This window comes from Rutidosis leptorrhynchoides, chromosome 9 (genome assembly GCF_046630445.1).
Source record: "Rutidosis leptorrhynchoides isolate AG116_Rl617_1_P2 chromosome 9, CSIRO_AGI_Rlap_v1, whole genome shotgun sequence".
NCBI classification, from domain to species: Eukaryota; Viridiplantae; Streptophyta; class Magnoliopsida; order Asterales; family Asteraceae; genus Rutidosis; species Rutidosis leptorrhynchoides.
The window spans coordinates 286,017,720-286,089,808 of NC_092341.1; the positions used below are offsets into that span (position 1 = coordinate 286,017,720).

General features: G+C 33.8%; 3 protein-coding genes across 3 annotated transcripts; 2 read left to right on the forward strand and 1 right to left on the reverse strand.

The window, feature by feature from the left end:
• The first annotated feature begins 10,916 nt into the window (after window positions 1-10,916).
• Window positions 10,917-18,097, forward strand: LOC139869394 (probable prolyl 4-hydroxylase 9). The gene is made up of 8 exons (XM_071857712.1): window positions 10,917-11,269; window positions 11,381-11,494; window positions 12,157-12,314; window positions 12,563-12,665; window positions 12,810-12,905; window positions 13,005-13,070; window positions 17,629-17,748; window positions 17,851-18,097. The coding sequence occupies exons 1-8, from the start codon at window positions 11,153-11,155 to the stop codon at window positions 17,935-17,937; spliced, it is 861 nt and encodes a 286-aa protein (XP_071713813.1). The 5' UTR covers window positions 10,917-11,152; the 3' UTR covers window positions 17,938-18,097.
• Window positions 18,098-21,171: 3,074 nt separating this feature from the next.
• Window positions 21,172-24,989, forward strand: LOC139868831 (BTB/POZ domain-containing protein SR1IP1). Its single transcript, XM_071857174.1, has 5 exons — window positions 21,172-21,191; window positions 21,283-21,352; window positions 21,442-22,053; window positions 22,589-23,092; window positions 23,961-24,989. Exons 1-5 carry the CDS (start codon window positions 21,172-21,174, stop codon window positions 24,501-24,503), a joined length of 1,749 nt encoding a protein of 582 aa, XP_071713275.1. The 3' UTR covers window positions 24,504-24,989.
• An 8,623-nt stretch (window positions 24,990-33,612) lies between these two features.
• LOC139866779 (uncharacterized) lies at window positions 33,613-35,056 on the reverse strand. The gene is made up of 3 exons (XM_071855069.1): window positions 34,875-35,056; window positions 34,330-34,492; window positions 33,613-34,215 (listed from the first exon to the last, which is right to left on the reverse strand). The coding sequence occupies exons 2-3, from the start codon at window positions 34,408-34,410 to the stop codon at window positions 33,739-33,741; spliced, it is 558 nt and encodes a 185-aa protein (XP_071711170.1). The 5' UTR covers window positions 34,411-34,492; window positions 34,875-35,056; the 3' UTR covers window positions 33,613-33,738.
• Window positions 35,057-72,089: the final 37,033 nt, after the last annotated feature.

Below are 72,089 nucleotides of genomic sequence, written 5' to 3' on the forward strand. Positions count from 1 at the left end.
GCTACCCAGTTTAATTTCTCGATTCCGGCATATATAATCTGCTGAAATTAATTTAGCGTTTGCTAATTCGAGTAAAAATTTACTATCCAACGGCGTCAATGGACAACTTAATTTAGCACAAAAATATCTACTCATATAGTTTCTATCCGCACCCGAATCAAATAAAACGTAAGCAGATTTATTGTCAGTAAGAAACGTACCTGTAATAAGCTCCGGGTCTTCCTGTGCCTCTGTCGCATTAATATTGAAAACTCTTCCGCGGCCTTGTCCATTCGTGTTCTCCTGGTTCGAGCAATTTCTAATAATGTAGCCCGGTTTTCCACATTTATAACAAACTACATTGGCATAACTTGTTCCGACACTACTTGATCCGCCATTACTCGTTCCGACACCATTTGTTCCTTTCGTTCTGTTAACCCCTGGTCCATAGACCTCACACTTCACCGCGCTATGACCATTTCTTTTACACTTGTTGCAAAATTTGGTGCAGAACCCCGAGTGATACTTTTCACACCTTTGGCATAGCTGCTTCTGATTGTTGTTGTTGTTGCGGTTGTTATTGTTATTGGGATGATTGTTGTAGTTGTTGTTGTTGTTGTTGTTTTACCGTTTGTTGTAGTTGCGATTGATGTTGCGATTGTTGGGATAGTTGTTGTTGTTTTGGTGACTCTTATCACCGTTTTCCTCCCACTTTCTTTTGACTAGCTTCACGTTGGCCTCTTCGATTGCCTGTTCTTTAATTCTTCCCTCAATCTGGTTCACTAGTTTGTGCGCCATTCTACATGCCTTTTGTATGGAGGCAGGCTCGTGTGAACTTATATCTTCTTGGATTCTCTCCGGTAACCCTTTCACAAACGCGTCGATCTTCTCTTCCTCATCTTCGAACGCTCTCGGACACAATAGGCACAATTCTGTGAATCGTCTTTCGTACGAAGTAATATCAAATCCCTGTGTTCGTAACCCTCTAAGTTCTGACTTGAGCTTATTGACCTCGGTTCTGGGACGGTACTTCTCGTTCATCAAGTGCTTGAATGCTGACCACGGTAGCGCGTAAGCAGCATCTTGTCCCACTTGCTCTAGATAGGTATTCCACCATGTTAACGCAATACCTGTGAACGTATGCGTAGCGTACTTCACTTTGTCTCCTTCAACACACTTACTTATGGCAAAGACATATTCAACTTTCTCGGTCCACCATTTCAATCCGATTGGTCCTTCGGTCCCATCAAATTCTGAAGGTTTGCAGGCAGTGAATTCCTTGTAGGAGCATCCTACATGATTTCTTGCGCCGTTAGCTGTATTGCTAGATTCAGAGTTATTGTTGGTATGTAGCGCAGCCTGTATTACGGCTATGTTTAAAGCAAGAAAGGCACGAAATTCCTCTTTGCTCATATTCAAGGTGTGTCGAGTAGTCGGTGCCATTTCCTTCAAAATAGTCAAATGAAACAAGTTAATCATACAGAATATTAAGAGTAGTCAATAGTATCTCGTAGCATAATATGAACTCATTTATAAAAGCTTTTTCTTCATATTAGCATTTTATAAGTTTAAATTCGGGTACTACCTACCCGTTAAGTTCATACTTAGTAGCTAATATACAATTCAACTACTACAATTCCATATGAAAAACTTGATTATAATAATATATCACATACAAATATTTTTCAAACTTACAACTTCGCTATATTACATAACATGAAATATAGTACACTATGATACAGGACAGTTTTGAAGATAAATCTAGTTAATACGCAAGTTGTTCAGCAAAGGAAATAAACACACGTAATTCATAAGTCCAGAAACAAGTCATGCATTCTGGTTTTACTAAGACGACTTCCCATCCCTGGTCTTGTGGAAAATAACCGTTATGACCATTGGCTAGGCAGCATGTTGTAATGTCGTCAAAAGGACAAGGGTTTCGTAATGTCCAACAGCCCCGTAATAATCTAAAAACCTTGTTTCTCACCCCAACTACTGAATCCGTCACTTGTGGGAAAGTTTTATTTAAAAGCTGCAATCCGATGTTCTTTTTTTCACTTTGGTAAGAAGCGAACATCACTAACCCGTAAGCATAACATGCTTCTTTATGTTGCATGTTAGAAGCTCTTTCTAATTCACGAAATCCTATGTTGGGATATGTTGAGTCAAAATAGGTTCTTAACCCGTAGCGTAAAATTGCATTTGGGTTCCCCGCATTTAACGTTTTAAAGAAAACACGGCGTAACTTACGGTCTCCCCAATGTGATATACCCCACCTATCAAAGGAAAGCCTTTTATAAACTAAGGCATTTCTGGAAAGTCTTTCAAATGTTTGACAAGTTAATTTCGCCATAACTAAATGTGCTGATGAATTCTGACTGACTCTAGACAAGATTTCCTCAATCATATCCTCTGGTAGGTCTTCTAAAATATTCGGTTGTCTACCCTTAACGTCCATTTTGTTTTTATACTGTAAAATAGACAAGGATTAGATTCGTAAAAACAAACAATACAAGCAATTTTTACATAGAACATAAAAGTACAAGCATACTACAATACAATTATTACACAACATGCTCACACCCCTCTAATCTGAATCACTGGTTTCTTCTTCTTCGGACTTGGTTCTTTTTCCTAATCTTCTAGGGATATATGATGTTCCTCTAATACGAGTCGTCGTTTTCCACATTGGTTTAGAAAAATCTGGTGGTTTAGAGGTTCCCGGGTTATTGTCACGATATTGAAAATACGGGTGTTGACGGTACATATAAAGTTCATCGGGGTCGGAATCAGATTTCTCTATTTTGATGCCTTTTCCTTTATTATTTTCTCTTGACTCATTAAATTGGGTCGGGGTAATTTCTATAACATTATCGAAATCCTCATCAGGATCCGATTCATCGAAAAATTGGTAATTTTCCTAATATTTTGCTTCCTTAGCGGAAACACCATTGACCATTATTAACTTTGGTCCATTGGTTGAGGATTTTCTTTTATTTGACCTGTTTTCTGTGGTTCCTACTATTCCCCCCTCCGGAACTTCTTCTTCTTCTTCCGGTTCCTCTTCTTCTGGTTCCTCTTCTTCCGGTTCCTCTTCTTCCGGTTCTTCGGGAACTTGTGAATCTTGCCAATATATATTCGACTCTTCGTTATTATTAGGTGAGTCAATGGAATTTGTGCTAGAGGTAGACATCTATCACACAATATCAAACATGTTAAGAGATTAATATATCACATAATATTTACATGTTAATAATATATAGTTTCCAACAAAAAAAATGTTAAGCAATCGTTTTTGAAGAAAAACACGGTCGAAGTCCAGACTCACTAATGCATCCTAACAAACTCGGTAAGATACACTAATGCAATTTTCTGGTTCTCTAAGACCAATGCTCTGATACCAACTGAAATGTCCCGTTCATATTGATTATAAACGTTCCATATTAATTGATTTCGTTGCGAGGTTTTGACCTCTATATGAGACATTTTTCAAAGACTGCATTCATTTTTAAAACAACCATAACCTTTATTTTATCAATAAAGGTTTCAAAAGCATTACGTAGATTATCAAATAATGATAATCTAAAATATACTGTTTACATACGACCATTACATAATGGTTTACAATAGAAATATATTACATCGACATATGTTTCTTGAATGCAGTTTTTACACAATATCATACAAACATGGACTCCAAATCTTGTCCTTATTTTAGTATACAACAGCGGAAGCTCTTAGTATTCACCTGAGAATAAACATGCTTTAAACGTCAACAAAAATGTTGGTGAGTTATAGGTTTAACCTATATATATCAAATCGTAATAATAGACCACAAGATTTCATATTTCAATATACATCCCATACATAGAGATAAAAATCATTCATATGGTGAACACCTGGTAACTGACATTAACAAGATGCATATATAAGAATATCCCCATCATTCCGGGACACCCTTCGGATATGATATAAATTTCGAAGTACTAAAGCATCCGGTACTTTGGATGGGGTTTGTTAGGCCCAATAGATCTATCTTTAGGATTTGCGTTAATTAGGGTGTCTGTTCCCTAATTCTTAGATTACCAGACTTAATAAAAAGGGGCATATTCGATTTCAATAATTCAACCATAGAATGTAGTTTCACGTACTTGTGTCTATTTTGTAAATCATTTATAAAACCTGCATGTATTCTCATCCCAAAAATATTAGATTTTAAAAGTGGGACTATAACTCACTTTCACAGATTTTTACTTCGTCGGGAAGTAAGACTTGGCCACTGGTCGATTCACGAACCTATAACAAATATGTACATATATATCAAAGTATGTTCAAAATATATTTACAACATTTTTAATACGTTTTACTGTTTTAAGTTTATTAAGTCAGCTGTCCTTGTTAGTAACCTACAACTAGTTGTCCATAATTAGATGTACAGAAATAAATCGATATATATTATCTTGAATCAATCCACGACCCAGTGTATACACGTCTCAGGCTAAATCACAACTCAAAGTATATATATTTTTGGAATCAACCTCAACCCTGTATAGCTAACTCCAACATTACTGCATATAGAGTGTCTATGGTTGTTCCAAATAATATATATACATGGGTCGATATGATATGTCAAAACATTTGCATATGTGTCTATGGTATCCCAAGATTACATATATATTAGAATACATGTATAATACAATATAAGTTAGCTAGGATATGATTTGTATAGATTTTTTAAACATTTCCCGTAGCTAAAAAGATCAAAAATATCCAATCTTGTTTTACCCATAACTTCTTCGTTTTAAATCCGTTTTGAGTGAATCCAATTGCTATGGTTTCATATTGAACTTAAGTTTATGAATCTATAAAGAAAAAGTTTAAGTTTATAGTCGAAATTACAGGTTACAAGTCATTTTTGTAAAGGTAGTCATTTCAGTCGAAAGAACGACGTCTAGATGACCATTTTGGAAAACATACTTCCAATTTGAGTTTAACCATGATTTTTGGATATAGTTTCATGTTCATAAGAAAAATCATTTTCCCAGAAGAACAACTTTTAAATCAAAATTTATCATAGTTTTTAATTAACTAACCCAAAACAGCCCGCGGTGTCACTACGACGGCGCATATTCGATTTTATGGTGTTCATCGTGTTTCCAGGTTTTAAATCATTAAGTTAGCATATCATATAGATATAGAACATGTGTTTAGTTGATTTTAAAAGTCAAGTTAGAAGGATTAACTTTTGTTTGCGAACAAATTTAGAATTAACTAAACTATGTTCAAGTGATTACAAGTTTAAACCTTCGAATAAGATAGCTTTATATGTATGAATCGAATGATGTTATGAACATCATTAATACCTCAAGTTTTCTGAATAAAACTACTGGAAATAAGAAAAATGGATCTAGCTTCAAAGGATCCTTGGATGGCTTGAAAGTTCTTGAAACAGAATCATGACACGAAAACAGTTCAAGTAAGATTTTCACTCGAAATAAGATTGTTATAGTTGTAGAAATTGAATCAAAGTTTGAATATGAATATTACCTTGAATTAGAAAGATAACCTACTATAAATAACAAAGGTTCCTTGATCTTAGATGATTACTTGGAATGGATTAGAAAGCTTGGAAGTAGACTTGCAAACTTGGAAGTATTCTTGATTTTTATGAAACTATACTTATGGAATTTATGAAGAACACTTAGAACTTGAAGATGAAACTTGAGAGAGATTAATTAGATGAAGAAAATTGAAGAATAAAAGTGTTTGTAGGTGTTTTTGGTCGTTGGTATATGGATTAGATATAAAGGATATGTAATTTTATTTTCATGTAAATAAGTCATGAATGATTACTCATATTTTTGTAATTTTATGAGATATTTCATGCTAGTTGCCAAATGATGGTTCCCACATGTATTAGGTGACTCACATGGGCTGCTAAGAGATGATCATTAGAGTGTATATACCAATAGTACATACATCTAAAAGCTGTGTATTGTACGAGTACGAATACAGGTGCATACGAGTAGAATTGTTGATGAAACTGAACGAGGATGTAATTGTAAGCATTTTTGTTAAGTAGAAGTATTTTGATAAGTGTCTTGAAGTCTTTCAAAAGTGTATGAATACATATTAAAACACTATATGTATATACATTTTAACTGAGTCGTTAAGTCATCGTTAGTCATTACATGTAAATGTTGTTTTGAAACCTTTAGGTTAACGATCTTGTTAAATGTTGTTAACCCATTGTTAATTATATCAAATGAGATGTTAAATTGTTACATTATCATGATATTATGATATATAATATATCTTAGTATGATATATATACAGTTAAATGTCGTTACAACGATAATCGTTACATATATGTCTCGTTTCGAAATCATTAAGTTAGTAGTCTTATGTTTACATATGTAGTTCATTGTTAATATACTTAATGATATATTTACTTATCATTTAACATAATTAACCAAGTGTATCAATATCTTAATATGATTCATATGTACCTTGTAAGACATTGTTATAACGATAATCGTTATATATATCGTTTTCGAGTTTCTTAATTTAATAGTCTCATTTTTTTATGTATATAACTCATTGTTAAAATACATAATGAGATACTTACTTATAATAAAATCATGTTAACTATATATATAACCATATATATGTCATCGTATGGTTTTTACAAGTTTTAACATTCGTGAATCACCGGTCAACTTGGGTGGTCAATTGTCTATATGAAACCTATTTCAATTAATCAAGTCTTAACAAGTTTGATTACTTAACACGTTGGAAACATTTAGTCATGTAAATATCAATCTCAATTAATATATATAAATATGGAAAAGTTCAGGTCACTACATTGACCATCCCAAGGTGTCGGTTTAGACGAAGAATTATATAAAATTGGTCAAAAACCGACATTCGGGCGCCAAGATACGACCCGATGAAGTTTTAATGAAACTTATGTTAATGAAATTGAACTTAGATTATATAAATAATGATTTTCATTATTATTAATTACTTAGGTTATAAAAGTAATTATTATTAATTAATACTTATGATATATATTTATTATATCATTTAATATTTATATTATGATTTAATTATTCCTATAATTAAACTTATGATTTAATAATACAATTATTATTAATATAACACTTATGTTAATAATAAAAACTTATGATATGAAATTATTATTTTAAGACTTATTATAAGGATTAATTATTATTTATTTATTATAAGACTTAATTATTGAATACTTATGACTTAAATTAATTATTAAATACTTATGATTTAATAATTATATTACAATACTTATAATATAAGTAATAATTCATAATTAATTAAAATACTTATGTTATGATTAATATTCCTTTATTAATAAAAATACTTATGATATGACTAATATTTAATTATTAATTAAATATTTATGTTATATCTATTATATCATTTCAACTTATGTTGACTTATTAAATCAATTTAATTTAATTAAAATTATATTATCAAAAATAAATACTTATATTATGAGAAAACATTATAATATATGAAATTAAAATTTGATTTTATCTAAATATTAAGGTTGGCTAGGGGTTGACTTTTGAGTTGACTTTCGATTGACTTAAGTTGACTTTCTAAATAAGGAAACTTTCTAAAAATAGAAACTTTCCAAAAATAGAAACTTTCTAAAAATAGAAACTTTTTAAAAAAATGAAAACTTACTAAAAATAGAAAGTGTGTATAACACTTTAACCAAAGCAATTATGCTGTCGCGTACTACTTCATCACATCAAGCACTAAGACTATCATGTATGACCCGACGTAAGTTAGATATATTCTGATCTGCTTATTTTATAATAGGTTGGAGTCGTGATCACTTTTGATCACTCTTTTATCATTCGTGTACGTATTACTGTTCAAGTGCACTTACGGTGAGTTATAGTCCCGTTATTCGTACTATTTTAAAGTATTTTTGGGATGAGATTACATGCAACTTTTGTTTTACATTTTAGGCACAAGTGAAAATTAATTTAAATTATTAATTGTGAGTTGAACAAAATATTTCCTAATCTGGTAATTGTAATCACTGATTTCTACTGGTGAATGTGAATCCTATAGATAGATCTATCGGGCCTGACAACCCCATTTCGTGCTAGTCGCGCTAGCAGTTTATAATCAGAATGTATTAGTACTTCGTATTTGTGGAAGATGCACATGTTCAGTGTATATTGTTATATGTTAAGGGTAATAAATTGTTAAGTGGTTACCAGGTGGCTCACAGGTTAATGAATAATATTTTTATGTTTTCAAACATTTGAAATCTTATGGTCTAAATCTTATACGTTACTTAAACCTATAATTCACTCAACATTTTTGTTGACAGTTTACTCGCATGTTTTCTCAGGTACTTGATTGCTTTCGTCTTCTGCTGTGCTTAGAGGGTCTGCATATGTTTTGGCAGATTTTGTTAAACATTTAAACTTACATTCTATTTTATTTACATTAAATTGTGTGTGTTTGTTGACATGATTTTGGTCAACTTTTTATATTTACTTATGTTGGTTTTTCTAAACTTACATTTATTACAGGTTTCCTTTATAGGAAATCATTTTTAAATAAAGAATGCAATGATATTTATTAAATTCATTTAGAGTTATGATCAAGCTGTGGGACCAAGTGACGGAGCCGTTAAGTGTACTTGGCGGGTCGTCACAAAATATTTTATGAATTCAAAACTTAATAAGAATGAATAATATGTATCATTTTGCTGCTGACCATCCCAGTGCTAACTGAATTTGACACCCTCGGCGTCTCAGGCCGAGTTTGTGGTGCTTTAGAAGTTTTTAGTTAACTCATTGTTTCTTTGCGAAATGTCTTAGCTACCTGCAGTTGTAACACCATACAAGAAAAAACAACGAATGTAATGGATACCAAGAGAAAATATTAATTAAACCCTTTAACTTTGGTCTCACGGATGACGCCATTTGATCAAGCATAGATTTGATCCTTAGGGTTTGGTCTACATTTGGTCAATAAATGAGGGGGATTTAAGGTTCATTCGAATTTAACTCTTCGGTCCGGTGCACCGTTAATAACCCCAATGTGGGATGATGATATCAAAAGGGGTGGTTAAACGTCGGCCCACCATCATCGAACTAGCTGGTATTGATGGCTCGAGAGAGGTGTTAGGATTTATGTTCACAGAATGTTATTGTAACCGATAAAGTAAGCTTAAAAAGCTGTTAAGATATCGGTAGTATGGGTTAGAGTCTTGAAATAATAACAACGATATAAACGTGAGTGATTTGTAAGTGCAAGTGTGTGTAGAATATAATGTGTACAACATGTGTTGTAATGTGGGTTTGAAGCCATATATATAGGTGAGTGTCTTTTTCCTTTAATGTCACATAATAGGACAAAAGGGAACATGCTCTTGCCATGTCATACTATTTGGTCTGCAAAAGCTGGAAAAGTTTGAGTGGTCCCCGCGCAGCCCATAAGTAGTAGTCCTTGATTCAGTACCTGGAAAAGTGTGGTGATCGTCAATGCTGGGATCGTGTCAACAACATGTGGTGTCTTTTGTTGATTTGTGCTCTTCTTGAAAACTGTATGTGATAGTCCTTGATTCAGTAGGGTAGACAATTCTGGTTTAGCGCAGGTAACGTAAGTGTTAGGCGCGCACATGTCGATGGTGCTTGATGGATCATGGACTCTACTTGTAGCGCGTTGCAATGTTATAAGTTAGCACTTAGCGACTTGTTGATTATGTAGTGTTAGACATGTATATGGAGCGTGTGAGTATACACATCATTAATTTGCATCCCCGTGTTTATACTTGTATTTATCAATTCTCCTTTTTAATTCAATACAATTAACATTTCAATAAAACATATAATGACAACTTTTAAAGTTGTCATAAACACACTTAAATTAATTAATTGTATATAACGATTAGTTATTTTTTATATGATAACGGTTATTGAATTACACAATTGTTTTAGCGTACCAAATGGTTTGTAGCCCAACATTATTTGATGGTCCTTTCAACCAAAGAGGTGAAGAGTTCAAGCTTCGTCGTGGGCATATTCATGAATAAATTCGTGTTAACGGTGATTAAAAAACTGTTGTTTTGGCTTATTTAATGATTTTATTAGGAAAAAAATAATAATAAATGTGATTAAAAAACTTCAGTAATGAGAAAATAATAATAATAAAATAATAATAATAATAATAATAATAATAATAATAATAATAATAATAATAATAATAATAATAATAATAATAATAATAATATCTACAATGTGCTATTGCACTATTATTCGATATTTATATATAGTTAATTAGATTTTTTATTCATTTTAATAGCATTAATTATTGAAGCAAAAATTGAAATAGATGAACGGTGATTGAGAATGACTTAAAGCTCTAAAAAGAGTGTGTTTGAATGAGTTTCGTCATAAACAAAAAGAGTGTTTGTTGTTCTAAAAAAATCTAATTATTGGATGTAAACACTTAAACCTCTAAAAACCTCTGCATGTATAACCCATTTTTCATCTCTTTTAATCTTCTTATTTCTTTTTCACTAAAAAAAAAAGAATGATAAGTTTAATTGCTTTCATTTAGTTTTTATTTAAAAAAGATTTAGTTACATCAAGCATCCCTAAAGTTTACCATTAATTCACCATTGGTCCTTAAGTTACTTTTTTCGTGATAACCCTTAATCTTTTGATTTAGTTTAATATTCGTCTCTAGACCTAACTAGCGTTAAGTCATATTCGTTATGAAATCAAATTAAAACATTAAGGGTTAACATGAAAAGGAGTAATTTAAGGTCCATAGAATGACGTAATTAAGTTTAATTTAATAGTTGCTCCTAAATAAATAAATAAAATATAATAACCGGGCGTTTTGAACAAAATTCACATTCACATTTCTAAAACAAATCACAATACGCATGGACGTTGGATTCCGGGTCGGATTCTAATTAGCTCCGGTCCCTAAAATCTCCATTTTTAGCCATCACGCCAAGATATCCAAGGTCAATTCATACCTTCTTCAATTCAATTCAACGTTTAATCTCCAAATATAGCAACAAATTCCCGCCTACATTTGATCACTTTGTAGTTTATTTATACTAATAATAATAGCAATCAATAAACACGATCTGATCATGAAATCGAGAGGCAAAATCGGCGGTTGGTCAACTCTAGGTTTACCTGCTGTTTTCCTCTTATGCATCTTCTTCTTCTTTTTAGGGTTTTTCGGTTCTTCACTATTTTCTCAGCAGGTCTACTGATCTCCTATTTATTTTATTTTATTTTTAAATTTTCAATTCTAGTTTCCTTTTTTTTTTTTTTTTTTTTTACCTGTACTAGTAAAAAATTGAAGTTACGTGCAGGTTGAAACCGAATTAAATTTGCATCCGAAACCTAGGGTTCTTACTGAGACACCATACGATCCGTTACCGCGAGGTGATTCCGGTGATGATTTGTTTACTAACATTCCTTTTCAGGTGCTTTTTTTAATGCTTATTGTTGTTAATTTATAATTAGTGATTTTTATGTTGAAAAGTACTTATGCAGAATTTGATGTAAGTTGAAAATTTATAGAGACAAATTATGAAAAATCTTATCAGTTTGTTGAATTCAATGCTTCAAAATGTTACTCCCTCAACACTTCACTAGGGAGATAAATGTATACAATGAAGTTAGGTTTGTAGCCTCGTTGAAAAAGACGCGAGACGGTGTCGAGACGGTCGGGACCTTAAAACGTCGAGACGGGGTCGAGACGGACGTTGACTTTTATATATATATATATATAATTATATATATACACAAATTTTAAAGCAAAAAACCTTCGTTGACCAGTTTGTACCTATAATCGTTATTATCGTTTAATATAATACAAAAAAGTAACACATTTCGATCGATTTGACCGATTTTAACCGAATTTGACTTTTGACCGATGTTGACCCGACTTTATCCGCATTTGACCCAACTTTTGACCATTGACCGACGTCGTTTACAACACTGGTTTGTATACTTATTAGATTTATATAATTAAGATTAAAAAATGGGCGTTCTTATTTGATCCTATAGTTAAAAGTATAAAATATAGAAATTGGATATTGGTTTTTGTGATTTATATTTATAAGTTGTGATATACTTATATTAGGTATTAAGTTGGAGTCCTAGAGCGTTGTACCTTCCTGGTTTTGCAACAGCACAACAATGTGAAGGGATAATTAAGATGGCTAAGGTGAAACTTGCGCCTTCGACTTTGGCTTTACGCAAAGGAGAAACCAATGAGAATACCAAAGGAATTAGAACAAGGTATACTATAAATATAAGGGTTAAAAAGGTTTTCATTTGCTAACGTGGCAACCATATATGCTGTGTTGTTCGTTTTACGAGTTGTAAGAGGCCGGATACATTAAATAACAAGACAAGTTTTTAAGGCTGGTTTAAATGAATTTTCATACATTTAACCAAATGTATTACTGTATTAGTTCTGGCATGTCGTACTTAGATGTTATATGCGAATCGTTTAACTTTGATTTTGTGTTTTTGTAATGAATCAGTTCTGGCATGTTTATAAGTTCATCTGAAGATAAAACAGGGATATTGGATCAAATTGAGAAGAAGATAGAAAGAGCTACAATGATACCTAGAAGCCATGGAGAGGTATTCAGATTATATAGTGCTGTAAAGAGACTTTTTAGGTTCATGGTTATATGCTGGTTTCGAATTTAACACCTTTCAAGTTTGGCATAATTGTATCACTCACAAAACTTAAGTTGTTCGATTGAAATATGTTGTTATATTCAGGCATTCAACGTTTTAAGGTATGAGATTGGGCAGAGGTATAATTCACATTATGATGCTTTCAACCCTACTGAGTATGGTCCACAGAAGAGCCAACGGGTACATCACTTACTAAACCTTATAATAGTTTAACGGCTGTTAATATTAGATTAGATTGTAATTAGTAGTATTTGTTTTTCACCCTTGGTTTGTTTACAGATTGCTTCTTTTTTGCTTTATTTATCTGATGTTGAAGAAGGTGGAGAAACCATGTTCCCATTTGAAGTAAGTTCCAGATTTTGTGTATGTATCCTGATTTTTGGAACGCTTGTTTATTTTTTTTATTTTTTTTGAAAAGCTAACTATATTAGAAAAAAACACACCCACAAGGAGCGGGAATGGATACAACATACACCAAACTCCAGATACATCACGAACTCCAAATCCAGAAAACATCACATCAACAAAAACACAAAAAAGGAGACAACTTGACAAGAAAACAAGCATGCTCCGGCTTTTGATTTTGGGCCTTTAGCTCAACTCCACTGTTGTCTTTGGGTCTCCTTTCCACATATCAGAATTTGAGGAAACTTTAGAACTCCTATTTGATATCCAAAGATGTGACAGAACACGCAAACTTGAGAAGATATCTCCATTTAAAAGTGACATCCTGTTGTTGTTCGACCCGTATACCAATCGGTTTCTCCATTTCCAAATAAGCCACAAAAGTGTGTAACGTGTTGCTAAATTCACCTTGTTCATTATACTCGATCCTTGATTAATATTAGCAAGGCTGATCAAATTGTGAACTCCATTTGGGATTTGAGACGAGTCGTTCCACCAATCTAAAAAGGATCTCCAAAGCGGTAAAATGATACGACATTGAGTAAACAGGTGATCAATTGTCTCGTCCGAATTATTACAGAAGGGGCAAGCGACTGATTGTAATTCAACACCCCTACTTAATAGATTTGACCGGGTCGGTAGCCTATCCGTGTTAAGCCTCCATATAAACACATTGACTTTCTTAGGTAGTCAATTTACACACTTGCTTAATGTTAGATTCTGGCAAGAACCCAACATATGACCGTCTATCGGAAGAGATAATTTATGAACAGAGAAGACCCCGTTTGCCGCAAGAGACCATTTCCATCCATCTTGATCTGAAGTCAGTAAGTTGCAGTTGGCTAATTCAGATTCTAAAGCATCTAACTCGTCAATCGATTTGCCTCTGATTTCTGATGTCCAGCCCCAATTACCCTTTAGTCCGAGCTCGTTGTTAGTAACCCGATCCACCTTTGAGGGGATCCAAGGCTATATCATATAGCCTTGGATAGCGCTGTCGAAGACATAAATCAGAATTATAGTTATACATACATTTGTCATGCCAAAATAAAGTTGAGTCTCCCTTCCCTACCCTTCGAACAATAGATGATTTAAATGGTACTCCATGTTTATCAGCAACAGAGCCACAAGATACTATATTCTTCCAAAGTGAAAAAGATGGATGATTCGACTCTAAGTTTAGACCGCCGTCTTCTCCATATATCGAATGAGAATTACCCTTGTCCGTAGAGCTTCCTTTTCCATTTTGAACCTCCACCACCATTTGCAAAGAAGACTAATGTTTTTCGCCTTCAAGCTCCCAATACCCAATCCACCGAGTGATTTCGCCAATAAACATTTCTTCCAACTAACCCATTGAATGGATCTTTTGTCATCAGCTTCCCACATGAATTTTCTTCTAATGTTTTCGAGAGATTGGATGACACAGTTGGGCGCTTTAAAGATAGAAAGATAATATAATGAAAGACTTCCCATTACCGATTTGACCAAAGTCAGTTTACCGCCAGTAGATAAGAGTTTTGCTTTCCGTAGGCTGAGACGAGCTAAGAATCTGTCCTTCACCTCATTCCACGAATTGATTAAAGGCATCCTTTTCCCCACTGGAATCTCAAGATAATTGAAGGGAAAAGAGCCAGTAGAACATGTAAGGATACCTGCAAGATCAGATAGTTCATGGACAGATGCGTTCAAGCCAAATAACTTGCTTTTAGCCAGGCGATAGTGGGTCCCCTTGCCTAAGACCCTTCTCCAATGAGAACTCTAAAGATGGACTGCCATTTATGAGAACTGATGTTCTGCAAGAAGTTAAGCAGCCACGAATCCACGATCGCCATCTTTGCCCAAAGTTCATTTGTTTCATAACGCAATCCAAGAATCCCCAGTTCACACAATCGACCGCTTTTTCGAAAGTCTACTTTGAATAAAAAAAGTGTTCTTGCCATTCCTTTTACATGCGCTATATATTTCATTTGCAACCAAAACTCCGTCCAGAATTTGGCGGCCTTTTATAAAGGCAGACTGACTCGACCCGATTACCTTCGAGATCATCTTTTTCAGCCGTCTTGCTAAGATTTTAGTGATAATTTTGTAAAGGCACCCAATCAAACTTATTGGTCGAAAATCATTAAAAGCGATGGGATCCGTGACTTTTGGGATTAGCTAAATAAAAGAGCTGTTACAGCCCTTTGATAATTTGCCGGAGGCTGCAAAATCACGAACACAACATTCTATATCTGACTTCAAAACATCCCAAAAGCGTTTAATAAATTTAAAAATTAAACCCGTCAGGGCCGGGTGCCTTAGATCCTGCACAGCTCCAAACTGCATCTTTGATCTTCTCCGAACGGAATGTGGATTCTAAGAAAAAAATTGCCGGAATCATCCAGTTTCTGAAAGTTTGGACTAAAGAAACTTGGGCGGCACATATCAGTTTCTTTGAATCTCCTTGCAAAGGAGTGGCCAGCGCGGATTTTATCTCGGACGGATCCACAATCCATGCTCCATCAATGGTAATGCCTGAAATTCCATTGATTCTCTCCTCCTTTTTTATCAATGCGTGCAAGTACCTCGAGTTCTCGTCACCATCAATTGCTCATCTAGATCTACACTTTTGTTTTAGGTTTGACCTTGTAATATGTTCGAGGGAGTGCAGTTTGTGTAAATCTGCTTCATGGGCCTGCATATCAGAAGGGGAAGGAGTACATAATAATTCTGCACAAAGATCCCACTGTTCAATTTTTTCTTTTAAACATTTAATATCGTTATCAAGGTTTTTGAAATGTCTTGCAGCCCAGCCTTTGATCTCAGCCTTTAAATGTTTTAGTTTCTCCTTGAATACCACCACATCAGGTTTCCCTGAAATTGACTTTGCAGCCCACGCTTTGTCAACCAGGGATCTAAAATCTGGATGGTCCAACCATGAATTAAAGAACCTAAACGGTTTTGGCCCAAAGTCCAATCTTGGACTTGCGGAGGATTTCAATAGTAGCGGGCAGTGGTCAGATATGTATCTGGGTAATGCCACTACCGAAGTGTTGGGCCATAAATCAACAACCGAATGAGATACAAGGAATCGATCCAATTTGCTCATCTTTCTACCATCCTTAGTCATCCAAGTAAAACACCGACCTCCCATTGGAATTTATTTCGATTAGAGAGGCATTACTAATGAACCCATTGAAATCGATGGCCTCATTAGAGTTAAAAATCGAGCCTTTTATTTCGTCACGCGATCTGACGGTATTGTAATCTCCAAAGCAAAACCACATACCATCAAAGCTAACAATTAAACCCTGAATTTCATCCCAAAGAGCTCTCTTGTTAACAGACTCTTGTGGGTCATAGACGTTCAAAAGATATATACTTTATGTGGGCAGCCAATCCAACATCCATGCACTAATAAAAAATATTGCTCCACCACATGACCTTCCAAAGTAAAAACCTCTGGATTCCAGACGAAGGTTTAAACACGAAATCAAAATTGTTGTTCCCCGGACGACCTTTGGTTTTTGATCCAAGTGAAGAGGTCTTCGAAACTGAAACTTTTATCTTCGGACATCCTTTCTTCCTAGCAGATTGTTTCAGTTTATGGAAGCTAAACCTTCCACCGATTCTTGGTTCTTCCCCATCCGTGTGTTTATGCACTGGCGTTTTAATCCTGGAGCCCTTATATCCACCTCCATCATTTGAATTCGTCATCCAATTTGAGCATCTGTTGTAAGCCGTAGATGCATCTGCTTTTGTTGCCCACTCCATGATTACCGATAAACCTCCAAGATATTGCACATTACACTCACCTAACCCTTCTATAAGGCATATTGAGTGAAGATTTCTGAGTGGGTTTATGTCTTTGACTTCTCCCACCAAACATCTATCCAAGGATTCCTGGTTAACATTACTGGAGTTGATAACCAGATCAGGAGCTTGCGATGATTTACCCCCCCCCCCCCCCCCCCCCCCCCCCCCCCCCCCCCGAGAACTTCTGCAAAACTTCGACCATCATCTTCTGAGAGAGTAGTTTTCCATCGTTGCTTTGCCTTTTGTTGCTGGTGATTATCTTCTTGATTCTTTGGCACCGCTCTTTTGAACCTAGCTTTATTCATCTGAATCTTAGAACCCTCAATCATAACATTATCTAGCCTGCCTTTTAGAAAATCTTCGTCTTCTTTGAATCTCACGAATCCAAATTTCATCCCATGCTTTGTTCTTTTTGGTGGACCAATTTTGCCGAAAGCTTTCCAAAAGATCTCATAGCTCCATACCTCCGGGAAGTTAGAAAAGTACTACGTAATCCCCAGAGTTTTCATCACCTTACATATATCATAATCCTTCATCTTCGTCTGTGATTGCCTTCCTTCTGTCTCCTTGCCTTTTTTGATGTTGAGATTTGAATATGCTTTCCTTCTGCGCACTGTAGTCCAGCCGTCTTTTTCCATCAGTTCAATTAGTTTGCACAGCACCGAATGGAACACTTGTTTATGATGTTTTTATTTTGCAGAATGGTGAAAATACGGCTTCAAGTTATGATTTCCAAAAGTGTATTGGTTTGAAAGTAAAACCACGCAAGGGTGATGGGCTTTTGTTTTATTCTTTATACCCTAATGGTACAATCGATCCGGTGAGTTCATTTCTGGCTTTTAACGCACAAGATTTTATTTGGTTTGTTTTTGCCTTCATGTTCAAGTGCATTTGTTTAAGGTTATATGGTTTGTTTATGCAGACATCACTTCACGGGAGCTGTCCTGTAATTAAAGGCCAGAAATGGGTGGCAACAAAATGGCTTAGGAATGAAGAAGAATATGATTAGCTTTTTTGTGTGTTTTCCTCATAATATTACAGGAATTTGGATCACAAATTGTTGTTCATCACACCATATTTATTTCTAATGGTAGCGGGTTAACGACGAGGTCATATTTCTTGTATATTATCTCATTTTACTACTGCTAAATAGTTTCATTTTTCTGTCACTCCTGATTTTTCTTTTGCCTTCTATAAATAATCACAGGACATAAATAAAACTGGAGATAACCTGAACTATAACTCATGGCCTCACTCATCTTCTTCTAGACTTTACATTTATAGTTTGCATACAGTAGTGGCGTATATGTAACAACAAGTATACAACAACAAAACCCAAATCCCACTTTTGGGGTATGAGGTGGTAAGATGTAGACAATTCTTCCCTAATTCCTAGAATAAAGAGAAGTCATTTCTCTACATATAGTGAAATCCTAAGAGTAGAGAAAGTCTCCCCTCACAATGTTCTATGGATAGAGAGATTGCTTCCGAATGGATTTTCGACCAATAAGTAGGTTAAAAAAATAAAATAAAAAAAGTGCAAGACGCCATGAAAATGCTAAAATCAAATTTCCATGTGTTTAAAACCTGCCTAAAGTTAAATTTAGGCTCTAAGCGTCAGTAAAATCGCCAATAAATTGACGTTTGCTGTTCACTCGATTAATAGGTCATATATGTATCTTTATATATAAGAAGCTGACTGGTTGATCCGCAAACACTTGCTGTAGAATATACTGTTATTAGAAATATAAGCTTGATATATGATTATATTATAAACCATCTAACTATGATAGGACAGATAGGTGAACATGTTTTTGGGTACACTTGGGATTCCGACACGCTTTGCGAGCCGACTAATTTCAGAGCGACTACTGCTTTGCGGCAGCTCTGAGTCATTGCAGGTGAACCTCCGTGGCGGGTGTGGCCACCAAGGCGAATTAACCCCCTTTTTATGAGTTTAAAGACTGATTTAGCTTATTTTGATTCATTTAACTTTTTTTTTTTTGTTCTAAACGTCAACATTCACTGTATGAAGTTATAAAATATATAATATGCTACCGGAATCTACACATCACTAATTATATTTTATAATGAACAACATAAAACATATGAATGAGCTAATTTAGTTTTGTACTGATCACTATCCGAAATCCTTTTACACATAAATGAGTCAAAATAAAAGCATGTTATTGAATGATATATTAGTAATTAGCCCATCTAATATTAAAAGTTTATCTTATATCTGCTTACCATAGAAGTTTAATCTTCTTAGAATTATCAATGACTTTTACCTATCTACAATGATGACATGAAGAAGAACTGAACTGCAAAGTTCAAAGATTAACCAAAGACTATGGGTTCAAGCCTCGATTTAAATGTGTGGTCTACAAATTCATTTATTCAGTCCACTAGTATTCGATCGTATAAGAAATTACTAATATGAAACTAATTAGGCTTCATTTGGCTCATAGAATCCAATGAGATTCCGGAGTAATTGATATTTAATTTAGACACGTATCTAATCTCAATTCCAAATCCGTCAAAATCTCATTGGATTCCGTGAGCTAAACGGATCCTAACACTTTATTTTTTTAAATCCAGTATTATTAATGGTATTGGAGCAGCCTCACTGCAACCCTCAATGATTGATTTGATCTAGCTATGTACATATGAAAAATTAGAATTCTTTTCTTGTGTTAAAAATCACTAACTAATAAACAAACAAATAAATAAATAAGTGAATCAAATCACAAGTGATGACTTGATGTAGAACTTGTAACCAGAATTTAATGTCCAATGATCAGTCAACTTTTAGAACCATGTGATGTGAACCCCGCCTAACAGTTAACTTTGCATTTACATTAATTATATCGACATCATATTAATGTTAATGTACTCATATATATCTCTTAAGAATAAGAATATAATCGTACAATCATTCAATTATACAAACGCAGTTAAAGTGGTATGATAACTCCATATTGACATCCATGAATTCACAATCAAAATAAAATTTAAAAAAAAGAACACAGAACACTTGATCACACTTATGTCAATTCATCAGAAAATTAGTGACTATTTTGTTAAAAAAACTTGATAAAATGATATTAGTCCTTTTTATGTACAATCAAAAATCTAATCGTACCAAATATTTATCGTTTTATAGGTAATGTTATAAATTTCCAGTTGTGTATTCATGATTTTGACACAACAAAGAGACAATATACACAACAAGATTGATGGTTGTGGGGTTTGATCACCACTGTCCTTTTGCTATTATGCTTGATTCTTGATTTAAAGTCCCTCTTTTTGTTTGAATCTATTAATGGATTTATACCTTATAATTGTATTATGAACCCAAATTGATCAAAAATACTTGAAACATAGAGACAATCTGAATCCATTAATGGCCCCATAAACCTTATACTATACATAGTTTAAGCAGTTGATTATTTTAAATGTGTTTATCCAGATTTTGAAAAGATGCATATTTATGTGGCTGATAAAATTAAAAATTATCTCAAGTTTGAAAAAGTTCTAATCTTTTAGCCAAATACTACAAATGTCATATGCATGCACCACCACACACTCACAAATTGCAACTATTATTTAGTAGTAATTATCCTTGTATTTTCCTAATAATTATTAAATTATTAATACCAACCTTTACAAAAATTCAAGTATACATCTTCATCTTTTTTAGCTAAATGTTAAATTCCAGTCAGGATCTAAAACCCATGAAAATTTGATTCTACCATTTTCATGGCGTCTACTTATTTTTATTTTATTTTTATTTTAAAAACTTTTTCCTACTTAAAGGCCGGAGGTCCTCTCGGAAGCAATCTCTTTATCCGTCGAATAGAAAGAGGGATGACTTTCTCTACTTTTGAGAGTGTTTCACTCTGGGTGGAGAAATGACTTGTCTTTATTCTCGGATAGGGGAAGTATTGTCTACATCTCACCTCCCCATACACCACTCATGTGGTATTGGGTTTTGTTGTTGTTGTTGTTGTTGTTGTTAATTTCCATCATCATGTGTAATTCCTTAAAGATGTTGATTGTTTGACATGTTACATTTAATGCTGAAGAAAACTTTGCTTCAGCTAAATTAGTACTTTTGTAAAGTTCTTTTTCTTGTTTTCTATATATATTATACTGCAATACATAATACATAACACTGGTTATATGTTAATAATTAATCAATCATTTTCATGTTGAATGTTCTTCAAGAGGGACTAATATTATGAAGAAAACAAGCGATTGGTATGTTTTCGTTCTTCTTAATCTCGTCCCCTTTTCGAATTTTGTTTTTTTTTTTTTCAGTCACTAATTTGATTAATTCAACTGTTAATAGGATACTCTCCCATGAGGTCCCGAGCGATATTACCATTAATGCAGGTGGTGCATCTTTTTCATTACACAAGGTATTATTTGTTTCATAATAATCTATAACATTTGTTATGTTATTGTTATTATTATTTGCATGAAGCTTTTAAACAATCATTTTATGCAGTTTCCACTGGCTGCAAAGTGTGGTTACATAAGGAAAATAGTGTCGAATTCTAAAGAAATTGATCATGTCGTAATCGAAATCCCTGATGTCCCGGGAGGTTTTGAAGGATTTGAACTCGCAGCAAAATTTTGTTACGGAGTTAATTTCGAATTATCGACAGAAAACATAGCAACCGTGCGTTGTGTATCAGAGTATCTTGAAATGACTGAGGAGTATGCAATCGGAAATTTAGTAACAAGGTCCGAATCATATTTAAATGAAGTCGGACTCACAACTTTAGCTGGTGCAGTTTCGATTTTGCAGTCGTCTGCAAACTTGTTACCAATGGCTGAAGAAATAAAATTGATTAATAGATGTATAGATACTATTGCATTTATTGTTACGAAAGAAAGTCCTTTTTTGTCGTTTGGTGGTGCAGACGGTGCTATGATGACGTCAGCATCGTCATTGTCAGAGGCGAAAGCTGTTGTTGATTGGTGGGCTGAAGATTTAATTGTTCTTCGAATCGATATGTTTCAAAGGGTTCTTCTTGCAATGATTTCAAGAGGATTTAAACAATATGCACTTGGCCCGACTCTAATGCTTTATGCGCAAAAATGTCTTCGAGGTTTGGTAAGATCTCCTTTTAGAAAAATTATCTGCATTTCAAGATTCTTGTTTTTACTACACCTGGAAAACGGGTAGGGTTGGGTCGAGACCTGAATGGGTTTGGGTCGAAACGGGTCATGGGTTGAACGGGTCAAATTTTTTATATGGGTCAAGTGGGGCGGGTCTAAATGGGTTGGGTCAATTGTCTGGCTTAGTTTTTACACATACTTACAACAATGTGCATTACATGTTATCAATCGAATTCTTGTGTGTTCACTTGAATTTATACAATTATTTTATCATATAGAGGTGGCATATTTGACCCGTTTACATAAGAATGGGATGATCTGGATTATATTTGATCTATAACGTTGTCAAACAAGTGAAATCGATAATAGTTTAAAAGAAAATGGGTCAAGCGATTGCCCAAAATGTAATGCACTAAGAAAATGGGTCAAGTGATTGCCCAAAATGGGTCCAGCGATTGCCCAAAATGGGTCAAGTTTCTTACTTTAGCGAATTTTTCAAATTTTCACCTGTCCAATTTAACATCAAACAGGAAATATTCGGAAAGAGCATGAAAAACATCGAACCAAAACGCGAACACGAGAAGAGGATAGTTTTAGAAACGATAGTGAGCCTTCTGCCATGGGAAAAAAATGCAATGTCGGTTAGCTTTCTTTCAATGTTGCTTCGAGCTTCCATATACCTCGAAACAACAATGGCTTGTAGGCTAGATCTCGAGAAACGAATGGGATTACAACTTGGGCAAGCGGTTTTAGACGATATATTGATTCCATGTTCTCATTTCGAGGGTGAGACTTTGTTTGATGTGGATACCGTTCAACGCGTGATGATGAATTATCTTGAATTTGAATTACAAGGTGCGCGTGATGAAAGTGACATGGCGAAAGTTGGGAAGTTAATGGAGAGTTATCTTGCTGAAATTGCGTCTGATCGTAACTTGGTGGTGTCGAAATTTATAAATATTGTGGAATGTATTCCAGAACAAGCGAAGGTATCGGAAGATGGTACGTATCGAGCCATTGATATTTACTTGAAGGTATTTTTACTTCCCATTATCAACAATAGCACAGATAACAATAGTTCCAACTTTAAAGGTGGGAAAATGGGCGGGTCGTGCGACGGACTAGAATGAATCATTTTTTGGTTCTTTGTCAAAACAGGTCAGGATGCTGACTTGAAAAATATGATTAGTGTGTCATAAAGTTAATGGGCCGTAAAAAGGTAGTCTTTTTTGTATACGAAAGTTTTGCATATATATAAGGATAAGTTTTATAATACGAAAGTTTCGCTTTTCAGTTTCACATTTTAGTTTCAGTTTAGCATTTCAGTTCTTGGTTTTTAGTTATCAGATTTTAGTAGATTTTAGTTTTCAGTTTCATTTTTTAGTTTTGCGTTTCAGTTTCGTGTTTCACTTTCAATTTTCAGTTTTACTCATTGTAAGATTTCTATCTCATTTTAAAAAATTTAGGGAAAAAATGTCTTGACCTAAAGCCCGTTTGTATTGTTAAAAAAGCTGACCGATTTGTGTTCAACCCATTTGGTCCCAACCCAATCCGACCCTATTGGATCGACCCATTTGGATCCGTTAAAAGAAGTTAACCCATTTGTGTTCAACCCGTTTGGTCCCAAACCCGACCTGATTGCTAGGTATAGGTCCTGTGCAAGTTCACACCTTGCACATGCCCATATCTGGCCCTGATAATTTAGGAGGATTTGTGCTTCAATAGTTCGATTATACATTTCGGTGACTTTCGCCTGTTTAACTTATGTCCTTTAAGACCACTTTTTCAAGTTGACCTAGAGATAACACATAAAGCGTTTCTAGAGCTCAAATCGGCGTCCATATCCAACAATGATTTCATTTCAGTTGTCGTATTCTTTAATATATATCGATGATTGCGCAGGCTCATCCAACATTAACTGATATAGAAAGAAAAAAAGTTTGCAGCTTGATGGACTGTCAAAAACTATCACGCGAAGCTTGTGCGCACGCAGCTCAAAACGATCGTCTTCCTGTTCAAACCGTTGTTCAAGTTCTTTACTATGAACAACAAAGATTAAGAGACACCATGGACAGTAGCGGTTCGTTAGCTGTACAACCATACACCACCACCACCACCACCGCCTATAACAATAACCAACCGTTAACTAATGAGCTTTCAAGATTGAAAAAAGAAAACAAAGACCTCAAATTTGAGCTTCTTAATATGAAAATGAGACTAAAAGAAATCGAAAAATCATCATCTGTGAATAAATCTACATCGATCAGCCCTGTTTCGTTACGTTATTCTGCTGATAAGCCACCTTTGCCTAAAAAATCACTTATAAATTCTGTGTCGAAAAAGCTTAGTAAACTTACGCCGTTTCTACGTGGTGATGGGATATTAGCTTCAAGTACTAAAGGCAAGAATAAGCCAAGTAAAGACAGAAGACATTCAATTTCTTGATCTACATGTTTTTTCATCTTTATTGTTATGATCAATAATTCTTATTTGTATGTTCAATTATAGGGTTTATAAGTTTGTGTCATATTTATGTGAAATCAGTATGTATATCATATCATCTTTGTTGTATATTCTATATATAGAATATGGATATGGAATTGAACTACATTGAACCAAGAGGTGTAGAATGTATTCAGTAAACTCTCTCGGATCAGATCAGGTTATTATTTAGTGTGAAGTTCGAATTAAACAAGGAAACGATAGAAGTCGAGTTGGATTTGGATTGCTGCTAATGATCATCTTGCGACTGCGAGATTTGTATTGGAAAGGGCTTCGCGATCGCGGAAAAGGGCCTAGGCGGCCAGAATTGGAATGCAACAAGCTAGAACTTCGTGGTGTGTTTGGATTCGTCTTAGTTTAGCACTATAATATATCTCACTGTAACATGTAAGGCTGTAACATGTGCACGAAATTATAAGAAAAAAATCTCTGGTATGCTTTTATTTATCGTTCATATGCTTTAACAATATCGTTTATTGTTTGTGGTAGAGTGATTGGTTTAAATAACTTGTCTCGTTGGGTCCAATAATCGTAACAATTATTTTGCGACCATTTCTAACCTTTTTTTTTTCTGAACCCGGATTAGGGGCAAATCTCTCCTCCCTTGTACTAAACCATGGGGAGCCCAAAATGTAGTATAACATCAGGTTTGAATATGAGATATTTTATGCGAATATTAAATTGTCAACCACTAGGTCATCTTCTGATGTTTATGCATGGTATTTTAGTCTTGTGTTATGTCCCAGTTAACATGAGTTGTAACATAAAAAAGAAGACTATTTTCTCTAGATTAGTATGGTCAACTCAGTTGGAAAATAATACTCCAATATTGAGTTGAGTTGTAAGTTATAAAGTTAACAGTGACCAATTTGGCATCTTTAAAATCATGAATAATGTTTTTTTGTTCTCTTTTCTTTCTGAATTGTGATTGTGTAGTGTGTTGTATTAAAGAAACTACAGTAACAGTTTACTTTACAAAAACAACTGGGAACTGAAGTTGGAATGATGATGTTAATAGGGAGTTTGTGGGGATATAAGTTTTAAATGATTGAAAGCTTTCCATATGTTAGAATAGTAATAAAAAAGTTAAATAAATAATCAAAAGTTGTATGAAAAAGCTAAAAACATGAGAGACAAACTAGCAGTGGCGCATGCCTAACTAACACCTTGATCATCATTTCAGTAATTTTGAAAAGAAATATAAAATTCAAGATTTTTAATTTGTTTGCATAGAGACGTTAAAACTTGTTGTAAATTGTAAACAAGATAAGATAAGATGGAGTAATAATAAATTTTGTGATCTTTTTTTTTTTTTTTTGGAAAAACAAGTAATTTATATATTAAAAACTAGCGAGAAAATAGATAATATACTAACACAAATACACAATTGAAGAGAAACAACTCAACAAAACTTACAACACAACAACCTATACGACATGAGATTTTCATGATTTTTTTAACTTGGTTTTAGTTATGTTTATCTTTATAGCCAAATAAAATAAAAATTAAATAGAATATGAAAGACATGTTAAGTATTGATGCACATCTTTAATTATAATTAATTAGTTCTAATTCTTCATATGTTAATAATCATCTAAAAATGATTATTGGTCACTAAATACCAAAATAGCTAATACAATATCAAGATTTGTTCTCATTAACCTTAATTGTAGATTATTGTCATATTATGTGTTCTCATAATAATGATTACTATTCACATGAAAACATTTGTGACATATTATATACAAAGTTTTTAAATATATACAAAAGTATTTTGAACAGTGTGTGTCACTCATATGGAGGTGATATAGTGGCAGACAAAATATGAGGGCAACTCTCCGTAATGTTGGACAAAGGGATTAACATAATAGATAATTACATAGCAACTTGATGAAATTTCAAAGAATATTAGGTATTAGCTGGGTATGCTTATCTTTTAAATTATGTTTATAATTAAATTAATTATGATTTATATAATGAATGTTTAGATTTGTATATAATAATAATAATAATAATAATAATAATAATAATAATACAATATATCTAATCAAATTAGCGTATTAGGTTTATAATTTTTTGTAGCTAATCGTTTTGTGTGTCCACATTGAATATTTAATTTAAGAAGAACTAAATGTAAACATATGATTTTAAGGAAATTTCTTTCTAGTTGGCCAAAAGTCGATTGTGGACTTAGGCTATTTTGATTATTTAGAATTTTATTAAAATTTTATGTAATCTATAATTATCGAAATTTTATAAAATCTATAAATTTTGAATCAATAATTTAATATATTTTACAAAGCTTTCATCGTTTAACAAATTTTTATTCAAAGTAGGTGATTAAGGTTCAAAGAACAACCTTTCTTTGAACAACCTTTCTTTCATCATTCCAGCGGAAAATCACTGTCTCAAAAAGTGGATTCTGAATCTACAACGATGGGACAATAATCGACCATCATCGGGTCGTCTCTGTTGGTTAAGTATTTATGGTGTTCCCATTACGGTTTGGAAAGAAAACACGTTCAAAAGGATTGCTGAGTGGTGGGGACCTATCCTAGATACGAAAAATTGTAGCATAACTGAAGGTAATCAGAATCTAGTGACGGGAAAGGTTTTGGTTAAAGTGATGGGTCCAAATTCGATTCGTGGTATTGTTAGCTTAAAAGTAAATGGCACCTTCCACTATGTAAGAGTTACAGAAGAGGTCCAGGATGTAGTTGAAATCGATCTAGGTTTACAAGAATGTAGCAGTGATTGGCAATCCGATTATCAGTCTGAAGAAAATGAAGTCTCAGATGATGATTCCATACCGGAAACTGAATTTCCGGCCAAAAACAAGTGTTCGTCGTCGGCAGAAGACCAAGGGTCCAAATGTGTTGGGACTGCTGATAATTTTGCTAAGTCCAATGTTAATCATTCATCTTCCAATTCCAAAAACGAAAAAGCGGTTTCCAAGGATTGCTCGGTGCATAGGAAACCTGTCAGTGGGACCCCTTTTCCAAATCGTATCTCTCCTATTAACCCTAACTTCCAGCAAAGCCCTCAAATCACTTTACAATCTGGTACAGATCCCTCCCTAGATCCAAATCTACCCAAGCCCAATATGAACCTAAACAAACCAGGCCCAACACCAGGCCCAACACCAGGCCCTTCACCTCTACCCAGCCCAATCCCACCTAAGCCTAATTCTACCTTACCAAATACCCAAGCCCGTGAAAAATCAATTCCTGGCCCTATCAATTCTCCTCCCAACCCACACCCTTCTAATCTCAGCCCGCTTTCCAACGGAATACACCTCGTGCGAAGTCCTGCCAGCTCACCTGCCAACTCATACAACCAAATTCAACAACACTTCGTCCAACCTAATCTCCCCTCTGATCAACACTTATCTCCCTCGCCTTTCACCTCACCAATCAAAACATTCCCGATAAACATCGACCAACATCAAAATAAACTTTTATCCAACAATCATGATAACCTGGTCTCCAACCTTCCGAATTCGTCTCAATCAAAATCCCATCGCATTGATGAAGAAAATCACGATATTGGTGAACCTTTCAGTCCAATTAGATCCTCTAACCTATTCCAAAGCTTCAATCCAATCTCTAAAACCCAAATACCTTCGAAACCCCGAAAGATCACATCGAAAGTAACGAATAGGAAAGCATCGAAGTCACAGACCCCAAGAGTACAATCGTTGAAATCCCTACATAATTGGAAAGCCTCTTCTCGAATTCTTAAATTTAAAAAAATGGCTCGAAGGGAAGGTAAGTCATCTTCTGTTCGAAATAGTGGCATTCAATCTTCATCGCATAACCCAGGTAAATCAAATAGAATACCTTCGGTCCCAACTAAAGTCAAAAACAACAAATCTTCTTTGAGTAATTCGTCTTCGGCTAGTGTTGGCATGGAAGAATTTAAAGCGAAAATGGGGTTACGTTGGGATGAAAAATCCCAATGAGTCTGTACTCCTTTTATTCTCGTTACCATTGTTATGTTATGAAGATTCTCTCAGTAAATGTAAGAGGTTTCGGTAGCTGTAACAAAAAAGAAAAGAAGATCGGTTGGTTTAGAAAACTTAGGATGGGTGGGAAACCTGATATTGTGTTAATTCAAGAGTCAAAATGTGGAGAAGTAAAAGATAATTGGATCGACTGTATTTGGGGGGCGTCAAATGTTAACTATGTTCAAAAGCCGAAAGTAGGAAAGTCAGGTGGTCTACTTATCCTTTGGGATCCAAATGTTTTCCAGGTAAATGAAGCTATTGAGAAAAGATATTTTTTGGCAATCAAAGGCAAATGGTTTGGCAAGGAAAAAGAGTCGGTGATAATCAATGTCTATGGTCCTCACAAGGAACCTCAAAAGAAAATCTTTTGGGAAGAATTATTCGGCGTTCTTAATTTTCAAGGCGTTGATTGGGTGGTAGGGGGAGATTTCAATGAAGTTCGTTTTGAATTCGAAAGGCACAACAGTATCTTCAAACCGAGAAGGGCTGAACTTTTTAATAATTTTATCGATAACGCTAAGTTGGTCGAAATCCCTTTAAGTGGCAAGAGATTTACCAGGATTAGTGACGACGGCCGAAAGATGAGCAAACTCGACCGTTTTCTTGTTTCGGATGATTTTCTTATCTCATGGGGGGATGTTTCGTCTATTGCTCTAGATAGGTACACATCGGACCATTGTCCTATTTTACTCCGTGATAATAATACGGATTTTGGTCCTAAACCGTTCAAAATTTTCAATGTTTGGCTCGAATATCCGGAGGTGGAAAGTATTATCATTTCCTCATGGAATGATTCTGTTTCGAGTACTAGAGGGGATTGTGTTTTCCGTGATAAGCTCAAAAAAGTCAAAGGTGCTCTTCGTGAATGGAGCAAAGCTAGATATGGTTTGATCGACAATGATATTCAAAACTGGAAAAATTTAGCTTGCGAACTAGAAAGAAAAACTGATGTGGGTCTGCTTGAAGAACATGAACGGGATTCTTGGATCGAAGCTAGATGCAAATGGTTACAAAAAGAATCCGAGAAAGCCGACATGCTACAACAAAAAGCTCGCGCTAAATGGATAGTCGAGGGAGATGAGAATTCAGTGTTCTTTCACTCCTCCATTAAAAGAAATCTCAATCGTAGCAATATTAGAGGATTCAACATTGACGGAGTGTGGTGTGAGAAGCCAGAGGCAATTAAACAGGAGGTGTTTTCGTATTATAGCGAATTGTTTAAGCAGGATAACTCCATCAGACCCGATTATGCTTCGCTGTCTTCTTCTATTTCTTTTAAGTCAATTAATTCGGAGGATGTCGAGCTGTTGGAAAGTCGTTTTAGTGAAGAGGAAATTTGGAAGGCCATCAGTAGCTGTGAATCGAATAAATCGCCAGGTCCGGATGGTTTCAATATGGGTTTTTACAAAAAGTTCTTTTGGCTAATTAAAGGTGAACTCAAAAAGGCCATTGATTTTTTTTGGGAAGAGGAATGTATCTCAAAAGGTTGTAACGCTTCGTTCATCTCCTTATTACCGAAAAAAAATGACCCGATTAACCTTGGTGACTATCGCCCTATAAGTCTTATTGGAAGTTACTATAAGATAATTTCGAAGATGTTAGCAAATAGACTTCAAAAAGTGATTGAAAAAATAATTGGGAAAGAACAAAGTGCGTTCATTAAAGGACGTTTTATCCTCGATAGTGTTCTTGTAGCCAATGAAGTTATCAATGAAAGGAAAGAGCTCAAGAAACAGAGTTTGATATTCAAAGTCGATTTTCAAAAGGCATTTGATAGCATTCGTTGGGATTTCCTTCTTCATATAATGGAAAAAATGGGGTTTGGCCGAAAATGGGTGGCCTGGATGAAAACCTGCTTTGAATCGATTTCTATATCCGTTTTGGTAAATGGCTCTCCCACAAAGGAGTTCTCAATCGAAAAGGGTGTGCGTCAAGGTGACCCCTTGTCACCATATTTGTTCATAATAGCGGCCGAGGGGCTGAATTTATTGACGAAATGTGCAATCGAGAATAATCTTTATAAAGGGTTAGAGGTAGGAAAAGAGAAAGTAGTAATCTCGCTTCTGCAATATGCCGATGATACTTTGTTTTTTTGTGAATGGAGTAAACGAAACGCAAGTAACTTATTCAAGCTTCTAAGATGTTTTGAAGTTTTTTCGGGCCTAAAAGTTAATTTTTCAAAAAGCTGTATCTATGGTATTGGGGTTCGAAAAGAGAATGTTGAGCATATGGCTAATTTTTTGGGTTGTCGAATCGGTGAACTTCCGTTTTCTTATCTTGGTCTCCCCATTGGACGGTCGATGAAAAAACTAATTGATTGGGAACCTTTCATAGAAAATTTTCGATCTAGATTATCGGAGTGGAAAGCAAGATCTATGTTGTTTGGTGGTCGTCTAACCTTAATCAAATCGGTGCTTCGTAGTCTCCCGCTCTACGCCTTCTCCTTATTCCGTGCTCCATCGTGCGTCATCAACTTGCTCGAAGGTATGCGTCGTAAATTTTTTTGGGGCGGGTCGGGTGAAAATTCTAAAATTTCATGGGTGAAATGGGAAAAAATTGTGGCGTCTTACTCGGGTGGGGGTTTAAATATTGGGACATTAAAATCAAAAAATTTGTCATTATTAGGGAAATGGTGGTGGAGATTCCGGGTGGAAAAAGATGCCTTTTGGGTTCGTATTATAAAAAGTTTATATGGCCGGGATGGGGGTTTGGGCCTTTCCCTACCTGTTACCAAATGTGCTCGCTCGGTTTGGGGTGGTATTGTTAATGCAGGCAGGCTTATTGATGATATTTCCGTGCCTTTCACTGACTCCTTTTTACGAGCTAGTGGTTACGGTGATGATGTGGTTTTTTGGAAGGATCCTTGGTTCGAAGGTATTGCTCTCAAAGATCGTTTCCCTAGGTTGTTCCATTTTGAAACTGATCAGGAAGTTCTAGTCAAGGATCGCATAGTCAAACATGGTGATTCATGGGTGTTCGTATGGTCTTGGCATCGGCCTGTTAGAGGCCGAACACTTTCTGACCTTCAAGCGTTGGAAAGCCTGTTATGTAACTTCAAGTTTCATGTTGGCGATATTGACACTTGGAAATGGAGATTACAAAGTAGTGGTAATTTCTCTACCAAAGTTCTTTCAAATCTTATTGATGAAAAACAACTTGGTGGATCGGGTTCTACACATCTTAGTACACTCCTCAACTATTTGATCTCAAAAAAGGTGGAAATTTTCATATGGCGGCTAAGATATAAACGTCTCCCGGTAAAAGTAGAGTTAGATAAACGTGGGTTAGATCTCGGCTCTATTCGTTGTTCGTTATGTGATGTTGATTTAGAATCGGTTGACCATATCTTTCTTCATTGTCCGGTGGCAAGAGATATTTGGGGTCGTATTTTTCGTTGGTGGAATATTAGTAACGTAAACTTCCAAAACATTGAAGACATATGTCGGGAGAATGATAGCTCGAGTGTATCCTCAAAGATTTGGCAAGGTGTAATATGGGCGGGTTGTTACTTTATTTGGCAAAATAGAAATAATAACATTTTCAAGGGAATAAAAGGTGTTGGCCCAAATATCCTTAATGAACTAAAAGTCAAAACCTTTGAATGGATCTCGAAACGCTCAAGAAGATCTCATGTGGATTGGAATAGGTGGCTTCTAAACCCAAAGGCAATTGATGATCAGGGCTAATATCGCATGTCATGTATTGTTTGAGTCGATTGCATTATCTCTTTGTCATAGGTCGTGTTTTGCATATAGCTTCATGTTAGCTCTTTTCTAGTTTTAAGCTTCTGTTCTTGATTCTGTATTGGCATGTTCCCAATTGCCTTCTTGTGCCCTTCTTAATTTTATTAATAAAACTGTCTGCTTTTCCAAAAAAAAAAAAAAAAAAAAAAAAAAAAAAAAACCTTTCTATATGCGTTTGTTGTGTTGGCAAGCCAATGAGATTATTCCAATTTTTTATTATTAATTATTTATATTTATTATGTAAGATATTCTATGTACTATTTTTAATTAAATTCAATCAATGAATGAACATGTACTTGAAAGATGCCATATTATTTGTCTTTGGATACGATTCTTCCCCCCTAGCTACTCAATTTCAGGTACTTCATAAGCAATCCAATAAAAAAAAACTCCCCAACATGTCTCCATGGTTTTAAAGAAAGAATAATAATTGACCTAAAGCTTTTATTTTCATTTTCTCTCTAAAAACACATGGATGATGATGTCTTCCAAAACCATGAAACATGAAATTTTTGAAAATTTTACCCTATTAGATCTCCACAAATAATTAAATTGTACAAAAAAAACACGTGGCCAAACTTAAACAATAAACACCTTTCCACATGGATTAAACTCGTTCGATATGAAAATTAAGATGATCGACTAAAATGGAAAAAGCTAGATGATTATAAGGCGTGTAATACGATCATAAAAATGTTTTCTTTTATTTAACCATGTTAAAAGTGTTCACCTAAAACATACTCTGTATAACTGTAGTACTAGGACTACACATTAAAACCAACAAAATTTTCATGTTAGATATGGAAGTAGACATTTTACAACTTATTGATTCCACTTATCCATATTGCTGACATATCATTGTGTACTTGTGTTCTATCATGAGATATGGTTCAATTCTAGGTGTTGGGTCCCACCCCAACATGTACAATACATCATCCATCTTACCATCACCAATTATATGTGCAATACTTATATACATTTTTGACAAATAAATCCGTTATTGATAACGCATGCCATGAGACTTTATCACCACAGTGATCAGTTACAAAAAAAAAAAAAAAAAAAAACCCACCTTTTTCCCCAAAGATATGAAATGGGTTTTTGACTCAAAGGATTAAAGAGACAAAATCATTGCAAAATGCCAAATGAGTCAATGTACAAATTATAATTCACAAAATACAAGCCATAATAGCACGAGGAGAAGAAAAAGAAAAGGACATGATTTACCTTCTGAAAGGTAAATTGACTAATATCATCTCATTGAAGTGCAAAAGGTTAAAAATAGAAAGTAAGAAAACTAGAGTTTCACACAAACAGAAAATCAGTTGATAAATACTTATAAGACTAACATTAACAACCCTAAAAAGATCTTGAAATATACCAAACTTTTTTTTCTTGATTAATGACATATTTTTGCACCTCTTACATATCAAGTCATGTTTAAACTTAAAACTTGATACATCCATGGAGGCTGTTGTTTAAGTGATCTATCTGAAGATGATGTGTTGTTGTTTCTTCTATTGCCACTTAGAAAACTTGAATTTTCTCTTGTAATATTCTCTACTTTCTTTATATGATTCGACCCCGTTGAAGACGATGAGAAACTAGGCACGGATTGTAACGATTCGGGCTTATTTGTCATGCTCCTTCTTCGGTTAAAACTAGTTGGGGCCAACGTGAGCTCGATTTCACACTCGTCTTCCTCAAATTCTTGATCATTATTATTTAATGTTTTCTTCACATGATCATACTCTTTAGTTGATGCACTTGGTTGTTCCAAAACAAATTTTTTCTTCTGTTCTTGATAATTATTGAAGCATATGTTTTCTTGATGACTATTTCTGCTTATTTGCATGTTTTTCATCATCATCTTCTGGACTTGATACAATCTATGAAGTTCATATACCTTAAACAAATGAAAAGTATATAATCAATACTCATTTTAGATAATTGTTTCTAAAAAAAGAAATCAATATGTGGACAAACAAAATCTTGAATTTTTATAAACTTGATTAATTACCTGCTCTTTGAAGGTTTCTTCATGCTTTAACATGGCCATCTTAATGCATTCTTTATCATATGGTTGAACAAACTTGTCCATTGTACCTTTCTTTCAATTTTCGATCCAAAAGCAAACGAACAATACCGAACTTTGTATCTCTAAGATTTCAATTTTCTTGGAGCTGCATTTGTAGAGCATATATATAAGATATAGAAATTGCATGGCTCAAATTTATGTAACATAAAAAGTTAATAATATGAAAAGATTTGAAGAAGTCCATATTCTTTTTTGGTTTCTTTTATTCATATGCCACCTTGGACGGTAATTATCACAACACATAATAGATTCTTCATATATTGAATTGTCTAGTTTCAATGACAAAATAACTTAGATCAAGCTTTCTGAAAGATACATAAAATAAAAATCCAATCTAGCATACAATAATTCATGTAGAATACAAAAGTTTATAAGATCAATCATAACAAAGTTTTGACCTTTTTCAGAAAATAATTAATTTGCAAACATGGGAAGAACAATTAAGAAGAATATTAAGGTTTTCTAACCTTTTTGGCAGTAGCAAAGATTGAAGTGAGAATTGGTAGTGAGAAAAGGTTGGTTTATGACTAAAAGAGTTGCTAGTAATTGTGTTCCAAGAAAAAGGAAGAATAATGCATATTAAGGAAGGTGTGGGGGTAGGGAGGTGTCTCTTTCTTTGTGTTGCTTACAACTCAGAGTTGTAGTAGAGTTGTAGTAATAGATTTATTATATATACTAGTTTCAATGACAAAATAACTTAGATCAAGCTTTCTGAAAGATACATAAAATAAAAATCCAATCTAGCATACAATAATTCATGTAGAATACAAAAGTTTATAAGATCAATCATAACAATGTTTTGACCTTTTTCAGAAAATAATTAATTTGCAAACATGGGAAGAACAATTAAGAAGAATATTAAGGTTTTCTAACCTTTTTGGCAGTAGCAAAGATTGAAGTGAGAATTGGTAGTGAGAAAAGGTTGGTTTATGACTAAAAGAGTTGCTAGTAATTGTGTTCCAAGAAAAAGGAAGAATAATGCATATTAAGGAAGGTGTGGGGGTAGGGAGGTGTCTCTTTCTTTGTGTTGCTTACAACTCAGAGTTGTAGTAGAGTTGTAGTAATAGATTTATTATATATATATATATATATATATATATATATATATATATATATATATATATATATATATATATATATATATATATATATATATATATATATGGTGATAACAAACAGCTAATGAGTTTGTTTGATACGCATGATTATAACTTAAGTGTGACACGTTATAAAACTCATGTTCATGGTGTTTAAAATTGTTGGGTAGTTAAGATAACAGATATTTTTATTAGAACTATTATAAAGATTGATTTGATATATGTTTTTGTAGTTTTATCTGTTTGTAGTCTTTTCCTTGTTGATTATTTGTTGATTAAATTTTTGTTTTCTAACTAAAGCTAGCTTTATAGGCTGTAATTAAGTCAAGCTAAGTTTGAGCTCAATGAAGTTTAACGATATATATATATATATATATATATATATATATATATATATATATATATATATATATATATATATATATATATATATATATATATATATATATATATATATATATATATTTGATGTATAGGCTCGAGTTCAGATTAGGATTGTATGATCTTAACTAGTGTGAATGACAATGGATTTGATATAGGCAGGATGATGTCATATTGATATTCAAATCTATTTATTTTTAAAATCCATATTCATTTATATATAAATTATCCGTCTGTATGTATCTGTCGGTATGTATCTGTCGGATTAAACAGGTTAATGAATCTCCGTTGGATATTAAAAAATGTTAAAATATTTCTATCTCATCAAAATATTTTAAGCTAATATATATAAGATAATATAAGAAAATGCATACACAAAAATAAGTAACTGTTATCGTCAATTGAGCAAAGTATGATACAATGGTAAATAAATATATGTTTTAAGAGTGTAATATATAATATTATTACCTAGTCTTGCACATGGATTGAGCTACATTTTATTGTTAATATACATAATTAAGACTTTTCTATAAAGTTCAGAGTAATCTTTGGCTTGCATAGATTAATGTATGCGTTTTGATTTATTAAAATTCGATAATAAAAACTCAAATAACATTAGACATGTAAAATATATGAGTTCAATAATACTCATATATCGAGGTGATAATGGACATATTCAGGGGTGACAAAATTGTCATCTATATATGATCCATAAATTTTTCGCATTGTATCATACATATTCATTTTCATATACATTATTTATCCATTTAGATCATCCATATCCATTTTAACGAATCAGATTGGATGAATATCCGACGGATCGTACATCCATTGTCATCCCTAATCATAACTCGTAAAATCGAAACTTCATATAAAAATAAAAAATAAAAATCACAAAATTTTCTATATTTATTTAAAAATAAAAATCATTAATGAAAACCCTTCGAATTATATATAAACGTAAAATAAATTATGAAAACGTCAAAACTTCAAAGACAAATTGTTAAAAATTTATTTTTAAAAGCTGAAAACTAAACTTATTGTTTTTTCTATAAATGTTTGATAACTAGCTGAAGGTAGAAACTTATAAATGTGAATGAACTAAAAGGACAATATAATACATGATAAATATTTATATAGAGGGTAATTATGTGATTTGTCATTTTATATGTCAGCTTATATTTAGCTTATTTTAAAAGTTATTTAAGCTAACTTCTTCTTTTAGAGCTTGGTTCTCATAAACTATGCAATATAAATTGTCATTCAAATTAATGGTGTAAACTCAAGCTTATAAAAAAATATGCGTGAGCTAACATAAGCTCGTTTTTCAAATATATCCTTCATTTAGTATTAAGAATAGGCATAATCCAAACTTTTCTTACATCTATCTCTATTCACCTTTTTAGATTCTATGCGTCTAAATTTTTGACAGTTTATCTTTAACTATGCTAAATGTTCCACATTATTAGTTTGATAAAGAATCACAATGAAATTTCAATAAATTATGAAATGGTATAGTTTTTAAGTTTGATTTCCGGATTTACTGGGAAGTAACTAACAGTTTTGAAGTTTAGATACTTAGATGTTGTTTATTTTTTAAGATGTTTTTGTCTGAAGATCTGCGAATTATATCTGTAAAGAAGATTTGATCCGAAGGTCTGTATGCTAAATAGTGAAGATTCTTTGTTTGTATATCTAGAAAAAAAAAAACTTAATCATGTATGCAGTAAAACATTATTTTATCTTATACCTTCTAGAAAAAAAAACAGTCTGCAGTAAAAACGTATGTGGACTTACAGACATGAAACATAATAAGATCTGTAGACAAAAAAATAAACAACACCTTATTGTTGTGTCTTGGATCATATAACTCTGTATTTTCTCACTTTTCAACTTTTGTTGAATGAGTTGCCTAGCTTCAAATTCAAATTATGCTTTTCACCAGAGAAAAATGGTTGGTACGACGCTTGAGTTGTGGCTGCCTAACCATGTAGAATAATGAAATCCTTTAGGTTGGGTCAAACCAAATATTTTAACACTAACATTCTAATACTCCCCCGTAATTGAAGAATAAATATACAGACGCTCAAATTGACACGTAAATACATAAACGTAATAAAATTTTATGAATATAGAAAATACAAAGGGGGATGGTACGACGATTGGATTGCATCGGTATGGTAATCGCTTTAATCAGCTACGTTGGTTGCATCGGCTATTTTTTCATTCATTGGGTCTTTGTTCGGCATTTTTTTTTACAGCGGCTATAGGTATATATGATTTTAGGAAAAGGATAGAGACATTTTAGGAGAACGATAAGAATAGATGGTACGATGTGTATAAATTGTGGAACGATTTGTGGTCATGAAGGTTTTAAGGTGGCTAGGATTAGTAGAAGTTTACAAGAAGGTAGATTGAGATATGATTGGGGTAAAAAAAGGATAGAAGTTAAAATAATTTAATACATTTTGAAATATAATAAAGAATATCTAGATAGAGGGTTGATTTTTTTATTAATTTGAGTAAGGAAAAAAATATTCCATCCGTTTCAAATTAACTATCTCACTTTAACTTTTAAAAACTTTCTTTTTCGACTTTAACATTAAATATTTTAGTTTATGTTATACGGCGTATAATATTTGTTGAAAAATTATAAATGAAACATAATTAAAAGCTAATACATTCACTAAAATTTCATCAAACATTATATAGAACAAACAAAAAGTCAAAGATGATACAAAAAAATTAAAAAGTCATATGACATTGTTATTTAGGAATAGAAGAAAGATGATAAAGAGAAAATTGCGCGGATAGTCCCTGTGGTTTGTAGCACCCATCGTGGATAGACAAAGTTGGTGATTTGAGTGTGGATAGTCCCCGTTACTTAAAAGTGGAGCAAGGATAGCCCAGTTCACTAACACTGTTAACCTTTTTCGTTAAAAATGAATCATGTGCCAAGCATGTGAGTGTATTTTGGGTATTTTGTTCCCTCCTCTCCTTTACATTTTTTCCTTTACATGTTTTTCTTTCGTTATCATCTTCATCTCCTCCCTACCTTTTCATTTAATTTCATTTTGCATTTCATAAATATAAATACTTCATAAATAAGTGGAAAAATTAAACACATCTCTTACTCAAGATCAAACAGATCTGGAACAAAATGTTTTAAAGCAGATATGGAATAAAAAATCAAGCACATCTTCAGATCTGGAAAAAAAATCAAACACATCTTCAGATCTGGAACAAAAAATCAAGCAAATCTTCGGTATCCATAAGCCAAAATCCGGGTTCAATAATACCCACTACACAAACAAAATCCGGCGAGCATCCACCATTAAAGATGAGAAATACGATAACCAGTGACTTTTTCTTCATATTCAACATGAAGATTGAAAATGTGATTCACTCGTTTGTAGACCTTGATTGCTTCATGAAAAATACTTAGAAGCATCCATAGAAGCTTCGTCAATCATCTAAACAACCTAAAGCATCACACAATGCTCAAATTGATTTGTTGACCAAATTTGCACGAACGTTGACTAGATGAATCTGACTTCAAATATGAAAATCCACTTGAATTGTGGATTCACGAAGCAGAAACGAAGCAAGAGGATTCCAGAAACACATTCAATTTGATCTGAAATCGTTTGAATCATTCCAGAGACCTCAAGCTTATGAGTATTGGTCGATGAATGAAGAACACTAGATCAAGCACTATGAATCTGTGATGTTGTCGTTGTTGTAATGATGCACGAACAATCGGATTTGATGATAGATCACTAATTCATCTTCAATCTCAATAGAAAACCATCACTGATGTCAATCGATGATATAGATCTAGAAAATAAAAGGAACTCGGCACTGTAGCGGTAAAGAATTGAATATGATATTTTATTGTTGTGAGTTGAAATCACTTTTTGATCATTAGGAATATCGAGCACTGTAGTAGAATTGACTATGAATTTAATATTTGAATAAGTGTAGGTTTTAATTTGTGAGTTGTGATTTGTTCTGAGAATATATGTGTAAAAAATCAGTCAAAACTGAAAATACGTGTAAATACCAAAAATACCCTCATATGCTTGGCACATGATTCAGTTTTAACGAATAAGGTTAACAGTGTTAGTGAACTGAGTTATCCTTGCTCCACTTTTAAATCACAGGGACTATCCACACTCAACTCACCAACTTTGTCTATCCACGCTGGGTGCTACAAACCACAGGGACTATCCACGCAATTTTCTCTAAAAAAAATTAAAAAGCCATATGACATTGTTATTTAGGGATAGAAGGAATAGAATAGAAGCAAATGATTAAAGGTATGTAAAAGAAGAATATAACTGTGATTTAACTTTTTAAGGGCAAATGGCCTTAAAAGATAATATAATTTATATAATTTGTCAAAAAAGGTAATTTGAGTTTTGCTTATGCCTGAAAAGAATTACGTATTTCAATTTTTATCCGAAAAAATTATGATTTAAAAAATGTGCAATTAAGGGTAATATTGTCAAATTCATTAAGGATTGTTAGTCAATTTTCGTTAAGTGCTAACATGTGCTTGACATATGATGAACAAAATTACACGTTGATCTCTGAACCTTATAAATAAAAGAAATAATAAAATAAAAAAGTAATAAATAAAAATAAATAAATTTAGATTTTTAATTTTTTGAATGTTTTATTTTTTAGTTAAAATAAAAAAGAAAAAATGTTCAAAAACGTTCAAAATTGAAAATTTAAAAAATAAAAAAATAAATTAAAAAAAAAAGATAAAGTAATTTATTGTTGTTTTAATTTTTTTAAAAAATTGTTTACTTTAAGTTTTAAAGTTTTTATTTATTAAAAAAATATTCTTTTTGTGTTTTATTACTTTTTTTTAATGAGGTTCAGGACCAGTCGTGTAATATGTCCCTCGCATGCCAAGCACATGTGAGCATTTAACGAAATTTGACTAACGGTCATTAACGAATTTAACGATATTACCCTCATTTGTACATTTTTTTTTAAATCATAATCCTTTTTGGACAAAAATTGAAACACGTAATCCTTTTCAGACATCAGCAAAACCCATATTACCTTTATTGGCAAATCATGTAACTTATGTTACCTTTCAGACCATTTGGCCTTGATGAGTAAAGTGATTGAAGAAGGCGTGACGATAAGTAATTGGAGAACGGGGAACACGAAGAAAAAGAGAGTAAGAGGGTTCAACCAACTGCTTTCGATGGCGGCGACAGTCTGTAATTATAACATCCTCAGACCGGGCCTAGTAGGAAATGACTAGTTCGCCCTTATGTGTTACTAACTATTATTTTAATAATTAGATGTTTATAGTTATTTAACTATTTAGTTGAGACCAGTTTGTGACAAAGGTCACAGAACATGTTTGTTTGTTAAAGTTGGACCCCGTTAGGGTTGCCTAACGAGGCGTGATATCGGGAAAAAAGTCACGTTTTACCCCCTAAATTAAGCCCTAGAACAATAAAGATTAAAACTTTGTCGGCAAAATTATCACTTTTTGGTTGATTTTGTAGATTAAGTAATTACAAAGGCGATGCAAAAAGAATCAAGTAAAACGGAGCTAAAACGAAGATTCTAGAGCGAAAACGGTGAAAGACAAGAAATCAAGTTGCGATCCAGTGAATCAAGGTTGACCAGCACCGAATACGGCCTGTCATACGGCCTGCCAGCATGGGGTACGGCCTGCCAAACAGTCCAGCAAATGGCCCCTTAATACGGCTTGCCATGCAAATGGCCTGCCAAATACGGCCTGCCAAACGGCTTGCCAGCGGTTTGCAGGCAAAAAAAATGGGGTCTATTTAAAGGGCTCTCTCCATCCATTTCAAAACACACTCAACTTGCAATTCATTTTATATTTTCAATCTTTTAGTTAGTTTTAGTAGTAGTTAGCTTAGCTTTTATTTTCCGGAGGATATCCCGGCGAGTCCCTGCGATCTTGGGCAGATTGTTCGGCCTTTTCAGGTTTTTATCCGAAACGCTTATCTTTTGTATTAAACATGTACTCTTACTTTTTATGTTTAATAATGCGTTCCGATATTGCCATGATAGCTTAATTAATCTGTATGTTGCCATGATAGAAATTTGGGTTAGCGTAATTATGTGAATTTAGTACGATTACTGTTATAATACTGAACTAGGAAGTCTGATAGATTTGTATGCTAGCATTTTAAGGATTGACCAACATAGGTTGTGCTCAGGACTTGTCCACCTATATGAAATTAGCTACTTCATAGGATTAAGACCCCTGGTTATACTGTATCTGAAGATTCTATGAACTCGGTATGGCCGGAGTTCCCGAGAGGCATCTGATGCACTTTTAGGACACGGAACTTAGGAATTGAGACATGAATGACCTAGTATGCCTATTGACTATTCCGAAGAGACCTCTTAGGAGCTGTTAAGATCTAGTTAGTGCCTTTACTGTATGACCCAAGCCTATTGCATGTTCTTGTTTGATTGTTGCCCTAGGTCTTAGTCATACCAACTGTTTAGGTATTCATTAGGTTTCTATCTGCTTTACTATCAGTATATTAACTGTGATGCTGTATAATGTTTGAATTGTTGTGATCTCATTAGTACGATGAAATGGTTGTTAGTTTTCACCTAAGGTTTTGCCAACTTAAACCGACGGACTCCTTCCGTTTGTGATCAGTGTTAAATCAACACGGCACGTTGTTATTCAGTTACGTAAACTGATAACGAGGTTTAGGATTAGAGCTTAACTCACTAATAAACCTAGTACTCTACTAAGGATAACCTCTGAGGTATTGTTACACTTCAATCAAGTGACATACTTCTCACTGCTTAAAGAGAACTCCGAGAGTTCAGAGATTAGTAGGTCTGTGTAATTGGCTCATCCAACCAGATCTACATCAATCCAAGCATAGTCTTAACATAAGCATAATTACCTTCCCTAACCCAATACTGATATCTTGGTCAACATTTCCCTGATCTGCATACTCCGAATATCCTTCCACTTTATTTACTTTTCTGCATTTAGGACCTTTACCTAAAATCAACTACTATCTTTTATCCAGGTAATTTAACTAAAAGACAATTATCCACTTGATCTTCAATTTGTTAATCAGCATAAAATACGACACTAGGTTAACTTACACCTTCTACACCTTAGAAAGTAAAAGTAAATTTAGGCCCCGCAAAATATAAATAAACGAAGACACTGTGTGCTACCGAATCGGACATCCTGCGACTTAACGACACCGCACAAATAAAACCGTCCGTTAGTGGCATATCAGTTGCTTACTCTTCTTCTTGGCGCCGCTGTCGGGGATCGAATATTTTGATCGAGAAAGATTTTAAACAGACAAAGTATTGTTTGGTGGTGTCTAAGAAAGACAATTATACACGAACTTGGTTGTTGGATTTTCCGAACAGTCTCCAATTATATTGGAACCAAAAGGATCCTGCCTCTCCGTAGTCGCCTGGCCACCTCAATACGAGTAATCTGTGAGAAGTCCTATCAGTTAAGATATCCGATCTGGTTAGCGACCGAATTTCAAGAATAATTGTTTTTATTAAATTATCGATCCTTTTAGTAAATTAATATTTTCTAAAAGTTACTTTTAAGTATTTTTAAAACAGAAAATCTAAAAAAAAATGGAATAACAAGATACCCCTGCTTCTATGCATAAGTCATGCTTAGAGGAAAGAGGAGGACCAATCACCTTAGGAACCAAAGGAATTCCTGAAATCAGTTCGCACATGATTAAACTAGTCAGTATGATCTGTAAATTTCAAGGATTACCGACTGACGATCCGAACTTTCACATAAACAAATTTATCAGTCTGGTTGACTCTTTTAAGAAAGAATCAAACGAGAAAAACATTTTAAAACTTCATCTTTTTCAATATTCACTTTCTGCACACGCTTCAGCATGGTTTGACGAACTTAACCCGAATTCAATCCATACATGGGAGGATTTAACCACTAAATTTCTAAACAAATTTTATCCACCCTCCCTGCAAACCTGTTTAAGAAATGACATCACAAACTTTTCTCAAAAAGAAAATGAGTCATTGTGTCTAGCATGGAATAGAGTAAAGATGATGCTTAAAAGATGTCCGAATCATTCGTTAAGACGGACAGACATAATCTGTACGCTTTACAATGGTTTGACCAAAGATGATAAGTCTCTCCTAGACATGGCCTCGCAAGGAAATTTCATGTCCGGAACAGCAGATGAAGCATGGGATCTCTTGGACACAATAGCTGCACAACATGAAGATTGGAACAATGAAGCTGCTGAGAAGGATGACGTCTTCGCTCATACGGTAAAAATGCTGGAAACCAGGTTACAAGATCTCACCCTCACTCTTCAAAGTTTACAAATTCCTAGAAACTCCGATGCTACTAGAACCAATCTAAGGTATCCTTACCCTAGATGGGCACACAAACAGCAAAATAGCTCAGATTATAATATAATATTCCCGTTGCAAAAACCTACTCTCCACTCTAAGGAAATTTTAGTTGAATTTATGAAAAAGCAATACATGATAAACCTTCAAGTCATAGAATGCCAGAACAAGTTCGACACTTTAGTAAAGACTTTTGAAGAATTAATTACTAATTTTCAGCTTACGCTTAAACGATTAACCACTAAAATGGATATAGAGTGTAGTGAGTTTGATGCCCTAGTAATTACTAGAGGAGGGAAGGAGACAACTGTTAATATACCCATACAAGATTTTTTCGATAAGGAACCTGTGCCAATTGACCTAGTCGTCAATCCACCAGAACCTATCTCTCCTAAGGCCCCAGAAATTATTCCGCGCGCCCGCATACCTTTCCTAGTTAAGCTTAGGAAGGAAAAATAAGAAGCGCAATTCGCTAAGTATTGGGATGTTATTAAGAATTTGCATTTGAATGTACGTCTAGTAGATGCTTTAGTAGAAATGTCAAACTGCGCTAAATTTTTCAAAGAACTGCTTTCAAATAAAGAGAGATTAAGAGATATATTTAGCTTGCCCTTAAGTGAAGAATGATCGTTAGTGTTACAACATTGAATTCCCCCTAAGTTAGGAGATACAGGAAGATTTACGGTACATTGCTACCTGCAAGATGTCCAAATTAGCAATGCGTTAGCAGACTTAGGAGCCAGTGTAAACCTAATGCCCTATTCGTTATTCAAAAAACTAGGATTAAATGACTTAAGGCCAACCAGAATGACTATCCAACTCGCGGACAGATCAGTTAAAATTCCTCGGAGAATAGCTGAGGATGTCCTAGTTAGAGTGGATAAGTTCGCATTTCCCGTTGATTTTGTCATTATGGATATTGAGGAAGACATGAAGGTCCCACTCATTCTTGCCAGACCATTACTAAATACTGCAAAGGCCGTAATTGACGTTCACGAGAAATCATTAAAGTTAAGGGTTGGAGAAGAAGAAATCACATTCAATGTTGATCGCCTCATGAACCATCCTAAGGAAGAAGATGTGAATCTCTCTGATTCTTTTCAAGAACTCGTCAACGAATACCTGGAAGAGACTATGGCTATATGTAGTCAAGATCAAATTTCTAAGGATCTGTTCTTTACACCTCCTGAAGAAAATCTTGACAACCATTCCGCCATAGACCTTAGTCAACACATATCCCCCCTTTCTAAAAGTAACTTTCTTGGCAATACTATTCAAATAGCACCACTAGGACAAGGCATTCCTTTACCTCTATTAAGGAGAAGACCGAATGAAGAAACAGATTTCATTCCGGTATATCAGGAACCCCAGTCAAGGGAAGACTGTGAGGAGTTTCCCGAACCTACCTTCGAAACTAAATAAGACATTTCTGAAGAGGAAGCATTAAGAAGGACAATTTCTAGAAATGAAGAACAGATAGCATCAGCGACCGCTACTGAAGAATCAGAATTCCAGGAGAAGTACGACTCGTTAGACCGAAAGGAGATAGCTAGGATGAAGCCATCTATCGAGGAGCCTCCGGAATTGAAATTGAAGAAGTTACCCGACAATCTGGAGTATGCATTCTTAGAAGGGGAATCGCAACTCCCTGTGATCATATCGAAAGACCTCACGCCACAAGAGAAGGCGAAATTGATTCAAGTTTTAAAATCACATAAGAAGGTAATTGCTTGGAAGATCTCCGACATCAAAGGGATCAGCCCCAACTATTGCACCCACAAGATCTTCATGGAAGATGATTTCAAACCTTCAGTTTAGAGGCAAAGAAGGGTCAACCCTATGATTCAAGAAGTCATCAAGAAAGAAGTAATCAAACTTCTGGATGCCGGTCTGATCTATCCCATCTCTGATTCACCATGGGTTAGTCCTGTTCAAGTGGTACCCAAAAAGGGAGGGACGACCGTAATTCAAAATGAGAATAATGAGCTTATTCCAACTCGGGAAGTCACCGGTTGGAGGGTTTGCATTGATTATCGTAAACTAAATGATGCAACCCGAAAGGATCATTTTCCATTACCTTTCATCGATCAAATGTTGGAACGTCTATCAGGAAATGAATACTACTGTTTCCTTGACGGTTTTTCCGGCTACTTTCAAATTCCCCTCGATCCAAAGGACCAAGAGAAAACAACCTTTACCTGTCCTTATGGAACATTTGCGTATCGACATATGCCCTTTGGGTTATGCAATGCACCAGCTACATTCCAGCGATGCATGGTAGCAATATTCCACGACATGATTGAGCGTTGTATGGAAGTCTTCATGGACGACTTCTCAGTCTTTGGTAGTACATTTGATTCGTGTCTTTCAAACCTTGACAAGATGTTCACCCGGTGTGAAGAGTCAAATTTAGTTCTGAATTGGGAAAAATGTCACTTCATGGTAAAAGAAGGGATAGTTTTAGGACATAAGATCTCAAAAGCAGGAATAGAAGTTGATAAGGCTAAGATTGAGACCATTACTAAACTTCCAGAACCTACCACAGTAAGAGAGGTAAGGAGTTTCGTAGGACACGCCGGTTTTTACCGACGCTTCATTAAGGATTTTTCAAAGGTCACACGACCTCTCACTCATCTCCAAGAGAAGGAAGTCCCGTTTGTCTTCGATGAAGAATGTCGAAAAGCATTCAACTATCTGAAAGAGTAGCTAGCACATGCGCCCATCATGATTGCTCCTGATTGGAGTCTACCCTTTGAGATCATGTGTGATGCAAGTGATTTCGCAGTTAGATATGTGCTTGGAAAACGGGTAGATAAACACTTTCATCCAATCTATTAAGCAAGCAAAACCTTAACCGAAGCTTAAGAGAATTACACTACCACGGAGAAGGAGCTGCTAGCCGTAGTATTCGCCTTCGACAAATTCTGTTCCTATCTCATTCTGTCCAAGACTACAGTCTACACAGATCATTCAGCCCTCAAATATCTATTCACTAAGCAAGACGCGAAACCAAGACTCCTACGATGGATCTTACTCCTTCAGGAATTCAATATTGAGATTAAAGATAAGAAATGAGCAGATAACGTCGCAGTAGATCATCTTAGTTGTTTGGAGAACCCAGTGATGGAAAAACTTGCTGAACAAGATATCAGAGATAAATTTCCGGAAGAACATCTTATGAGTTTAGGACAAACTCACATAGGATCACAATTTACTGACACTCCTTGGTATGCCGACATGGCCAACTACCTAGTTGCGTGAGTAGTACAAAAGGGAATGAGTACCTCCCGAATAAGGAAGTTCTTCAGGGATGCCAAGTACTACTACTGGGAAGATCCTTACCTGTTTAGAATTTGCCCTGATTAGATAATCAGGAGGTGCGTAGATGAAAAGCAAGCAGCAGGAATTCTTCACCGATGTCACCATGGACCAACTGGAGGTCATCATGGAGGAAATTTAACCGCGAGAAAAGTCTACGAATCAGGATTCTACTGGCCGTCTATATTTCGAGATGCGCAAGAGCTTGTAAAGTGTTGCGACGCATGCCAAAGGCAAGGTATTATCTCTATGAAGAACGAGATGCCTCGGACTAATATCCAAGCTTGCGAGATCTTCGATATATGGGGATTAGACTTCATGGGCCAATTCCCAAAGTCTAACGGAAAAGAATACGTCCTCGTAGCAGTAGATTACGTCTCTAGATGGGTCGAAGCTCAAGCATTTCCAACTAATGATGCCAAAGTCGTCACAAATTTCCTGAAGAGACTCTTCTGCAGATTTGGAGCTCCCCGTGCGATAATAAGTGATAGAGGCACACACTTCTGTAATACTCAGTTTATGAAGGTGATGCAACAATACGGAGTTACCCACAAAATATCCACTGCCTATCATCCGCAGACCAACAGACAAGCAGAGGTCACGAACAGAGCACTCAAAAGAATCTTAGAACGAACTGTCGGCCATCATGGAAATAAATGGGCCGAGAAGCTAGATGATGCTCTGTGGGCATTCTGGACTGCCTACAAGAATCCTCTAGGAACTACACCCTACCGCATGATCTATGGAAAAACTTGTCACCTTCCTCTGGAACTTGAATATAAAGCTCTCTGGGCACTGAAGACCTGCAACCTCGATCCCTCAGTTACTGGAAGACATAGGAAAATGCAAATGAACGAACTCGTCGAATTGAGAGACCAAGCATATGAAACGTCACACATCTACAAGGAACGAACAAAGCTTACGCATGATGCAAAATTGATCCCTACAAAGTTCGCCCCTGGAGATAAAGTTCTTCTCTTCAATTCTCGGTTCAAGAAGTTCGCAGGAAAATTTAGATCAAGATGGAGTGGCCCATACAAAGTTTTACACGCTTTTCCACACAAAGCCGTGGAATTGGAAGGACCTACTGGTAACTTCAAGGTCAATGGACACAGGTTGAAAGCTTATCTAGAAGACCACGATAAGGAGGAGCACCTCTTCTCCTTTGATCCATTCTGAAGATCTGACAAGGAAAAGTCGAGCTGTAACGACTTGATAAACAAAGCGCTCTTGGGAGGCACCCCTTGCTTATCTTTTTTATTACTTATTTATTTTTATTTCAATTATTTTCAGTCTTAAGATATTATCTGTGTACTAACAACTAAGTGCCATCCTTGCGCTTAGTACTTACAAGTTTGTTGAATGTGTTCAGGCGAAATGCCAAGTTCAGGAGCTTCAGCTTACATTCCAGTTCGCAGGAGGAGGACTCCTAGAGTTTACTCTTCTGGAAGCAGTGCTGATCAGAACATGCCATCAACAGGGCAATTAGGCCCAAGGCGATTGATATTGGAGAGAGTTGAGGAGGATATCGGCACATCACCACCAGCTCCTCCCGTTCGACAATCTAGACGTTTAGCTCGGAAACCAGCCGAGCACACACAGTTGCCAGATACGCATGAACCAAAGATAGTGATATATTACGGAGCTACTTTGAGTGACCCTGATGTTGCATGGGCACTACGCAGAGATCAGCAGAGACTCTACAGAGCTCTGAGAGCATACCTCCAGTGCGAGGGGATGCCACGCAGTACTCTGGGCCCGTCTTCATTTAGGCTAGCGTGCCGTGTTCAGCCGACACGACAAGCTATGCCCAGGCGTTCCACACCGGCCTCAGTTCACTCAGTTGCCTCAGCTGCTATGCCTGCACACGCTACTCATATTCCTATCACGCCGCCTACTTCAGTCATCGATCCAGTTCCAGTCACTGGGTTACCAGAGGGTTGTCACCTAGTCACTATTCCCATTTCAGTGCAGCCACCAACGGCCCAGACATTTGAGATCACTAGGAGCATACCTGACGAGGAGCCATTCCCAGTCTTATCCCACCTGGAGATGCCGTCAGACTAATGTTTGGATTTATTACTAGGCCCTGAATTGGATATAGGGCAGCCTCTCGAGTACTTGCCGAACCTAGAGGATGATGAGATCTTCAAATACTTCGTAGAGCCGACTCAGCGCATTGACCATGATAGTATCCCATAGACTACTTTATCTTTATTTTATCTTTTATCTTTTTAAAGCATTGTACTGAAAAATATATATAGTGGAAATGCTGCCTTTCTCTTTTTGTTCTTCATGCAGAAATATTATCAAAAGAGACTGGTCCGTAGGAGATTGACCGTAGGAAGGCCCAGCACTAGGAAAGTAACACGACCATAGGGAAGTTATCCTTCCTCAAACCTATTTCGATTATAACGCACTAAAATCTCTAAGTGTGGGGTAACCCCCGCAACTAACTTAGAATTTTAGAAGTCAATGTTCTTAATTTATATAGTATCAAAATATTCTTTCTAGAGAACATTAGGGACAATGTTCTTCTAAGTGTGGGGTAATGGGTAAGGTTTTTAAAGGTCGAAGTTTTAATAGTCAAGTAACCATAAAACGCCAAGTTTTGAAAAATTCTTTTGTCCAAAAGTAATTAAGCAATGGATATTGGGTAATTTTGAAAAATTCTCACTTTATTTTTGCCCAAAAGATCTAATAAAATTGCTAGAAATCGGTTTTTGGAACATTTATTAGAACGGAACGAATAAGCTGAAACTTATGTTTTTGTGTCAAAAGATTTTTTTTAAGAAATATGTAAAAGGCTACGCATGATCAAGCACGACCCCTACTCCTAAAAAGTGAGGAATCTTGGACCCAAAGTATCTGTATGACCCATCAAATCTACAGTACTTTGTTATTTCAATTGATGAGCGTGCCGGTGTACGGTTCAAGTTAGAACTTGGTTCAGACATACGTTTCAAGACCAATGGTTAGTAAGCGCCATACGTGGTGCAGGTGCGATACTCCTTCCGAAATCATTCTGAATAGAGAAGACAAAAACCCTCCATTTCTGTTTCCACTCCACGCAATTTAAACCGACCAACTCACATAAAGAGTTGACGAATCAGAAATATTCACCCCAAATTCACTCCCAAAATACACCATTTACCAATCACTCCCCTTTCCATTCACCAAAAGATTCAGAGATTAATAAAAAGATAGATTGATCAAATTCGCTTCAAAAGCACTTGTTGAAAGATTCCGAACCCCTGATTGTTTTTGATAGGTCAAAGACCTATTTTCAGTGGATTATCACTTCCTCTCTGGGTACCAGGAACGAAAAACAAAAGTTATGAAGAAAGGGTATGCCGAAAAAAAAAATGATTAATCTGAAAGAGCAAAGTCTCTAAATAAGGCAACAAGAAACCCGAGGAGATGCCCTAAAGAAGAATGCTGGAAGAGCAAAATAAAAATTCTAGACAAAGTCTTAGCAAAATCCGCCTCTTCCAAAGAAAACCTTTACGGAATTCTAAGCCATTCTCTATCCAAAATGGATACTCTAGTCTATCAATTCTCTCAAAAATCAAAAGATCTGGATACCTTTCACCGAATCATAAATTTCCAACCAAACCCTATAACCCGTCTTTCTTTTAAAAGAATTCTTAGGAAGAAGATCAGTGTCGTCCTTACTTAACCGGTGGAGATATCGATGCTTTACCAAGCCTATGATGAGAACTGTTACACGACTGGCTTCTAAGCGACAATACAATTAGAATAGGACACCCTAAACACTTGAGTGATACGAGTGATCCGTCAGTGAGGAGCCTGATCATGTATACTCTACATCTGAGAGTTGGAAAGTACGCCTTTTCCACTATGGACGCAATTGAAATCTAGCGACCAAATCATCAAAGCTCGAAACTTTTTCTAATACTTTCGAAAGATGTGCCGACTTCTGATGAAGGCATAATAAAAAGATCTACGGGTAGGGCAAGGGAGAATCTATTAGAAAGATACTTATATTTCCGTTTTTTTCTTGAGGACAAGCAAAGCTAAGTGTGGGGTATTTGATATCGGGCAAAAAGTCACGTTTTTACCCCCTAAATTAAGCCCTAGAACAATAAAGATTAAAACTTTATCGACAAAATTATCGCCTTTTCGGTTGATTTTGTAGATTAAGTAATTACAAAGGCGATGCAAAAAGAATCAAGTAAAACGGAGCTAAAACGAAGATTCTAGAGCGAAAACGGTGAAAGACAAGAAATCAAGTTACGATCCAGTGAATCAAGGCTGACCAGCACCGAATACGGCCTGCCATACGGCCTGCCAGTACGAGGTACAGCGTGCCAAATGGTCCAGCAAACGGCCCCTTAATACGGCTTGCCATGCAAACGGCCTGCCAAATACGGCCTGCCATACGGCTTGCCAGCCGTTTGCAGGCAAAAAAAAAGGGGTCTATTTAAAGGGCTCTCTCCATCCATTCCAAAACACACTCAACTTTCAATTCATTTTATATTTTCAATCTTTTAGTTAGTTTTAGTAGTAGTTAGCTTAGCTTTTATTTTCCAGAGGATATCCCGACGAGTCCCTGCGATCTCGGGCAGATTTGTTCGGCCTTTTCAGGTTTTTATCCGAAACGCTTGTCTTTTGTATTAAACATGTACTCTTACTTTTTATGTTCAATAATGCGTTCCGATATTGCCTTGATTGCTTAATTAATCTGTATGTTGCCATGATAGAAGTTTGGGTTAGCGTAATTATGTTAATTTAGTACGATTACTGTTATAATACTGAACTAGGAAGTCTGATAGATTTGTATGCTAGCAGTTTAAGGATTGACCAACATAGGTTGTAATCAAGACTTGTCCACCTATATGAAATTAGCTATTTCATAGGATTAAGACCCCTGGTTATACTGTATCTGAAGATTCTATGAACTCGGTATGGCCGGAGTTCCCGAGAGGCATCTGATGCACTTTTAGGACACGGAACTTAGGAATTGAGACATGAATGACATAGTATACCTATTGACTATTTTGAAGAGACCTCTTAGGAGCTGTTAAGATCTAATTAGTGCCTTTACTGTATGACCCAAGCCTATTGCATGTTCTTGTTTGATTGTTGCCCTAGGTCTTAGTCATACCAACTGTTTAGGTATTCATTAGGTTTCTATCTACTTTACTATCAGTATATTAATTGTGATGCTGTATAATGTTTAAATTTTTGTGATCTCATTAGTATGATGAAATGGTTGTTAGTTTTCACCTAAGGTTTTGCCAACTTAAACCGACGGACTCCTTCCGTTTGTGATCAGTGTTCAATCAACACGCCACGTTGTTATTCAGTTACCTAAACTGATAACGAGGTTTAGGATTAGAGCTTAACTCACTAATAAACCTAGTAGTCTACTGAGGATAATCTTCGAGGTATTGTTACACTTCAATTATACGACCAAGTGACATACTTCTCACTGCTCAAAGAGAACTCCGAGAGTTCAGAGATAAGTAGGTCTGTGTAATTGGCTCATCCAATCAGATCTACATCAATCCAAGCATAGTTTTAACATAAGCATAATTACCTTCCCTAACCCAATACTGATATCTTGGTCAACATTTCCCTGATCTGCATACTCCGGATATCCTTCCACTTTATTTACTTTTCTGCATTTAGGACCCTTAGCTAAAATCAACTACTATCTTTTATCTAGGTAATTTAACTAAAAGACTATTATCCGCTTGATCTTCAATTCGTTAATCAGCATAAAATATGACACTAGGTTAACTTACACCTTCTACACCTTAGAAAGTAAAAGTAAATTTAGGCCCCGCAAAATATAAATAAACGAAGACACTGTGTGCTACCGAATCGGACATCCTGCGACTTAACGACACCGCACAAATAAAACTATTCGTTAGTGGCATATCAAGGTGCGTATGTTATCTGAAAACTGGTAAATACTCGTATGATATGGGGTATAGGTTTTAACCCAATATATGTGTTTGTAATTTGATGCTTCTTCCATTTTCTTGACAGTTCACAAACACACCCTTGTTCCTAAAAATCTAAACCCTAACTTGAATCTTGTGGAGTTGTTGAAACCCAAGCTTGATAATTTATTCGTGATTATTACAAGGTACGTTTTACACAGATTCATGTTTTAATCTTGTTGCAAATTGGTTTTGTGTGTAATGGGTTTTGTCATATTTTTTTCTTGAATCTTGTTGTTTGTGTGTTTGTATGATTGTTTGATGTTAGATAAATGATATATGTATGTTGTATAAGCCTCGTAAGCCTTCAATTGACCAAACACATCTCGAAATCTGGATTTTGGGGTTGAAACTTGTAAGAACAACAGCTGTTAGCTGTTCTTCGTCGTTCGTGTAACCGAGCGTGGTTCGTGCGAACCAGATGCTGGTTCGTATGAATGACCTATTCTGTTGGGTTTCCTGGTTCACTTATGTGGCTCGTACGAACGAGATATCATTCATGCGAGTGGCCAGTGGTTCGTGCTAACGTGGTATGGGAGTTTTATAGAAATTGCTAAGTCTTGTTGTTTGTGCTAATGATGGGTGCCTCACACGAAGCATTTTTTGTTCGTGCGAACCATCATTGATTCGTGCAAATGACTTGTCTGATTGTTTTTTTTTTTATGATTCAGTTGTATATCTGTTTTGTTGTTACTGGAATGTGAGTACTGACTTGATTATACCATCTTCAGGTGAAAAAGACAAGGAGAAGGCTCAGTAACATAAGACCTCTGAGTACTTTCTAATGCTGGTAATCGGTGAGTGGGACTATCTCTGGGAATAATATAGAGTAGCAAGTTGTACTACTAGAATATACTGTATTAGTTTGCCATGCTTTAGTATACAATTGTTATGATCGTATTGTAGTAGTTGTCATGCTGATTGCTTGTCGATTGTATGTGCACAATTGATAGAACCTTGAATTGTTAGGTTTTGCTCAAGAGGTGAACTCGCCTTATTAGGTTCAACTCCTGGAGGTCAAACTCGACTTGTCATGCTAGGTCCAGTTGACTATTATATTTTAGATATAGTAATGAATGACGCATATCTTGTGTGTGGATGACTATAATGGATATACTGTAGTGAGGACTATCGGTAGACTCTAGCCTGATTAGCTAGTGGTCGAAGCCCGGCCAGGCCGCCGTTCCTCTGGTTAGAGTATTGTTGTTTGTTGTTGTTGTTGTTGTTAGTTGTTGTTGTTGTTGTTGTTGTTGTTGTTGTTGTTGTTGTTGTTGTTAGTTGATGTACAAGTTGATACTGTATGCTAGACCTGTTAGGTAGTTCCATTCACTTAGCTTCGTGCTAACCCCTCACCTCCTCCCTTGCAGGTTTCAATTATTTTGCATGTTATCATAGTGTGTGTGTGTGTATGTGTGTGTAATAATAATATTAATAAAAATAATAATATTAATGATAATAATAATAGTAATATAAAATATGTATCATAGGGGTAAATGTAGTATTCGTTATAACATTTGGCTAATAAAGACATTGTAATATTTATTTTTTGTTCTCTTTAGTTTTTATCTAGAGGTGTATTAAATAAATCATTTGTCATTAAAAAATAATATAAAACACGAGGGAAGAACAAAACCCAGATGGTGATGATCTTTCTCGGTCAACCCTCCGATACGCAGATCTTGAAAACAAGATCTGAAAAGAACAAAACAAGATCATAATCATAAAATTGAGATTAAATCGAGAAAAAAAACCTGAAGATGACAGCGGGATTAGAGGGAATAGTTTGTTTAACTTTAGAGAGAGCCATTTCAAGCAACCAAGCAATTTAATTTAATGAAAGAAGGAAAGAAATAGGAAAATGGTGATGTGTTTGAAGCCCGTGTATGTTATTTTTATTTATTTATTTAATAATAATTTTAAATTGATTAAGGTTTGTACTGGAGTGTATGATAGTGAGTGTTTAGTGAAAGGAATGTGAAAAAAATGTTAAGTGTTTTTGCTGATGTGATGCTGATATGGAAGGGAAAATTTATGTTAAAGAACTGAACGATTGCCAGTAGCCTAAGGCCTTTTTATAAGTACAAGGAAAGTTTCACAATACATTTAAATTGGTCATGGTTTGATTTTTTATATATATATATATATATATATATATATATATATATATATATATATATATATATATATATATATATATATATATATATATATATATATATATGGCAAATGGTCGAAAATAAGTTACACGATTTGTCAAATTACATAATATAGGTTTTGTTGATTCTCGAAAAACATTACGTGTTTCAATTATTGCCAGAAAATGATTATGATTTGAAAAAATGTACAAAAGATGGCAATATCGTCAAATTCATTAACGAGCGTTAATCAAATATCGTTAAGTGCTTACACGATTGGTCCCTGAACCTTATAAAAAATATAAAATAATAATAAATAAAAAAGTAATAAAAATTTAAAAATTTAAAAATTATTTTAATTATTTTTTTGATTATCTAGATTTTCATTTTTAAATATTTTTTTCTTTTTTTATTTTACTAGAAAATTTCAAAAAATTATAATTCTAAATTTATTTTGTTAATGAATTTGACGACATTACCCTCAACTGCACATATTTTCAAATCATAATGTTTTCAGGCAAAAATTAAAACACGTAGTCGTTTTCGGGCATCAGCAAAACTAATAAAACCTTTATTGGCAAATCGTGTAACTTATGTTACATTTTCGGGCCATTTTGTAACACCCCGTCAGAACACACTAACGGAATATTAACTCCTGGTCCCACAGTTAACGGTCACGCCCTCTATATGAGACGTTTTCCGAAAAGCAATCGCATTTATTTCAAAAGACGTTGTCATTAAAGTAATTAAATCAAAAAGTTAACATTAATGACATAAGTAAATAATTCTTAAACATTATTTAAAATAAATAGTTTAAAATGCGATCAATATAGTTCTTGACATAAAAACCCATGTTGGACTCCAATCCAGTGTATGCACCACGTAAGCACATAGTCATCAAAGTATGCGGAAGCTAATACCTTTAAGAACCTGAGATAAAACATGAAAACGATCAACAAAAATGTTGAGTGAATCTACAGGTTTAAGTAAATCAGTTTATCATAGTTAGACCACGAGATTTAGTTCAAAACAGTAAAATTTATACAACAGTTATGAGTACTTGAATATAAAGTTTTAACCCGCGGATAGCTTAAATGCGCTACATGTCTACCTTTACCCCATATTGTAAATGCTGATCAAGCATTTGGTAACAAAATTATAAGCACCCTAGTTCGTTAAGTGAGGTTTGTCAAACCTACGGTACCGTCCTTATAGTTTCGAGCCTTACAAAGTAATTAATATATTCAAGCTAGAGGCTTTTGGATCAAACTCATAGTGTATGTTCAGTTTTTGTACTCATGTCTAATGCGTAAAACAGCTTAAAAATCAACATGTTATCTCATCCCAAAAAGTAAAAGAGTATGGGACTGTAGACTCACCTTGTGTGCACTTGACCATTCACAAGCAACAGTATTCGAATTACAACGACCAAGTAATGCAACCTAAATGTACCATTTATAGTTAAATACGTTTTATTCCAAAAGACAGACTTACAGTACAGTTGCCCTATTGCTCAGACCGACGTAATCGTATAGTAAAAGTCAACACAGAAGTCAACCAGTCAAGCAAGTCAACAAAAAGTCAAATTTGGTCAAAGTGGTCAACCTAGCTCAAATAAATTAGTAGGTCATTCCAATGTTATCATAAAGTCAAACCAATGTCAACCTATAAGTTTCACACGTTCGTTTAGCCAATTAACGTTAACTAGTTTAGCTGGCGTATGTTTTCACAGCAGTCAGGCAATCGGACAAGCATAGTTCACAAACGACACATCAAGAAATTATGAACAAATCCAGATCATTAGTCCATGTTATAATCATTCTAAAAAGACTAAGCACACTATCATACGGTTCCTAGAACTCACGTAGCATGCAAAACATTCTAGTTCAATTTCTGTTTGCGCATCCGTTTTGTATTAATTCTCATTTAATCTAGAAAATAGCAATTAACGAACGGCCAATTGAAAATGACTCTAGACACCTAAAATTATCAGTGGTAAAATAATCAAAGAATTTCATGTATCCAATTTGTACATTTTTGACCATCTTGTCGGACTTTCTAATTTAGATGGAATTCAGACATTCGGTTTCGGCACGCATGTAGCACATATCAAACAATTCAGATCTTAACATTCCAACAAGATATGCTAAGTAACATATATACTACCACATACCAGAAGGACAAATTCCAATTCAACTTCTAATTCATGTTAAAAATTTATTTGTGCAAAATAGACAGATTCGATCCTAATCCGGTAGTCGTTTTCGGGGTCGAATATACGAATATCCAGAAACATTTAGCATATGAAGTCTACATGAATTATCAATTAATAATCATGTTCATTACAGAATACAAAAGTTTGGTCATCAAAAAGTATGTTAAATGGTCGTTTGGTCCATGAACAAATTACTAGTCAACACATTGCAGCACGAACATTTTAGTAATCATAAAATGACTTTTACAAATATGTTTCCTATGATATCCTAGTCCATTTTATGCATTTTTCAATTCTCTATCCAACTAAAATTAGTTCATAGGCCAATTCTTAACACACAAATTGCAATTTTCGTTTTGTTGCATAATTACATACTGAAACTACAAAGAGCATAACTTAGGCTATACTAAACGAAATCATGCGATTCAAGCAAGAAAATTCAATAGTTTTTCGATAGATATCCATCTAAACATCTTGAAAATATAGAAAACAAACTTAAAAAACCAGTAGCATAGCTATTCAATTCGTTTTAAAACCCTAACTCGCAAACCGGACAAAATAACGACTAGTTACGTACACGATCGCGACCAGTTGAGCAATAGAACATCTATATCAACATAATAACAATAAAAATAATATTTATAAGTCTAGGGTTAGCAATTATACCTCAAACGAGCAATCAATCGACAACACTAGACATAGAACGACGCGTAGAGCAACTTTGATGATCAAGACTTTGTCTAATTTTGAGGTTTTGATTGAAGCGACCCTTCATAATCCATCCGGACGAAGTCCATATCGATTATAAATGATTCACAACAGTTGATTACATCGCGAGGTATTTGACCTCTATATGATACATTTTACAAATATTGCATTCGTTTTTGAAAAGACAATCTTTCATTACATCGAAAGTTGACAACATGCATACCATTTCGTAATATATCTTACTATAATAGACTTAATAATAATCTTGATGAACTCAACGACTCGAATGCAACGTCTTTTGAAATATGTCATGAATGACTCCAAGTAATATCTCTAAGATGAGCAAATGCACAGCGGAAGATTTCTTTCGTACCTGAGAATAAACATGCTTTAAAGTGTCAACCAAAAGGTTGGTGAGTTCATTAGTTTAACATAAATAATCATTTCATAATTTTAATAGACCACAAGATTTCATACTTCCATTTCTCATAATCATACATCCCATGCATAGAGACAAAAATATCATTCATATGGATTGAACACCTGGTAACCGACATTCACAATATGTATATAAGAATATCCCCATCATTCCGGGATCCTCCTTCGAACATGATATAAATTTCGAAGTACTAAAGCATCCGGTACTTTGGATGGGGCTTGTTGGGCCCGATAGATCTATCTTTAGAGTTCGCGTCAATTAGGGTGTCTGTTCCCTAATTCTTAGATTACCAGACTTAATAAAAAGGGGCATATTCGATTTCGATAATTCAACTATAGAATGTAGTTTCACGTACTTGTGTCTATTTTGTAAATCATTTATAAAAGCAGTGCATGTATTCTCAGTCCCAAAAATATATATTGCAAAAGCATTTAAAAAGGGAGTAATGAAACTCACAATAATGTATTTTGTAGTAAAAATACATATGACGACATTGAACAATGTAGGGTTGGCCTCGGATTCACGAACCTATATCATTCATATATCTATTAAGACACATACTTGTAATCGAACAAATATATTTATTTATATTATTATTAGTGATGTAATTTATATATATAGTAGACTAATAGGTTCATTATATATATTTTCATTATATATATAGATATATTAGTATAGTTAAGTTATGTGCATTAAATATATATTTATATATAAAATCTTTATTTTTATGTTTATAATTTTAATAACGTCTTTAAAACTTTTATTTTTCATAATCGTAATTATTTTAATAATAATGACATAGATAATACTGATATCAATAATAATGATAGTTTTAGTAAAAAATAATAATAATAATAATGGTAATTTTTAATAGTTTTAATAGAAATTTTCAGTAATTATACAATATCACTAATATTAATGTTTAAATGATAAGTCTATTAATGATACTTTGTAATATTAATAATAATGATGATAATACTAATAATAATACTTATGTGGATGATAATAATAACACTAACAATTATAAAAGGTTACAAGTACTAATATTAATGAAAATAATAATAATTTGTATCATTCTCATAATAATAATAATAATCATAATCATAATTATAATAATAAATTATAGTCTTTATAATAATACTTGTATTATTAATAATAAGTGTTCTAAAAATAACCATAATAATAATAATCACAATACTAATACTAATAATAATTTTGGTAATGAAATCTACCTTCCAAAGCCTTTCTAAAAAAATATGCCCTGAACCGGGTTTGAACTAGAGACCTCCCGCTCACCCGCAAACACACTTAACCATTCCCTCTGTCTTGTTTATCTGATTTATAAGGCAACCCAAACTATATATCTAGTATTTCATTTAGCCATGTTCATCATCTTCTTCACCAAGTTTAAAATCAAACAGGGGCATAAACTCAACAACAATCGAACGGTTTTTCATTTATGACTTGTAAACAACATGAAACAAAAAAAAAATTTGTTCATGATATAAAAAAAATGAGAAAAAAAACAAAAAAAAATCCTACTGCTTGCTAGTAGCCAAGAAAAAAAAAATTTTTGTTTTCAATTTTGAGTTCGTTTTGGACAATCTTTACAACATGAAACATGTTTCAAATCATTCCTAAAATCTATCTAAATCATCAATTTAACTGGAAACTTCAACACGATTACGAATTTCGCGATGAACACTTTCTTTGACTTTTGACAAAATAACTTTGACTCGCAAATTCGATTTCGTTATTAAGAATTGGAACTTGAGATTTTACAAGAAGTTTAAGTAAATGATTCCTAACAACTCTACATTTCTAGTTTTTGAAATTTGTTTCGAATTCTTGTTAGTGTATATCACTGTGAAGAACTCAAGAACTCAAAAATTGATTTTTAGATTAAGAGTGTTATAGGTTATGATTACAACATGAATTGTGTTGCAAATCATTCCTATAAACTTTATGGATCATCAAATTAACTGGAGATATCAAAACAAACTCAAATTTGATTCAAGAACACTTAGTTGACTTTGAAAACCAAAACTTTGACTCTCAAATTAGAAATTGATAGAAAGAATTGAAGATTGAAAACTTACAGATAGTTTAGATAGACGATACCTAACATGACTGCATTATTACATTTTGCAAATTTGTTATAGATCAAAATATGGTGAAAAAGATGAATGTACAGAGTGTCGAGCTTATTTTCTGGGTTTCTTTTTGGTTTCTCTTATGATTTACAGAAATTAGTATATATAATCAGAGTATTATTGATCAATTAGCTGGATGGGTATGGACGTATAACAAAATCAGACAGGAAACAAATTTAAACAAAGTAATGATAGTTACATGTAACAAATTGGTACTCTTTTCTTTATATATATATATATATATATATATATATATATATATATATATATATATATATATATATATATATATATAAATTATTATTAATAATAATTAAATAAATATGCTGGTAATATTAATACTGATTATATAAAAATACTAATAATAATAATAGAGATACTAATAATAAAAATAGAAACACTAATATTAATAATGATGATATAAATAATAATTTTGTAAATATACTAGCATAAAAAAAATTATGATACTTATAACAATGATATTAATAATAATTATACAACATTAATATTCAATATTAATAAAAATGAAATTAATAATAATCATAATAAAATGATAACAATAATGTTTTTTTTATACTAATAATAATACTACTTATAATAATATTAATGATAATAATAAAATTACTACTTTTAATAACATAACAACTTATACATATCAAAATTCATATATATATATATATATATATATATATATATATATATATATATATATATATATATATATATATATATATATATATATATATATATATATATATTATTAGACATAATATTACCAATTATACAAACATTAATGTAACTATTAGTAATAATAATAAAAGTAATGATCATAATATTAATATAATATTTATACTTTAACTTGTAATTACATATAATATATTATATAATAACTTTTATTAAACATTTATTATTATATAAATTTTATATATTATAACATACATACAATAATGATTATGAATAAAAATCATATATATAGATTTATTTTAATAGCAACTTTATTATATTTACATATTCAATTCTATTCATTAATTGTATTTTATTATTTACACACTTATTTTTATATTTATAAATATATATATACCTATTTATTAACAACAATTGTTCGTGAATCGTCGGGATTAGTCAAAGGTCAAATTGAATATATGAACATAATTCCCAAAATTTTCGAGACTCAACATTACAGACTTTGCTTATCGTGTCGGTAACATATAAAGATTAAGTTTAAATTTGGTCAGAAATTTCTAGGTCGTCACAGTACCTACCCGTTAAAGAAATTTCTTCCCGAAATTTGAGTGAGGTCGTCATGGCTAACAATAGAAATGTTTTCATGACGAATATGAGTTGATAAATAGAGTTTTATCACCATTGAGTAATATAGATAAAATAATTCGATTACTCGAAGAGTATAGGTGAAGTGATTACAAAAGATTGGAATAAGGTAATAGATGTTCGTCTTTACTTTTGACATACTCACGTTTGAGTTCCGGAATTCAAGGGATTAAAGGAAATCTTCGAAATCTAAAAGATTTGATTCTTCGGCGAGTAAGGAAATTAAGATCTCTATAATTAAATACGGTGATCTGCCTCGATTACTCTGTCTGATATTTCCATTATAAATTAAGCTCTTTTGTTCCATTATTCTCACCATTCTTATACTTTCTTTCTTAATTCTTACATCCAAAAGATTGTGAAAATGCTTAATCCCGCTCTAATCCTTGATATTTTTCTAATTATCATTTCTGTCATCCTTCTTTTCGATCTTCCTCCAGAAGAATCTATTTACTTCTACTATTACCTTGGGAAGATACTATTCTTAATTATACCGTGTCTTTATATTGCTATTCGTATTAATATCCACGGTTTGTAATTGATAATGCTAAAAACGAACATATATTTCATAGCATTATTCCTCAAGAAAGACAAACTTTTAGTTGAAGTTGTCCTATTTACAAGTAATATTCGTTTAAATAATAAAAGGTGAAGACAAAAGACAGATTCGATGAATTGAAGACGCAAACGACCAAAAAGCTCAAAAGTACAAATTACAATCAAAGAGGTTCCAATTATTGATAAGAAACGTCTCGAAATTACAAGAGTACAAGATTCAAAACGCAAAGTACAAGATATTAAATTGTACGCAAGGACGTTCGAAAATCCGAAACCGGGACCAGAGTCAACTCTCAACGCTCGATGCAACGGACTAAAAATTACAAGTCAACTATGCATATAAATATAATATAATATTTAAATAATTCTTATAATTATTTATATATTATATAATATATTATAAACCGTCGGCAAATTAAAAGACAAAATGGTGTGAGCTGGTTTTACGAACTCCGCGACTTGCGGAGTTCGAAGAGGAAAAAGGCCGCGAGTCGCGGAGCCCCAAATTATGAAACTGCCTATAAAGCTCGTGCATTCTGATCATAAAAATATCAATCCAAAAATCAATCTCTCTTTATATATGTATACGTAAATATTTATATTTATATTTTAATTTTAATTTTAATTTTAATTTCTAATAATAAGGGTATGTTAGCGAATGTTGTAAGGGTGTAAGTCGAAATTCTGTCCGTGTAACGCTATGCTATTTTTAATCATTGTAAGTTATGTTTATATTATTTTCATTAATGTCTCGTAGCTAAGTTATTATTATGCTTATTTAATACCGAAGTAATCATGATGTTGGGCTAAAAATATTAAAATTGGGTAATTGGGCTTTGTACCATAATTGAGGTTTGGATAAAAGAACGACACTTGTGGAAATTAGACTATGGGCTATTAATGGGTTTTATATTAACTAAACAATACCTTGTTAATTTAATATACAAACTTATAATTTGACGTATTTATATATAACCACATACGCTTGACTGGGTACGGTGGGCGGGATATCTATAAATACCAATAATTATTCATTTTACCGGACACGGAATTGGATTAATAGTTAATAGACTTGTTGAAACATGGGCGAATTACATTCAAGGGTAATTGGTGTAATTGTTAACAAAGTAGTAAAACCTTGGTTTACACGCAGTCGATAACCTGGTGTATTCATTAAACAAAGTATTAAAACCTTGTTACAATTCGAATCCCCAATTAGTTGGAATATTTGACTTCGGGAATAAGAATAATTTGACGAAGGCTTTCGCTCTTTATATTTATGACTGATGGACTATTATGGACAAATCCGTATGGACATATTAAATAATCCAGGACAAAGAACAATTAACCCATGGGCATAAAACTAAAATCAACACGTCAAATATCATGATTACGGAAGTTTAAATAAGCATAATTCTTTTATTTCATATTTAATTTCCTTTATTTTATATTTAATTGCACTTCTAATTATCGCACTTTTATTTATTATTATTGTATTGAATTGCACTTTTAATTATCGCATTTTTTAATTATCGCAAGTTTATTTTATCGCACTTTTATTTATTGCAATTTCATTATCGTTATTTATTTTACGCTTTAAATTAAGTTGTATTTATTTTTAATATTTTACATTAGGTTTTAACTGCGACTAAAGTTTTTTTAAAATCGATAAACCGGTAATTAAACGGTAAAAACCCCCCTTTATAATAATAATATTACTTATATATATTTGTATTTTTATAAATTTAACTAATATAGCGTTAAGCATTGTTTAAAGATTTTTCCCTGTGGAACGAACCAGACTTACTAAAAACTACACTACTGTACGATTAGATACACTGCCTATAAGTGTTGTAGCAAGGTTTAAGTATATCCATTCTATAAATAAATAAATAAATATCTTGTGTAAAATTGTATCGTATTTAATATTATTTCCTAGTAAAATTTAATAGTATTTCATATACACCTCGCATAACTATCAAGTTTTTGGCGCCGCTGCCGGGGAAAATCTAGCTTAAAAGCCGGAAGCGCAACGCTATATATAAAAAAAAAAAGATTTTTATTTTAAGTTTACTTTTATTAAAAAAATTACGCTTTCGTAAAAATACTTTTTAAAAAATCCAAAAATATAAAAAGAAAAAAAAAAATATAAATATTTTTAAGAGTTTGTTAAATATTTAAGTTTTATAAAGTTTCTTTATTTTTATTTTATAAAAATATAAGTTTTATTTAAATATTTTGTGTTTATTTAAAACATAAAAAAAAATCGAAAAAAAATAAATATATATAAATCTATTTTTTTTAGATTTTTATTTATAAAATTATAAAGTATTTTATTTCTATCTTAGTTGTTAAAGATAAGTTTTATTTAAATTATATAAATATATTAATTAAATTAAAAACAAAAAAATAAAAAAATATATATATATAAATAAATAAAAAACCGAAACCTGTCGAAACCAGCCTGTCATCTGAATTTTCATTTCCCGCGACTCGCGGTATTTGCTGGTACGTGTCACCGCAACTCGCGGAGCCGTCTGACACGGGCACACAGGAAGCCCTAATCAGGCATTAATTACGTATAATTATTATTATTATTATTATTATTATTATTATTATTATTATTTATTATTAAATTTAAAACCCTAAATAGGTTTTAATTATTTATTATTTAGTTTAGTTTATTTATTATTTTATATATTTAGTTTAATTAGTTTAATTAGTTTATAAAATTAATAGTTTTAATAAATAAATAATATAAAAATAATATTTTTATAAAAAATTGTACTTTTTACAACTTTTAGTATATTTTTTTTATTTTGTCCCTTTTTATTCGTTTTAGCATAATTTTTTGTATTTTTCGCCCATATTTAGTTTTAAGCCATAGTTTTTGCCATAGTTATTTTTACTTCTAGATTTTTAGGCTTTGCCGTAAAATTCCTTAAGTGCTTTTTCTTTAGACTAAGATTTAGGTGCTTTAGAATTTTGCGACGCCTTTTTAAGTTTTAGTACCTTTTTAAGTTATTGCCATTTGAGATATAGTTTTACTTGTAAGCTTTAATATTTTTAGACGCAACTTTTTTTTTTTTTTTTTAGTTTTAGTTCCTTTTTAAGTTTTAACGCGCTACTTTCTTATTTTTATTTTTCGACGCCTTTTACCTATGTATCAATTATCACTCCAATTAGTAATCTCAATTTGCAATTTTAATTTTAAGTTAGTGATAGTAATAAGGTTGGGTTAGTCGTGTGTTTTAAAGTTTTATAAGTATCTCTTTTTCTTTCTTATTTTTCGACGCCTTTTATTTTTCAACCCTTTTATTTTTCGACCTTTTTCGACGCGCTCTTTTTCTTTCTTATTTCTCGCCATTCTAGTTTTAGGACATAGATTTTTATTCTACTTCTTATCTAAATTTCTTAAAATTGCGAAAATTTATTTTAAGTGGTTAAATTGATAGACATCAAAATTTTCTGGTTCGTAGTAATAGTTGGATTTGTACGTGGACCGGGTTATTGGAGCCAAACAGTACTCAATTATATTGAGACCAAACGAATCCTGCCCCTCTGCTGCATCTTTTGGCTATTCGAAACGTGGACAAAATCAGAAAAGTCTATTAATTGGATAACTTATATAATTTTTCTTTCCTTTTAAAAACTAATAGGATATTCAGTGAATGCACCGAGCAAGACGTTCACCACCTTTTGTACGTTCACCACCTGTAACTCGATCAAGACATCTAGCTAATATTACCGCCGTTGATTTTTCTTTAGAATCGTCATCCAGTCGACCAAGTACTCCAATTCAAATTTTCGATAATCCATTTTTTGAACCCGACCTCACAATTGAGAATCCGGAGAATATTCAGGGACAATTCATAGATCCTGAACCATTAATTTTTCCTCCGGAACCACCAATCATTCAAACAGAGATTGTTGAGGAACGAACCATTAAATCAGAATCCTCTAGTGATTCAAATTCAACAAATTCAATTATGGAGAATCTGGAACCTTTAAGTATGGAAGACCGAATGAGAGCTAAACGCACTGGCCAAGGTCACGCAATTACTCATCCTGACATTAATGCGCCAGATTATGAAATCAAAGGACAAATTCTACATATGGTGACTAATCAATGCCAATTTAGTGGTGCGCCGAAGGAAGATCCAAATGAACATCTTCGTACCTTTAATAGGATCTGCACACTATTTAAAATAAGAGAAGTGGAGGATGAATAGATATATCTCATGTTATTTCCCTGGACTTTAAAGGGAGAAGCCAAAGATTGATTGGAATCATTACCTGAAGGGGCGATTGACACATGGGATGTTTTAGTTGAAAAATTTCTTAAACAATTCTTTCCGGCATCTAAAGCCGTAAGACTTCAAGGAGAAATTGTTACGTTCACACATAAGCCAAATGAAACTCTATATGAGGCGTGGACTAGATTTGGAAAGTTATTGAGAGGATGTCCGCAACATGGTTTAGACACTTGTTAAATAGTACAAATATTCTACCAAGGATGCGACATCACTACAAGGAAAGACATCGATATAGCAGCTGGTGGTTCCATTATGAAGAAAACTGAAACTGATGCTTACAAAATTATTGATAACACTGCTTCCCATTCACATGAGTGGCACCAAGAAAAAGATATCGTTAGATCATCTAAAGCAGCTAGAGCCGATTCTAGCCATGACTTAGATTCCATTTCCGCAAAGATAGATGCTGTCGAGAGACGAATGGAAAAGATGACTAAAGATATTCACTCAATACGAATTAGTTGTGAGCAGTGTGGAGGACCACATTTGACAAAAGATTGTCTCAGTATTGCGCTAACAATGGAACAAAGAGAGAATATTTCATATATAAAACAAAGGCCTGGAAATAATTATCAGAATAATTATCAACCGCCAAGACCGATCTACAATCAAAACCAGAATTATAACCGCAATGTTCCATACAACAACCAACAAGGTCCTAGCAATCAACAAGTATCCAATAATACTTACAATCAGCAAAGACCTAATTTTCAAAACAAACCACCACAAACCGATGACAAAAAGCCGAATTTAGAAGATATGATGACGAAGCTAGTTGAAACTCAAACGCAGTTTTTCACATCTCAGAAACAAACTAATGAAAAAAATGCTCAAGCATTTAGAAATCAACAAGCTTCTATTCAAAATCTGGAACAAGAAGTAAGTAACCTAGCAAGGTTAATAGGTGAAAGAAAACCGAAAAGTTTACCTAGTGATACAAATGCAAACCCCCGGAATGAAACAGCTAAAGCCATTACCACAAGAAGTGGTACAACACTTAAACCACCTGAAATACCTGAAATTTCTGATGAAGCTATTCCTACTCCACAAGAACCACAACCTGAACAAGATAAGGAAAAAGAACCGGTAGTTGAAAAGGTTAATGAAGATAACACAGTTAAGGCTAAACCTTATGTTAAACCATACCAACCACCACTTCCTTACCCGAGTAAAATGAAAAAAGAGAAACTTGAAGCCGAGCAATCCAAATTCTTGGATATGTTTAAACAAATAAATGTCAATGTTCCTTTCATTGATGTGATTTCAGGAATGCCTAGATATGCTAAGTTCTTGAAAGATCTAATCTCAAATAGAAAGAAAATGGAAGAACTCTCGGCCGTTACTATGAATGCTAATTGTTCTGCAGTGCTGTTGAATAAGATACCAGAAAAATTATCTGATCCAGGAAGTTTCACAATTCCAGGTTTTCTGGGTAGTCTTAGTTCAATAGAAGCATTGGCAGACTTAGGTGCTAGTATAAATTTAATGCCGTATTCACTATACACTAAACTAGACCTTGGAGAATTGAAACCAACAAGAATAAGCATACAACTAGCCGATCGATCAATAAAATATCCTAGAGGGATAATGGAGAACATGCTAGTTAAAGTTGGTACTTTAGTATTTCCAGTAGATTTTGTTGTTCTGGACATGGAAGAAGATTCTCAAGTTCCTCTCATATTAGGAAGACCATTCTTAAACACGGCTAAAGCAATGATAGACGTGTTTGGTAAGAAACTGACCCAAAGTATAGAGGATGAGAGTGTTACCTTTTCAGTTTATAGAGAAATGCAACAACCGCAATCTGCAGATGATACATGCTATTATATTCAAACTATAGATTCACATGCAGAATTGTTAGAAGAATTTCTAGAATTACAAGGAACAGGAGAATGTTCTTTAGGAGAAGGAACTGAACCAATTGATGAAACTGAATTGTTAGCTACACTAATAGCTAATGGATATGAACCAACAACAGAAAAAATTCAAATGCTAAAAGAAGAAGACAGATATCGATACAAATCATCGATAGAAGAACCACCGAAATTAGAGTTAAAGCCACTTCCAAACCATTTGGAATACGCTTATTTATATGGTGAATCTGAATTACCTGTAATAATATCGTCTTCTCTTACTGAAAATGAAAAATCTCAACTCATTTCTGTGTTGAAAGCTCATAAACCAGCCATTGCATGGAAAATTCATGATATTAAAGGAATAAGTCCTTCGTATTACACACATAAAATCCTTATGGAAGAAGGTCATAAAACGTATGTGCAATGCCAACGAAGACTAAATCCGAATATGCAAGATGTAGTTAAAAAAGAAATTATTAAACTGCTAGATGCAGGTTTAATTTATCCAATTTCTGATAGTCCATGGGTAAGCCCAGTTCAATGCGTGCCTAAGAAGGGTGGCATGACTGTCATCACAAATGAGAAAAATGAGCTTATTCCTACTAGGACTGTAACAGGATGGCGTGTATGTATTGATTATAGAAAATTAAATGACGCCACCAGAAAAGATCACTTTCCCTTACCTTTTATTGATCAAATGTTGGAAAGATTAGCCGGAAACAGTTACTATTGTTTTCTTGATGGTTTTTCCGGATATTTTCAAATTCCAATAGCACTCGAGGACCAAGACAAAACCGCATTCACGTGCCCTTATGGTACTTTTGCTTACAAACGCATGCCATTTGGACTTTGCAATGCCCCTGCAACCTTTCAAAGGTGAATGATGACAATTTTTCACGACATGATAGAAGAATGCATGGAAGTTTTCATGGATGACTTTTCAGTCTTCGGTGATACATTTGAATCATGTCTAGTTAATCTGGAATGAATGCTTATTAGATGCGAACAATCAAATCTAGTACTTAATTGGGAGAAATGCCATTTCATGGTTAAAGAAGGCATCGTTCTTGGACATAAAATTTCAAAGGAAGGAATTGAAGTGGATAGAACTAAAGTAGATGTAATTGCTAAACTTCCACATCCCACCAATGTTAGAGGAGTTAAGAGTTTTCTAGGGCATGCCGGTTTTTACCGACGTTTCATAAAAGATTTTTCTAAAATTGCCACTCCTATGAATAAACTCCTAGAAAAGGATGCTCCATTTATCTTTTCAGATGAATGTATCAAGTCTTTTAATATTCTTAAAGAGAAACTCACTAATGCGCCGATCATGATAACACCAAATTGGAATCTACCGTTTGAACTTATGTGCGATGCAAGTGATTTTGCAATGGGAGCCGTTTTAGGACAAAGTATTGAAAAATGATTTCAACCTATATATTATGCTAGTAAGACGTTACAAGGAGCACAAACGAATTACATAACTACTGAAAAAGAACTCCTTGCTATTGTCTTTGCTTTTGACAAATTTCGTTCATATCTCGTTCTAGCAAAAACGGTGGTCTATACCGACCATTCTGCTCTTAGATACCTATTTTCGAAACAAGATGCTAAACCACGATTAATCCATTAGATCTTACTCTTACAAGAGTTTGATATTGAAACCCGAGATAAAAGAGGAGCAGAAAATCTCGCCGCTGATCATCTTTCTCGTCTTGAAAATCCCGAATTAGAAGTTCTAAATGAATCGGCCATACAAGACAACTTTCCAGATGAATATCTATTGAAGATAGATTATAGTGAAATACTATGGTTTGCAGACTATGCAAACTACTTAGTATGTGGATTCCTTGAAAAAGGATTATCGTACCAAAAACGAAAGAAATTCTTTAGTGATATAAAACACTATTTCTGGGAAGATCCACATTTGTTTAAAAGTTGTCCCGATGGAATAATACGCCGATGTGTATTTGGAGATGAAGCTAGTAAAATTTTAAACCATTGTCACACAGGACCAACAGGAGGGCATTATGGGCCTCAACTAACAGCAAGAAAAGTTTATGATGCTGGATTCTATTGGCCTACAATTTACAAAGACGCACACCTTCTTTGCAAATCCTGTGATGCTTGTCAAAGGGCCGAAAAAATAAGTCAACGTGATGAAATGCCACAAAATGTCATTCAAGTATGTGAAGTATTTGACATTTGGGGTATTGACTTTATGGGTCCATTTCCAAAATCTCATAATAATCTCTACATTCTCGTAGCCATTGATTATGTATCTAAATGGGCGAAAGCACAAGCTCTCCCAACTAACGATGCGCGAGTTGTAGTCAATTTTTTAAAACGTCTTTTTGCAACGTTTAGAACACCGAAAGCTTTAATAAGTGATCGGGGAACTCATTTTTGTAATAATCAACTTGAGAAAGTTCTTAAAAGATATGGAGTAACTCATAAAATCTCCACCGCATATCATCCACAAACAAGTGGACAAGTTGAAAATACCAACCGAGCTTTAAAACGTATTCTAGAGAAAACCGTAGGATCAAATCCGAAGGAATGGTCCATTAAATTGGAGGATGCACTCTGGGCTTTTAGAACAGCCTACAAAACTCCAATTGGAACCACACCTTTTAGACTCGTTTATGGAAAAGCATGTCATCTTCCAGTAGAAATTGAACACAAAGCATTTTGGGCTTTGAAGACATGTAATCTTGATTTACATGAAGCTGGACGTCTACGGTTAAGTCAATTAAACGAATTAGAAGAATTAAGACATGAAGCATACGAAAATTCGTTAATCTATAA

What these genes read in the sequence shown, in the direction of transcription:
- LOC139869394 (XM_071857712.1), top strand. Translation starts at nt 11,153, where the DNA reads ATGAAATCGAGAGGCAAAATCGGCGGTTGGTCAACTCTAGGTTTACCT. An exon ending in TTACTAACATTCCTTTTCAG is followed by an intron (nt 11,495 to 12,156) that starts GTGCTTTTTTTA and finishes TACTTATATTAG; the next exon opens with GTATTAAGTTGGAGTCCTAG. An exon ending in GTCCACAGAAGAGCCAACGG is followed by an intron (nt 12,906 to 13,004) that starts GTACATCACTTA and finishes GTTTGTTTACAG; the next exon opens with ATTGCTTCTTTTTTGCTTTA.
- LOC139868831 (XM_071857174.1), top strand. Translation starts at nt 21,172, where the DNA reads ATGAAGAAAACAAGCGATTG. An exon ending in ATGAAGAAAACAAGCGATTG is followed by an intron (nt 21,192 to 21,282) that starts GTATGTTTTCGT and finishes AACTGTTAATAG; the next exon opens with GATACTCTCCCATGAGGTCC. An exon ending in CCATTGATATTTACTTGAAG is followed by an intron (nt 23,093 to 23,960) that starts GTATTTTTACTT and finishes ATGATTGCGCAG; the next exon opens with GCTCATCCAACATTAACTGA.
- LOC139866779 (XM_071855069.1), bottom strand. Translation starts at nt 34,410, where the DNA reads ATGGACAAGTTTGTTCAACCATATGATAAAGAATGCATTAAGATGGCC. An exon ending in AAGAAACCTTCAAAGAGCAG is followed by an intron (nt 34,216 to 34,329) that starts GTAATTAATCAA and finishes CATTTGTTTAAG; the next exon opens with GTATATGAACTTCATAGATT.